Source organism: Ailuropoda melanoleuca, chromosome 5 (assembly GCF_002007445.2).
Source record: "Ailuropoda melanoleuca isolate Jingjing chromosome 5, ASM200744v2, whole genome shotgun sequence".
NCBI lineage: Eukaryota > Metazoa > Chordata > Mammalia > Carnivora > Ursidae > Ailuropoda > Ailuropoda melanoleuca.
The window spans coordinates 9877924-9950012 of NC_048222.1; the positions used below are offsets into that span (position 1 = coordinate 9877924).

Genomic DNA, 72089 nt, shown 5'->3' on the forward strand with positions numbered 1-72089 from the left:
TGTGTGTCTTTCTCTGACATGACACAAGAAAAAAAAATGTTCACAAATGATAATTGCCTAGTGCCAGCAGTCACATAATTCCCTTTCAAAAGGGAACAGGGAGAAGAGCTGTTGCCAAGGCGAGCTTGGAGGCTGTGAGGCCCCAGAGCTCTTTGCTATATCTGAGGTCCCACCCACAGCCTGTCATTTTTCTCCAAGGCACGGTTTGGCACCTGGGAAACCTCCCTTCCCAGCCTCATGTGGAGGAACTGCCCAGCTAGGATTTAGCTTCTCCAACACACCTTCTCCGTTCATGGCGGCCCCTCGGGCTTGGGATGTTCACCTCTCTGCAGGAGGTGCCCAGAACTGTCACCAAGGGTTCTTATCCTCCAGAAACTCATAGCTACAGGAGGGACCCAGGAACGGTCCAAGAGGAATGGGAATGAATGTCAAATCAGGACACAGACTGGTTATTCTCAACTTTGTTATCACATCCTAGTAGGTCATCATGGTCAGTAGGGAGACGGGAGAGGAGCTGGGGCCACCATGCCTAGAATGACATGCGAGCCCATGACCTACCTTATAAGAGTAACAGGTAGCACTGGGCCAGGCCTGGGGTGAAGCATCTCATGTGCCTCAGAGCCACCCTATGGGTGGATAAGTGACGAGAATAAAAAGTACCCCCCTCTTAGGAGAGACAATCCATCTGAGGTACTTAGTACCTTGTGCAAACATGGCTGCCATTTGCATCATCCTCCCCAATGGACAGATGAAGAAACCCAAGCTGAGTGGTGGTAATAAGTAGTTATTGGCGGGACCTGAATTCAAACTCGGGTCTGACTCCAAAGACCGTTCTCTTAACTTTTCTGTCTTACTGCTGTGTGGTGAGTGGGCAGCTGTGTAGAGCCTGTGATCTCTATCAGCGATGTCAGAGCAGACTTGCGGTAAGTAACCCAGGAAGACCTGTGGGGTGAAGTGTTAAGAGAAGGTTCTATGGAGGAGGAGAGGTGTGGGAAAATGGTTAGGGTTGAATAGGCAGAGGAAGGCGGTTAGTTTAGACGGGGAGACAGTGGGTACAGCAGGCCTGCTGGAGTTGATAGGCAACTGGAAAGTAGGACATTAAGGAAACCGAGCTCCCCAGACGCTGTCAGGCATGTGCCCTAAAAGCCTCCTCCTCACACACTCAGCTCCCCCCGAAGCCTTCTTTTCACCTTTTGATAAGGGAATTGTATGTTTAGTCAGCCACAAAACCCCAGAACATCACAGGACCCTGACTTGGTGCAGCCCATGGGAGCAATGTTCTCTACAGGAGAGACAAGTCAAGGGACAGGGAACTCACTGCTTTTTCAAGGGAGTTGGGCTCACTGTTGGACAGCTGTCATTCTAGAAATTTCCCCCTATGTCATCTCTGCTTCTTGAGGCCCTCAGGGAATTAAAGATGGCTATCCTGCCCTGAGTTCCTTCCTTTCCAGGCTAAATGGCCCCAGTTCCCTCATTTTAAAACCTGTCCCAATGCTTTTGCTTTGATGCAACTACCTCTTTTATAACTTCCTGGAAATTGCACGGTTTGGGGGAACTGGGAATGAGTTCCCCTGAGCGGCTCTCTTCCTACCTAGAGCGTCAATTGAAAGAGGCAGGAAGGCTTTGAGAAAAAATGAAACATATGTCACCAACTCATGTGTGCAAGGAGATAAAGTGACCCTAAAGTCGAAGGAAACATTGCCTATCGCAAGAGGTGTTCCAGGAGTTTCCATGCAGCTTTGAGCTCTGATAACTTGAGAAGTATATGCTAAAATCTTACCCCAAAACACTACTGGAAACTTAAATTATTTAAATTTCTATTATACTTACTACATTTTATAAATTTTTTGACCAGTTTTATTGAGGAATAACAGACATATATCACTGAATAAGTTCAAGGCATACACCATGATGGTTTGATTAACATGTGTTGTGAAATAAACTTTTAATAATATATTTTTATTGTAATCTTTGTTTCAGGCAACACTGACTGTTTTCAGAAAGAATGGAAGTCTGTTAGAGCTGTGTGACTCCCTGCTCACCCGCACACAATGGGAATTTTCCACTGTCAGTCTGAAGCCTAATATACAACGTTGGTTTAAGCTGTAGGAGGCTATACTAGGAGCTAGGAGGCCAAGTTTCAGACAGCTAAAGTTACTCAAGTTCTGGCTTTCACAGCACCAGCTTCATACTATTTCTGTAGTCAAAGTTATCCCGTGATCCAAGATGGCTACTGGAGTGCCTGCCATCACGGCTATGTTCCATTAAAGCAGAAGGAAGGAGCAAAAGGGCAAAATGAACACCCTTCTCCTTTCTTGTAAGGAACCTTCCCAGAATTCCTACACAACACTTCCACTTACAGCTCATCAGCCAAAACCAAGTCACATTAAAAAGTAATCTTTACTGAAGAAACTCAGGAAGAACAAACAGTGGAAGACAGCTAGACTTTCTCTTTTCTTCTTCAGCTGGTGTTGTATGAGAGCACCTGCTTCTCCACATCTTCACCATCACTGAGTATTACCATTTTTCCCCATTTTTGCCACCTGATGCTCTAAACGGAGTCATGTTGTTTTTATTTATATTGGTCTAATTACTGAAAAGGGTGAATATGCATGTGGGTTTATTAATCACTTGTGGTCTCCTCTGGTTAAGTTGCTATTTATGTCCATAGTCTATTTTAAATTCTTATTCATCTTTTTCTTATTGATTATTGAGGCCTTTCTTTATTAGAGCTATAAACCACATATGGTGGAAATATTTTCCCCAGTTTTTCCTGTTTTTAAGAAATGTTTTCTATCCCTCACAACCATTGGGATGGCTTTTATTTAAAATAGAAAACAAAATAACAAGTGCTGGTAAAAATGTGAAGGAATTGGAACCCCTGTGTACTGTTGGTGGGAACATAGAATGATATAGCTTATGAAAACCACTATGGCAGTTCCTCAAAAAATTACAAATAGTATTAATTTAACTCACATGATTCAGCAATTCAACTTCTGGGTATATATACCCAGGAGAAGTGAAAGCAGGGTCTTGAAGAGATATCTGTGTATTCGTATTTATAGAGCACTATTCATAACAGCTCACACGTAGGACTAACCCAAGTGTCCATGGACAGATCAATGGATAAACCCAAGATGGTCTCTACTATCACATGGATGAAACTTGGGGACATTATGTTCTGTGAAATAAGCCAGTCAAGGGACAGCCAAGGGACAAACTCTGTGATTCTACTTAAATGAGATACCTAGAATAGTCAAATTCATGGAGACAGTAAGTAAACTGGGAGTTGTCAGGGGCTGGGAGGAGGAGGAAGGGGGAATTGTTTAATGAGGAGAGAGTCTTAGTTTTGTAAGATGAAAAGAGGTCTGGAGATAGGTCGCACAGCAACGTGAAGGTACTCAGCGCTACTGACCGTACACTTAAACATGGTTACAATGGGACACCTGGGTGGCTCAGTCAATTAAGCGTCTGCCTTCAGCTCAGGTCATGACCCTGGGATCTTGGGATGGAACCCCATGTTGGGATCCTGCTTAGTGGGGAGTCTCCTTCTCCCTCTGCCACTCACCCTGCTTGTGCTCTCTCACTCCCTCCCTCTCTCTAAAATACATACATACATAAATCTTAAAAAGATGGTTACGATGGCAGATTTTATGTCCATTTCCCCACAGTGTAAAATTATTTTATGTCATTAGCTTTATCATCCTATTTTTATAGCTTTTGACCTTAGCATCATGATTAGAAGGTCTTCTTACCCCAACATGATCAAAATATGTCTCTGTCTGTTCTCCTTCCATATTGGAGCATGGGATACCGGGGTGCAGATTTGTTTTATTCCTCATTTCCTAAGACATTATCAGTGGGTAAGGCTTCCTAGGCTCCTCTCTTATTTAATTATCCTCTTCAATCCCCATTTCCTATCCCAATCCCCCATATCATCATTCCAGTGGGTTAAAGATGTATCTTCTAATTTGCATGTGTTTTTGCTAAATAGCTATTGTATAATGTCCACACATTTGAATGGGCATAAAGGATATGGTGTGATACTCCTCGTTCTGTTTCTTATTCCACCCACACTACATCTTTAAAGTTCACCCTTGATGTCAGTGTGCATTTGGTCCATTGCTTCTAATGGTTTCTGCTCACCCTTCTTGGCGTGCACATCTCACCAATCCACTCTCCCGGCAGTGGGCACCCCAGCTGCCTCCCGCTTCCCGGCATGAACAACGCTGGATATCTCTGTGGAATCGATCTTACTGCGTCAAAAGGAAGGACTTCAGCTCAACAAAGACTAACATAAATAAAGTTAGTAGATGTCCATGGAGAAAATGGAACTTGTGGTTCTAAATTAACAAGAGAGTAACATCTAAAACACACAAGGAACCTTCTCAAATGAAGAAGAAAAATACAGAAACGCCAGTAGAAATTGGGCAAAGAATACACACTGGCACTTAAGGAAAATGGAAACCCAGGAAAGCTAACAAGTATTTGATGAGGTGTTCAAATTCATTAGTTATCAGAGAAATGCATTTTACTTTACTTTTATTTTTTTAAAGATTTTATTTATTTATTTGAGAGAGAGAGAATGAGCAGGGGGGAGGAGCAGAGGGAGAAGAAGAAGCAGGCTCCTTGCTGAGTGGAGAACCCCACGCGGGGCTCGATTCCAGGACCCCGAGATCATGACCCGAGCCAAAGGCAGACGCTTAACCGACTGAGCCGCTCAAGAACCCCGAGAAGTGTGTTTTAAATCAGCCTCATTCCTACTAGCGTGGTGAAACCAGAAACCAGATAAAAACAGGGACTGGTGTGGATCTGCAGACATGCAACCCTTCGTGCGTGGTCAGTGGGAGAGTAAACTGTAATCAGATTAAGTACACACACGATCCTGACCCCGAAATTCCACTCTCCTACCCTTACTTTTATCGTTTGGGTTTTGGTTTATTTTTAGCATATTCTTAATCCGTCTGGGATTTATTTCGTTGTAGAGTGTAAGTATTGAGCAATATTTATTTTCCCCAAATGTTTGGACTGTTGACTTAACACTTTTGAATAACGCCCCCCTTTTAAGTCACTGGCATGCTATCGCTTACTAACGTCTTACAGATTCCTGGGTCTGTTTCCAGGTGTTCAGTTTCCGAACAGTGGATCTCGGAGCTGCCAAGCACTGACCCATTTGGAGAATATTTAATCCCTCCTGTACTTTGTGCTTTGATGTCAAGAGCCATGAACTCACTGCAAATCCAAAGAAAAACCAGTCACAGAAACCAACGGCCGTTTTTTCCTGGTACTTAGAAATTCCTGATGGATGGAGTTTTGGTTTGGGGGTGGTTATTCTTAAATGATCCTTTTCTCACATTCCTGCCCTCCTTCCTGGTCGTCTGATGTGTTAGCACCTTCTTCCTTCCATTTCTTTGACTCCAGAAGTTAGATTTCTGTCCTTGCTTACCCCCTCCCCTACTCTCTCTCTGTCTCTGTCTCTCTCTCTCTTTCATTGAGTGCCCAATTAATCCTGCTTCAAAAAGAAAGTTCAAAGTCTTGAATGGAGTGGGGAAATCAGAAATCCCCTCTGGAGATTAGCAATTTAGCAATTTGGAGATTTCACTCAGCCCAAATTAAAAAAAAAAAAAATCCTTCAGAATTGAAGTGCCCCTTTGTTTCCTAACCACAAGCCTGGTGGCCCTGGCGGAGTTTTGCTCCTTCTTACATCCTGGGCAGGTTTGGTCTCATTACCAGAAATAAGAGGTGTGTCCACAGAGGATTAAAAGCCCGAGGAGCAGCCCAGACACCCCAAAACCAGCTTCACATCAGGGAAATCAAGTCATATTTCAAGACTGTAGGAAAATGTATTCTGCCTGAAGAGTGTCAGTCACTTAAGTTTTAAAAGACGCTGACGGCACTTAAAGGCTGTCAATCATTTCCTATGAAAGGAGACAAGAAACTTTTAACATATGAATTGCCAATATTTTCCACAGTAAATTAAATAGAATTTTTTTAATGTAAAAAAATTATTATTTCCCAGATTAGGCCAGGTCTTTGTCATGAGAATATTTGGAATAGCATTACCTGTCAGAATTTTTTTTTTTAAAGATTAAATAGATCTATTAAAGCACCAAGGAAAAGATCTGGTCTGACTTCCCTTGACTAATGTTGTGTAGTTAGCTTGGAGGCTGACAACGCGCTTGAGTAGGAAACTATCTTGCTGGAGAAAGTTGACAACCAAAGTGTCTTGTCCAATGGGGCGGCCATTAGACTCACGGGGCTACTTAAATCTAATTAAAGTTCAACAAAACGTTAGTTTGGGTCACACTAGCCACATTTCAAGAGCTCAACAACTCCATGTGGCTAAGTGACTACTATATTGAACAGCACATGCATAGAATGTCTCCCTCATCACAGAAAGTTCTGGTGGACCCCACTGGTTAGACTGTTGCTACTCAATTTATGGTGGTGGGCCCCAGGACAGGTATCACCTGGGAGCTAGGCAGGCTTCATGGGCATGTGGCCTGCGCAGTGGCGCAGGGCCCCACACTTAGAAGGACTTGGCGCCTGGTTTAATGTTTTATCATCGCCATCTTGAAATTGTTGAACAAGGGGTCTTGTATTTCCATTTGCACTGAACCCCACAAATTATATAGTCAATCCTATGTGGGAGTGTGCAACAAATACAGAACCTCAGGTTCCCCCCATCTCACACCTGCAGAATCAAAAGTTGAATTTTAACAAGACCCCCCAGCTGAATCTCATGGACATGAAACTTTGAGAACTATGATCTGGAAGAGTAGTCCTCAAACATTTAAAATCTATGGAACGCTGTATTTAAATTGGTTAAGGTAAACTTTCCACAGACCCAAACATATAAACTAAATTAAAATAAGTACACCCATCAGGCAATGTCTAGTGTCATTGTTCAGCTATAAATAATATCTCGTTATTTTTTGACCCCTAGGGTTTTATAGAAGAGCTTGAACACCCCTGGCTGGAGACACTAGACGATGCTGATTCAACCTGTCTCCTATACCTAAGAAGTGACAAACCCAAGGTACGCGAACTTGCTTGGAATAAGCAGACAAATGAGAGCCATGGTAACCGTGGTGTTACACAATCTCTGTGTGTGATATTAGCCAACCCACATTAGCGCGTGTGAGAGAGCTCCCACTCTGTGCTAGGCACTTTGGCACATTACCTCGTTTGAACCTCATCGTGCCACAGGGGAGGTGCTGGTATTAACCTTATCTTACAGGTTAAGGATTAAGAGAGGCTTAGATGGGATTAGTAACTTACCCAAGCAGAAGCAGGATTTCAACCCAGGTTCAGAACCGGGGTAGGGTGTAATGAGTGGCGCACCCTCTGAGCCGGCAGCAAGCAACTCAAGTAATTTAGCAAAATAAAGAACATTCGAACTCCAGGTTGTTTAAACACCTAAATGAATGCAAAATATCCCGGATCAATGAACTATCATGATTTTAAATAAAGACAGACTGTGGTTGTTGGTCTGTTACAAGGCTGCATTCGTGTGGAACAGGACCAGTGGCTTTCCATCAGCCCACGGTTCCCGGCATTGCAGGTTCACGGAGCCCAGAACGAGCGGATGAAGGTTGACGATAGCGAACAGATTGAGCCATGCAGACTTTATATGCAGTCCTAATTTCTGATTGTAGAGATTCTAGTAACTTTTCTTACTTTGTCTAAACTCGGGGAGGATGTTTTGATGAGTGTATAAAGGGGCCACATTTTTCCTTTGGTCTCAGGCTCCAATGCGGTTTGGCGCCTGCCTGCTTTGTTGGATTCCAGAGCCTGGGTTGAAAGACTCCTTCTGCCAACACCAGTGGTTCTCCTATCCTGGCTGCACATTAAAATCACCTGGGGGAGCCATCAAAATGTCCCCATGCCTGGGACCCATCTCTCGAGTCCCCTTCAGTTTGTCTCGGTGGCTCAGAATGAGGGTTGGCATTGGGTTTTTTGCAAAACTCTCCAGTTCATTCTAATGTGTGGCCAAGGTTAACCACGACTTTGCTACCCCTCACTGCCTCCCTTGAAGGATGAAAGGAGCCTAGCGCACAGATGAAACTCTCTCTGAGTTTTCTGTAAGGTGAGGCCAGCAGGAAAACACATCCTCTTCCACAATGGAATAAGATCATAGAATTTTAGATATAAGGGCACCTAAGGAATCATACATTATTGAGCCAAAAGGACCTCTAATTAGATTGCCAGTTTAACTGATGAGAAAACAGAATCTCAGATACTATATGATCTCACTTATATGTGGAATCTAAATACCACAGCAGTAAACCACTGAAGTCACAGATGCAGAGAACAGACTGGTGGTTGCCTGAGGTGGGGGGCTAGGGGTGGGGGAAATGGGTAAAGGTGATCAAAAGGTACAAGCTTCCAGTTATAAAATAAATAAGTCCCGGGGATGTAATGGACAGCAGGGCAACTATTGTTAATAATGCTGTATTGTATATTTGCAAGTGGCTAAGAGAATAAACATTTAAAGTTCTCATCACCAGAAAAAAAAATTGTGGTTGTATGGTGATGGCCATTAATGGAATTTACTATAGTGATCTTTTTGCAATACACTAAGTATCAAATCATTATGTTGTACTCCTGAAACTAGTGTAATATTATACGTCAATTATATCTCCAGTGAAAAAAAAACACAGGCTCAGGAAGGTGACCCTGACTTGCCAATCAGGGGCAGAGAGACAGAAGCAAAGGGCTCCTGGAACTCATAGCAAGCTCCTTTCAAGGCCCAATCAGAGAAAAAAACACTTCACTCTCCCACATTAAAAAAAAAAAAATTGAAGCAATCGCCAAAGTCATTAGCTTTCCCCCAAATTATGAGAATTATAGTACATTTGTCTGTTTCATTCTATGTCTTAAAACATCTTCAGGATAAACGTGATGAATGGAACCCCAACTCATCAAGTGACAACCTGAAGGCCACATGTTTTGTGTGATCTGTACAATGTTTCAAAAAGTTGACCCAACATTTCCGCACTGTCAGATTTCACGTAAAAGGGTGGGTAATGTACTTCTCTTGCGGGCGTGGACTATTTGGCAAGTGGGTCTACATTCCTGACAGTAACAACTGGCTGGAGCTGAGTCACTGCTGCCCGTGCTAAGAAGGTCCAAACCCTCCCCTTTCTGTCACAGCGTCCCCTACTTCCAGCTGCATTCATGACTCGAGGCTGGCTAAATATCACTGCAAAAGTTAAAACTGAAGTTGACATCTCTGAAATGCCAGAAGCCTCCATCCGGTCTGTCTCGTGGCTTTCTGTGAACGATCTGGCCAGGGGAGCCTTTGAGTTTGCAGTCCCTGATCATGTCCTCAGAGGTTCACCATTCCTCAGTGGAGACCTGAGGAGGGTCCATCTCAAAGAGCTCAGGAGGTCTGGACCTTCTATTCTTGGGCTTTTCACCGCGTGGCTTAGTTTTCAGTCATCCCAACACGCACACACACACAGAGTCATATTTTCTCACTAGAAAACTCTGCTCCATGTCATCAAGGTTTTTTCTTCCTGCTTGGTTCGTGCTGTTCTTCCATTCAGGAACGCCCTTCCTCTTTTCATCTAAATTCCAATCGTCCTGCAGGGTTCAGCTTTCTGGATTATTACTACGATCCGTGTGATTGGAAACTCCACGGCATCAAGTCAATAGAGAAACAGTGTGCTGTTTTGATTTCCCCAGGCCAGAGGATAAGCGCCTTCAGTTTGCCTGCTTGGTACTCTTCTGAATCTTCCCTAATGTCCAGCTTGGTGCTGGACAAACAGGATTTTCTCAATAGACCCTGTGCTTTGACTCAGGGTTCCCTCTGCGACCCAGCAGGACGATGCAACTTCCACTGGGAGCCACTAGAGGTCGCCCGTCTACACACATCTTGCCCTGCCGGGTTCCGTGCAGCACACGCATTACTAGAGCCTCTGGAAGTAGGGCAGGCTCATTTATTTCCTCTCCAACACACCCTCGGGCCATCAGAGCTTCTGATGTCAGGGTCCCTGCCGTGCAAGCTGCAGAATGAAAACACTGCAAATAAGAAAGGTCACCGCATCCTCTCTACACATTTACTTCTCACCTGAAATCTCCCCTTCACTAGCAACGTCCCAGCTCAGGGTCTGAATATTTTTCCCCGCCTCAATATTCTGGCAGGAGAAAGAAGCATGCTGTGACTATGGCGCATATGTGCGTGCGTGTGTGTGTGTGTGTGTGTTTACAGATTATTGCATCAGATCCGTGGCCCGGCAATGTTTCAAGGAAGGTTTCCATCCACCCTCTTCTCCTCCAATCCCTGCAAAGTTTCTGACCAGGGCGCAGATGCTCCGACTCTGTTCTGCTTTAGCTACTGTTGGTCTCTAGAAAACAAGATTAACCTTTTAAAATGCAGCCCTTATCAAATGGCCAGCCTGAATGTAGAGGTGGCAGTCAGGTTTTATTTGAAAATTTAATGAGCCCAGAGCAACAATAGGAAGGGAGCACAGTAGGTCTGAAAATGGGACAGATGCCACAAGGGGTGGGAAGGGCAGAAGCATAGATACCTAAAGTAACCTGGACAGTGCGCGCCCAAGTGCCCAGCAGGGTGTCATGATGGCATCGCAGACCATGATGCTGACATCAGCTGAGTCAGAGCCATTGTAAAGTCTTGGCAAGTGAATATGTTCATCGCGGAGATTTAAACGGAGGTCCAGACCTGGGGAAGAAAGCTAGCATATAACTCAGGTGGGAATAGTGAAGCCCTTGGATTCAAAGCCCTAAGCACAAGCTTTATAAGCAGGGCTAGCATGTTTCAAGGCATTGGCAGATTCTAAGTAGCATTCAGACCCCCTGGCAAACTCTCTATTTTTTTCAAGATGTATTTATTTATTTTTAGAGAGAGAGCAAGTGGAGGAGCAGAGGGAGAGAATCTCTAGCAGACTCCCTGCTGAGTAGAGAGCCTCACGTGGGGCTCGATCTCACGACCCTGAGATCATGACCTGAGTGGAAATCAAGAATCAGAGGCTTAACTGACTGAGCCACCCAGGTGCCTCTAGACCGACAGGCAAACTTTAAAGGAAAGATCAATTTGCATGTCTATTCCATCCATCACCAATACCCCCATGGAAAGGATGCATTTATTAGTAGAGGCATGTAGCATCTTTGAAGCCAGACCACCTGAGCGGGAATCTCAGTTCTGACATTTACTAGCCATGATTTAAACTCTGTGCCTCAGTTTGTCCATCTGTAAAATGGGATTAATAATAGTACCAACCTCACTATGAAGATTACTATGGATTACTAGTATTACTATGAGGATGAACTGAGTTAATATATGTAAAGTGCTTAGAATAATGCCTAGCACATAATAAGCACATATGTAAATATAAGCTATTTATTTTTTATTATCTATTTTGCACGACATGCACAACAAGGTTTCTTTTTTCCAGGCTTGGCTGCGGCTGCAATGAAGAATGACAAAGAGCTTTTCCAGAAATAGTGCCCGCTCCTACGTAAACAGTGACAATGTCACTCAGTTCAACAAGTCTCTTCTTCCCTACACAGCCAAGTTTAGAATTATCTTGAAGGTATTCAAGCTATTTGTCTTCTGTTCTTTCCATTCCCCTTTAAACAATAGATCTAAAACACATGGAGAACAAAACCGAGAATTGGTTCTTTGAAAAGATAAACAAAATAGACAAACAAGAGAGAAACTAAAATAACTAAAATCAGAAATGGAAGAGAGTCATGACTACTGATTGCATAGAAATAAAAAAGGATCATAAAAGAGTATTGTGACCAATTGTATGCCAAGAAATTGAATAACCCAGATAAAATGGACACATTCCTAGAAACACACAATCTCCCAAGACTCAATTATGAAGAAATAGAAAATCTGAACAGACCTATAACTAGTAAGGGGATTTAATCAGTAATCAAAGACCTCATGATAAAGAAAAGCCTGGGACCAGATGGCTTTATTGGCAAATTCTACTAAGCATTTAAAGAATTACACCAATCCTGCTCAAACTGGTCCAAAAATTGAAGAGGAGGGAACACTCCCAAAGTCATTTTAGGAGGCTAGCATTACCCTAACACTGAAGTCAGACAAAGACACTACAAGAAAAGTACAGACCAATATCTCTGGTGAATATTGATGAAAAATGCTTAACAAAATACTATTAAACAGAATTCAGCGGCGGACTTAATATTGTTAAAATGTCAGTACTACCCCAAATGGTCTGCAGGTTCAATATAATCCCTACCAAAATCCCAAAGATGGGTTTTTTTCAGAAATAGAAAAATCTGTTGTGATATTCATATGGCATCTCAAAGGACCCTGAATAGCCAAACCAATCTTGAAAAATAACAAAGTTGGAGAGCTCACACTTTCTGATTCTATTACTTGCTACAAAGCCATGATCATCAAGTCAGGATTGTGCTGGCATCAAGACATACCGACCAATGAAATAAAATAGAGAGCTCAAGCCCAGAATAAACCTTCCTATATTTGGCCAAATTTTTTTGACAAAATGTCAAGACCATTCAATGGGGAAAGGACAGTCTTTTCAACAAATGGTGCTGGAAAAACTGGATATCCACACGCTAAAGAATGAAGTTGGACCCTTATCTTGCAACCATTCAAAATACATCAAAGATGTAAGTGTAAAGCTCTTAGAAGAAAACTTAGGGGGAAACCTTCATGACATTGGATTTAGCAATGATTTCTTGGATATGACACCAAAAGGTCAGGCAACAAAAGACAAAACAGATAATTTGGACTACATTAAAATAAAAAACTCTGTGCATCAAAGGATACAATCCACAGAATGGAAAGGCAACCCATGGAACTGGAGAAAATATTCGCAAATTGTGTATTTGATAAGGGTCTAGTATCCAGAATATGTAAAGAATTCCTACAACTCAACAATAACAACAAACCTGATTTAGAAATAAGCAAAAGACTTGAATAGACGTTTCTCCTAAGAAGTTGTACAAGTGACCAACAAGCCCATGAGAAGATGTTTCACATTACTAATCATTAGGGACCTGTAAATCAAGACCACAATGAGCTGTCACCTCAACCCCATTAGGATGACTACTATAAATAAAACCAAACAAAACAGAAAATAACCAATGCTGGTGAGGATGTGAAGAAATTGGAATCCTTGCACACTGTTGATGTGAGTGTAAAACGATGCAGTGCTATAGAAAACAGTATGGTGGCTCCCCCCAAAATTAAAACTAGAATTACCATGAAACCCAACAATGACATTTCTGGATGTGTATATGCAAAAGAATTGAAAGCAGGGTCTCCAGAAATATTTGCACCTCCAGTTCACAGCAGCATTATTCCTCAAGCCAGGAATAGCCACAGGGTGGAAGTAACCCAAGTGTCCATACGCACAAGAGTGGATAGACAAAATGTGGTAAATACATGCAATGAAATATTATTCAGCCTTAAAAAAGAAGGAAATTCTGACATCGGCTACAACATGGGTGAACCCTGAGAACATTGTGTTAAGTGCCATGGACAAGTCACAAAAGGACAGATACTGTATGAGTCTACTTAGATGAGGTTCCTAGAATAGTCAAATTCATAAAGAAGGTAGAATGATGGTTGTTACCAGGGGTTGCACGAGGGAGGACCAGGGAATTAGTGTTCAATGGGTAGAGATTTTCCATTTTTCAAAATGAAAAGTACTCTATAGATTGATGGTAGTGATGAGTATATAACAATGTGACTGTACTTAATGCCACTAAAATGAATCCCTGAAAATGGTTAAGATGTGTATGTATTTATATGATTATATGTATTTTCCATAATAAAATAATATTGATAAGAACTATTCATTCATTCAACAATTGTTTACTGAGGACCTACAATGTGCCAAGTGCTGCTTCAGGTGCTGGGAGGCAACAGTGAGACAGATGGATGGCCTTGCCTTAATGAGGGTTACATATTGTCAGGGCACACTAAACAAGAAATCAACCAGAAAACAGAGAAGTAGACAAGGTCATTTAGATACTGACGAGCACTAAGGGAAATTAACAGGGTGATATGATAGCAGATGACCTAGAAGATGGGGTTCACTGAAGATGGGCTGATTAAGGAAAACATGTCTGAGAGGTGACATGTGAGCTAAGATCTGAAAGATGAGAAGAAGTAGACATGCAAGGAGCCAGAGTATGGATGAGATAAGCAGTTGCAAAGGCCCTGAGGCTGTGAAGAGCTTGGGAGTTCAAGGAACAGAAGAAAGACCTGGATGAGGGGAGAATGGGATAGGATGTGTTTGGGTTGGGGGGCAGACAGTGGCTACATCTTGGAAGGCTCTGCTCGCTGGATTCAAGGGATTTATTCTGATGAGAAGCTATAGACCAGATCTCAGCAGAGTAGAGACGTGATCTGATTCGTGTTTAAATGTGGGAGAAAGAATGAAAACCGTGGGACCAACGAGGGAATGAGAGGTGATAGAGGATGGCTGATGGTATCACAGTGGAGGTGGAGGGAAAGGGACAAATTGATCATTATTTCTAGGTTTTTGACATGAGTAGATGGTGGTCCATTTGCTAAGACGCAGAAGACAGGAAGAGAGGTAGACCGGGCTAGGAGAAGAGGAGTTTGTTTTTACACATGTGGCATTTAATATGAATCTTAGATATCCAAGTGGAGACACCAACTAGGCAATGGTACATACAAGTTTGGAGCTCAGGCGAGAGGCCAGGCATGGAATGAAAACTCGGGAGCCATCAGTGAATAGACATCTACAGCTAAAAGCCTGATTGGTATTATTGGTATAAGGAGAGTGTATCCTGGGTATTTTATACGGCCATTTGCCTGGAATGGAGAGTACGATCGAGCCCATCAGTAAGAACGACTCAAACCAGTTTCCCACCAGAAACAGTTTCTCTCTCCTGGATCAGACATTCATGTCCAGGTTCTACAACACACTGAAGAAGATAAAAAACTGGAAGGAGCTGGGGGGAGGGGTGCGTCTCTTTCTTTCATCTTTTCTTCCTCAAGTCTTTATGCATCGAAAAAGTTTTCTAATGAATGCCAAACACAAATTAATTGATTTGCTTTTCTAGTTCCCACTCCGAACGCGGCCCTGGATAGAAATGATGGGAAGCAGATGAGAGAAATAAATGTGACTCCCCCCTGTAGGAAACTTAACTACTCAGAAAGAAAGAAAATTCACCAAAGAGTCAGATCAGGGGGTTCAGCACAGGAAAGAGAAACCACCGATTTCATTCAGAAAAAGATTGAGGAAGTGAACCCGGTGTGCAAAAAATGGCGGAAAATTTCAAGAGTTGACTCTCAACTGGCTCTCGGAACCGACTCCTGTAACACTGATCACCAAGGACCTAGTAACCTTGAAGTCAGGAGCAGATCTGGTAAGCTCAAGAACACACTTGAATAACTGCCATTCAGGAATCAGGAAGCTGGAACCAGGAAGCTGCCAGCACCGTGCTCTTCTGGAAACTGCCTCTTGACATTCATAAAGCTAGAGAGTGGGACTTGGAGCCCTCCCTCCCGCCACCGCTCTTCCCCTGCATGCATGCATGACTCTTCTCAACACCCTGGAGAACGGACAAGGAATATTGCTACAGAAATATTGTTCATCATCACCACCTTTTTTTTTTTTTGCCATTTGAAAACAGCCAGAAGCAAAGGAAGATGGTCTCCACCTCACTGTAACCTTTCAAATCTAGCACAAGTTCACCTACTTGTCAGAACCGATTTCCTGTCCTGAGTCCTAGCGACAACAGCGTCTGAGAGAGGTAACTTTGAGCTTTCTTGCTGCTGAGGTTCAGGGAGGCACCCTAGGATGGGTTCTCAACTGGGGGGTGATTTCGCTCCCTCTTCCAGGCCCCAGAGACATCCGGCAGCATCTGGAGACATTGTTGGTGGTCACGACTGGGAGTGGGTGGGTGCTAGAGACATCTAGTGGGGGGAGGCCAGGGGTGTTGCTAACCACCCTATAAAACACAAGACAGCCCCCACGACAGATAATTGCCTGGCCCGAAATGTCAATAGTGCTGAGATTGAGAAAGTCTACCATAGAAAGAAGTACAACAGAGATTGACAAAACCAAGCTGTTGTGTCCAATAATAGTGAAGGGCCCAGATTAGTTCTAGAAATCATTAGTCTCAAAGTGCTTTGATTTTGTTTTTCAAAGAAAGTCAATTAGGCAGAAGCTGGGGTGGTGAGAGAGTTTTTCAGGAATGACATGGGACCAGAATTGCATTCTGAAGCTCCTGAGGGCTGGTATATCCTGAGACAAGAGTAAGGAAGGGAAATAGCATAAGGCTTGCCGTTAAGAATAAGAAGCCAGGTTTATAAGTTGAAGTGGGGGCGGGGGAGAGGGAAAGAGAGACTCTCAAGCAGACTCTGGGCTGAGCATGGAGCCCAATCCGGGGCTCAATGCCAAAACCCTGAGATCATGACCTGAGCTGAAATCAAGAGTCGGACGTTTAACCAACAGAGCCACCCGCACAGCCCAACTATGCCCATTTTTTGATTTGTTTGTTTATGGTTGTATTGTAGGAGTTCTTCATCTATGCGGAATACTAGACACTTAGAAGGTATAGGATTTGCAAGTGTTTCCTCCTGTTCTGTGGGTTGCCTTTTCACTCTCTCCGTGGTATCCTTTCATGCCCAAAAGTTTTTCATTTTAACAAAGTCCAATTTATCTATTTTTTTTCTTTTGTGGCCTGTGCTTTTGGTGTCATATTTAAGAAACCATTGCCAAATCCAAGGTCATGAAAATTTACCCCTCTGTTTTCTTCCAAGAGCTTTATAGTCTCAGCTCTTATATTTAGGTCTTTGATCCATTTTGAGTCACATTGTCTTTTGAACCACCTTGCCTTTTGTGGAACTCAAATTCAGATGTCGCCCTGCCACCCCCATAACCAGCCCTCCTCCAATAAATGTTCACTGCTCACTGCCTACCCATGATGGTCTATTTAGGTCTTCTTTCTCTGGCTAGCCCTCCATTCCCCAGAGATACCTTCCTAAAAGTCCCCCCAACCCAAATCGTCTTTCACCAAGGCCATTTCAGATATCCAGCTGTTTGCTAGTGGCCATGGGAAAACACCGAATAAACTGGTGGGGACTTGGAGTTCAGAACAGCTGACCAGTGGAAGGTTTGCCCTCTCTAAGATCTATTACATTTTACCAGTTGACTTTTTAGAAAATGGACTTTATTCTTCAGAGCACTTTGAGGGTCCCAGCAAAACAGAGAGGAAGGCACAGAGATATTCCATACACTCCCTACCCCCCTTTATCAACATCCCCCCACCAGAGTGGGGCAGATGATACAACTGACATGGGTTTGGACAAATATATAAAGACATGTACCCACCACGCAGTATCACACAGAGTAGTTTCACTGCCCTAAAAATCCTCTTTGTTCTACCTAGGTATCCCCGCCCCCCCCCACCCCGATCCCTGGAAACTACTGATCTTTTTACTGCCCTTTCCAGGAGGTCATGTAGTTGGAATCACATAGTACGTAGCCTACTAGGGATTTTTAAAGTCCATTTTTGCCTTACTTCAAACACCAGACCCACGAACTCTTCAAGGGATTGTGATTTGTCTTCTCGTGTGTCCAGGAGGGATTCAGTCAATATTCATGGAATGTGGGAATGAATGACTAGTCATGGCATTTCTATACCTTAGCAATCCCCAATATGCGACATCTTTGGAGAGAAGGGCCTGGATGACACTTTTCCAACAAAGGCTTGGATCATCTACTTATCTAAGGCAAAGAGACACTTACAGAGGAAGGGTCTCAGATAGTAACCGCAGGTTCACATCAGATAACAATTGTGGCTCATAAGATTTCTATATGATTTGCTGCGATGTGGTTTATTCATCCTTAGATTATCATGGATGATTAGGAGCAAGGGAACAAAGATCCACACTCGCCTTCACAGGAAAGTGTTCCTTCATAGGAATAATTCATTCAAAGCACTTCAAAATTTCCTATACCAGGATTACACGATACACATACCATTCTTTTCCCTCAAAGAATTGTCTGATTTCCATAACATCTTTTCACGAAATTGTTTTGCCAATTGTGAACTCAGTATTAGGGTGAATTTATGTTTTACTTTGGAGTTGCTTATTATCAGAAACTGGAAAGACCTAAACCTGTCTTTGGTTAGGCAAAGACATTTTGCTTTGGTGACGCAAACATAATACACTAAAAAAGGTCTTTAACATTAAGTTATGGAAGACCAAATATTTAATGTTCGACAGTCACATAGCAGAGCAATTTGTTTGCCAGGAATTTCTACACCGGATGCCTAAATATATATATATACCTATTAATTCAAATGTTGGTCAGTTCAGCCAACAAGCTAATTATTATTATTTGTGTCTGTGTGTGTGTGCATGTGCACGCATGTGCACAAAGGGACGTATGCATAAAATTGCCAACCATTTTTCCCCAAAGAATTGAACATTAAAGAAAAGCAATAATTATGTTGCCAAAAAAAAAAAAGATTTAAAACTTTTTTGCTTAAACTTGAACAAATTTTTTTCTGACTTCCCCTTAGTTGACTTCTGTGTGTGTGTGTGTTTTATTGATTTATTTTACAGGCTGTAAATGGTAGGAGGCCAGGGCCTGTGTCACCCTAGTTCTTGCTCTGAAAGGAAAGAAGATTGTTAGTAGCTTTGGAGGGAGGGTGGGGCAAGGGAACTGCTCGGCAAATAATTAGGGAATGAAGCCCCCCTGGTTGCTGTAGGCCATAAAAGGTTAAGAAAACATTGAAAAGTGACAAATGATTATTTTCATTTTCTACATCCTAAGTCCCACATAAATCAGTCTGACAGATAATCTCTGGAAGCGTTGCCCGATGGGGGAGAGAAATTTTGAGCAAGAAGGGCAAGGGAATGGAGGTTGCAGAGACCGGCCCCTGGGTAGTTAGGGGAGGTTGGCCCTTAACCTATGCCTGGGGCCTTCTCTTTTTTGCATACATACTTGCTTTGTGGTTCCCTTCTTCTTCCTCTTCCTCTCAGCCCCCTTTTCTTACGCGTCATCTCATTTCCTTGGATAACATGTACTTGAAGCATGTTTTTATTTTTGAGTTTGTTAATCAAAGTTGTAATTTTTTTGTCAAAAATTGGTTTTTTTAAGATTTTGTATTTATTTATTTGAGAGAGAAAAAGAGAGAACATGAGCAGGGGAGAGGAGCAGGGGGAGAGGGAGAAGCAGACTCCCCGCTGAGCAGGGTGCCTGACGCAGTCTCGATCCCCGAAACCTGAGATCATGACCTGAGCTGAAGGCAGGCGCTTAACCGACTGAGCCACCCAGGCACACCTTTTTTCCTCAAGAATTTAAAGTGAATCAAATATCTTTTGTACCATCCACCCCGGTGTCTCTCCCCAGTCTCTTCCCCCCACCCCAGCTCCCATAGGTTGGTGGTTGGTTGTTTCGTATTTATTGTAGCTTTATACACTAGATTAGTTATTCTTAACAGAAAAAAAAACAAATTCCCTAACTCTGCCCAAGAAATACCGGTGGACCAATGAAAATATTTGAGAAATGTTACGTTGAAATACCTCTCTTTACTATTTATTTGCTTATTCCCTGCCTTGTGGCAGAAATTATTAAGGATTGCTCATAAAAATGTGAATAATTCAGAATGATAGAGCAAATGAAAAGCAGATCAGAAATTGAGTCAAAGGAATAATAAAGACGGGAAGTTCAAAAGCATCAGGAACACGTCATGTTTTAAACTTGCCGAGATTGGCTCCTTTTCTCATTTTGACTAAGGAGGTCTATTCAAAGAGACAGCTTTATGTTCTAGCAAAGTCTCTTTGGCTGAGGTAGCAGGGGGAGATCATCTTTGGAGAAAAGATTTCTCACTGGCTGCCTAGTTCGTTGTTCTATCATCAACGTGAATGAAGGACAGTCATCTCAGCTGAGAGAAGGCTTCTCCAACATGAAAGGAGGAGTTAGGGGCATGAAGGAATGATGTCAAGGGCTAGAATCAGAAAACAGTAAAGAACTTGAACTCTTCTGATGTCTACAGCTTACCTGACGTATTACAGTCTGGATCCCATTTTCTCTAAATAGGGATTTCTCAGCCTCAATACTATTGACGTGTTGGGCCGGGTAATTCTTTGTTGCAGGGGAATGTCCTGTGCATTGTAGGATCCTTAGCAGCATCCCTGCCCCCTACCTGCTGGATGCCAGGAGCCCCCTCCAGTTGTGACAAGTAAAAATGTCTCTGGGCATGGCCAAATGTCCCCTCGGTGGCAAAATTGCCCCTCGTTGAAAACTCCTGATCTAAATGGATTCAAATCTACCAGGCAGCCTGATCAATTGGAGAGATACGTGTTCTTCCTTTAGGGAGCTCAAAATCTTTATTTGCAAAATTAAATGCATGAATTTGAGCATTAAATGAATGAAGGAAAAAAAGACTAAATTGTTAAACCCACTAAGCCTGTTTCTTCTTCTGAAAATCCTTTAAAAAATCTTTATTGAGTACTTGCTTGATGCCAAGTGGCATGCATGGTAACTGCTTCTTTAGTCACTGTGAGGAGCATGTGAGAAGATGTGTGATTTATTATTTATTATTGTTATTTATTATTGCCTTTGTTATTATTGGCATTTATTTAAAGCTTCATAGTTTTCAGAGGTTTTTTTTTATTTTTTTAATTTTTTAAAAAGATTTTATTTATTTATTTGACAGAGATAGAGACAGCCAGTGAGAGAGGGAACACAAACAGGGGGAGTGGGAGAGGAAAGAAGCAGGCTCATAGCAGAGGAGCCTGATGTGGGGCTCGATCCCATAACGCCGGGATCACGCCCTGAGCCGAAGGCAGACGCTCAACCGCTGTGCCACCCAGGTGCCCCCAGAGGTTTTTTTTTTTTAAGATTTTTTTATTCATTTGAGGGAGAGAAAGACAGAGATAGTGAGAAAGAGCACGAATGGAGAGGAGAGGGAGAAGCAGATTCCCTGCTGATCAGGGAGGTTGATGCAGAACTTGAACCCAGCACCCTGGGATCATGACCTGAGTTGAAGGCAGATGCCTTAACCAACTGAGCCACCCAGGCACCCCAGAGTTATTTTTAACTTGTTCTCTTTTACTTGTCTAAATAACCTAATGGGATGTTGTTGTTTTGACTCCTGTTTTATAGATGGGGAAATTAACACTCACAGAAGAGATGTAGACCATTGATAAATAGTGAGTCCAAGATTCAACTATTAAATACAACTTGTTCTACCTCCTCCATATTATCTACTAAAATGAGAAGAACTGGCCGGACAAATGTCACAGAGTGGGACATCCATGGGAGTATGGTTGGGATCATCTACGGACATCTGGCTTTTCCTTCCCAGACATAACTACTCCTAGATCCCCCATGGTACCCTGCTAGAAAATGAGAATCAAAAACCCAACTGGACACATCTGTCTTTTTTCTAAAATGAGCTAGTTCTCTAGAAGCCTGTGCACCCCATTCCAATTTCTGTTCAAAGAGGCTTCATTAGCAGAAATGTTATGTCTTAAAAGTCATCTGTGCTTTAGTAGGGGCAATTCAGGCCAAGAATTTCCTATCCTCCTTCGAAACCACTTAACCTTTTCCAACAACACCTTTGACTCTCTACAACTATGTAATGGACCATTTCTAAGGTTCCCCACTCAAGGCATTGTCATCTGTGCTTATGCCAGTTTCTGCACAAAAGAGAGATATTCGCTGGGACTTACTGCCAACAAGTCCTTGTTCCACATAATATGACTTCAGCAAAATGCAGTTGATAATGTGAGACCCTTCTCTGTGAGAGCTGCATCCTCAAGACTGCAAGTCACCAGGGATGGCAGGCAAATAAAGAAAAGATGCTTTTAGAAGGTTGAGGAATAGAAATCACAAAGTAAAGAATGTGTCCTTGTTCCATGAAGATGTGATAGAAGTTAGATTTGTTTTGAATGTCAAATTTGGATTTGGGAGAATATTGACTTTTACCATCAGAGAATCAACAGACTCATTTCCCCTATACACTTAGCAGCTCTTCCCTGGCCCTCCTCTTTGATTATCACCACTCCACCTCCCCCCACCTGCACATGCAGACCAAGAAAACATTTACAGCTTGTGAATATTTCAGCAGTGTGGTTTTAAAAGGTACATTAAATTTATTCTAGATGTTGTGCTTCTGATGTGGGTGATGTTACATGATGGAATAAAGATCTCCAAAGAGCTATTCCTCTTAATAAATTGGCAGATAAAATGTTAAGAGTGAGCCTCCACTCTTGATCGTCAAAAAGGGAATCGTATTATCATGATAGAACTTCTAGGAGAGTACCAGGACCTCGTCTGCTTAGAAAAAAAAAAACCATATTTTTTTCTGTTTTAAGAATTATAGGAAAGGAAGAACTAGAAAGGAAAATTAAAATAAAACTTGCATTTTGAGAAGCAAAAACATTAAAATATCGCTTGAAGCCTTTAATTTGAAAACCCGGGAGAAGTTCCCTGTTAATTTAAAATTCACTAGATAATAAAAAGCTCTACATTAATTGCAAATACTGTATCACACCATATTCTATACACACATATGAATTATACGTCTAGCAATCATTTACTCGATGCTTCGGAACACAATCCTAAAACCGTATGCATCCTATTCAAGAGATCTCAAAAGTAAACATCATTGTTTCCTGGGCTCAAAGTGGCAGAAGGGGAAATTCCAGGTCTGGGACTTCTTTGTCCTCTATCACCGTGTAAAATCTTAAGCATTGCGGATGTGGAAAGATGTCGTCACTGAAGGTTTCTAGGAAAAAAATGCTTTCCATTCATGATGCTGCCCACGTGCTATTATAACTTGGACTTCCTAGAAGAAACTACATCCTGCTTAATTGTCAACCGTGAGCACTTAATTTTTTAATATTTATTTATTTATAAAACTTTTTATTTAAATTCAATTTAGGTAACTTATTATTATGTTATTATTATATTATTAACGTATTATTAGTTTCAGGGGTAGAATTTAGTGATTCATCAGTTGCATGTAACACCCAGTGCTCATTACATCACATGCCCTCCGTAATGCCCATGAGTGTTTTAGATGAATTGGACAAAGTTCTTCTTCAAAAAGGCAAAACTATATGTGAACCATGTTGATCACTACAGAGAGCCCTGTCACATGTTTTGGGGTCTGGTTGATTTAACTTTAAAAGCACTAGAACTAAACTTGAGGTAAGTCACTGTTTGAGTTTCAAATCTGTCACCTGTAAAATGTGAGTGGCACTAATAGCTAATGTTTATTGAATATTTGCTATATTCCAGGCATATGCTGGGTGCTTTACATTGTTTATTTCACTTAATCCTTCTAACAACCCTTTAACACAGGTTTCATTATTGTCCCCATTTCCCAGATGCAAAACTGAGGCTTAGTGGTTAAGCAAATTGAAGATGATCATACAACTAATGAGTGTCCTAGTAGGAATTCAAGACCAGATACGACTCAGTATGAACACTTAACCATATTCTATAAAGTTAAATAACCCTTAAAATATCCAGGAGAGTGTCTGGCAAAGATAGTAATAACATTGCTGTGAATTTGAAGGTAAAATTTGCCCTTAGGTATCTTTGTTTATGACAGAGGTTCTCAACTTTGGAGTATATTTAAATCACAAGGGCTATCTTAAAAAATAATAAAACTTTTGCTCATATCCCCGTCCCATAAAAATTGAATCAGAATCTTGTTATGGAGACTTAGGTGTCTGTTTTACTTTATCTTTTTAAAGCTCCTGGAGTTCTGATTCCCAGTAAGATAGAGAAGCACATACCACCCCATTTCTCCCACTAAATGCAGCTATAAAACTTGAACAGATTGCATGGAACAACTATTTGAAAGCTCTGAAAAGTAAAAAGTAGTGAGTAAAAGGAGCAGGTGGATTGGAGAAGAACACCAAAATTCTCAGTCCCACTAAACCATTAATGAGTTTACCCCTTTTTTTTTTTTTTTTTGGTGGTGGGGACTTGGACTCAAGGCATCCTAAAACTCAGAAGTGACCATTGGCACAGATAGAAAGATCTCCAGGAGAAGAAAAGGTCTCCCAATATACATGGAGAGTGGGAGAAATCACTGGTTTTATAATTTTTTCCTTTATATCCATGCTCTTGCTCCCCCAGGTATTAGTGGCCAATAGGTATTTAAAACTCTGAGGGAGGGACCCTTCCTCTCAGTTGGGAGAAACTGTGGTCCCAGGAGGTCAAGGAGAACTCTGCTACTTATTTTTCTTGTATGTCTACCCATTTCTTAGCCCTAAAAAAGGACACATTATGAAAAGTACTTGGCAGGGTGGACAAATAAAGCCCCAGTTCTCTGCCAGATCACCGAAAAGGGGAGCTTCAAGGAACTGGAATGCATTGTGGAGATAGCAGAGAGTGAGAAGCTTGAGAAAGGGGCCCTATGAAAGTGTTTATGGACTTCTGGTCCCATGAGCTGGACAGGTATAGATTTGATGCTAACCAGCATCTCATAGGCTTTGAGAGCTGAACTATGGGATAAATTAATGCCCAGGTCCCAGAATGACCACTGGATGGTACAAATGTAGGACTGATCCAAATAGTAATGCAAGGCTTTGAAAATGGGATAGACATCAAAACTACAGAAGGCTGTTTGGAACTTGTGGCCTGAATTCAACTAGGTTGTTTGGCTAATAAAACAAATATTTCCAAAAGTCTCCATAGATTCAAATAAGATCCAGAGTCTCATAAAATAATTTAAAATGCCCAGGATAAAACCCAAAATCAATCAGCATAAAACCCAAAGAAGAACCAGTTAAATTTCAACTTGAATGGAAAAAAGCAATCAACAAATGTCAACTCCAAAGTGATAGAGATGTTGGAGTTTTTTGACAAAGACTTTAAAGCAGCTATTACAAATATGCTCCAAGAAGAGTAAACCCTCTTGAAATGACTGGAAAGATAGAATGTAGATTTCTTATCAAAGAAATGAAAGCTACAGGGCGCCTGGGTGGTTCAGTTGGTTAAGCTTCTGCCTTTAGCTCAGATCATGATCCCAGGGTCCTGGGATTGAGCCCCAAGTTGGGCTCCCTGCTCAGCATGGAATCTGCTTCTTCTTTTCCCCCTGCCCCCCCATTTATGCTCTCTCTTTCTCAAATAAATAAAATCTTTAAAAAAAAAAAAGAAATGAAAGCCATAAAGAACTAAATAAAAAATTTAGACCTAAAAAATAGAATAACCAAAATAAAAACTGAGTAAATGAGGTCAAGAGCAGAATGGAAATGACAAAGGATAGAGTCAGCAAACTGAAGATACATCAATACAAATGATCAAATCTTAATAAGTGAGTGAATAAAATATTTAAGAAAAACATAAACAGAGCCTTACAGACCTATGTGACAATATCAAAATATCTAATACTCATGTTATTGGAGGCCCAGGTGGAGAGGAGAAAATGTGCAGAAAAAAAATTTGAAAAGAAAATTGCTGAAAATCTGAATTTTATAAAAGACATAAACCTACATATTCAAGAAGCTCAGGTGACTCCAAATGGGGTGTGGAGGGGGGGTGGGAACCCTGCAAGAAATCCATGCCAAGACACATCATAATCAAACTGCTAAAAACTCAAGGCAAAGAAAAAGTATTAAAGCAGTCAAAGCAAAAATGGCACATTTCTCATAGGGAACAGTGTTTCAACGACTGCAGATTTCTCCTAACAAATCATGAAAGCAGAAGAAAATGGCATGACATTTCTTTAGAAAGGACTAAGAATCCAAAATTCTGTATTCAGCAAAAATAATTTTGAAGAATGAAAGGAAATTAAAGATATTCTCAGAAGAAGGAAAACTAAGAATTCTTAAACAGTGAACCTACCAAAACCAAAACCAAAGCACTTTCTAAAAGGAAGTTCAGAAGGAAGGGAAATGATATCAGATGGAAAGTTGTAATATCAAGAATGAAGGAAGAGCCACTGACAAGGTTAGATATATAGGTAAATATAGTAGACTGCTCTTTAGTTCTTTAAAATATGTAAGATGATTAAAAGCAAAAATTATAACAGTGCCTGGTTGGGTTTTTGAAATATATAGATATAATACATAAGACACCTAAAACATTGATGGAGGATCTATATAGTGGTAAGTTTTCTGCATTCTACTTGAAGTGGTAAAATATTGACCCTAAGTAGACTATAAAAAGTTAAGTACAGTTATTATAATCTCTAGAGAAACTACTAAACAAACAAACCAAAACCAAAACTATCCAAAAAATTATAGCCAAATACACAACAGAAAAATTAAAAGAGAATACTAGAAAAATATTCAAATAACCCCTAAGAAGGCAGGGATGGGGAGTAAAAACAGAGATATAAAATAGAAAACAAATAGTAAAATGTAGACCTAAGTCCAAACAGAGTGATAGTTACCTTAAATGTAAATAGTCTAAGCACACCAGTTGTATATTGCCCATCTATATGCTGTCTAGAAGAAACTCACTTCGAATGTAAAGATAAATGTAGGTTAAAAGGAAAAGGATAAGAAAAGATAAATCACATAAGCCCTAATCAAAAGAAGTTTCAGTAGCTATGTTAATTATCAGGGAACACAGACCTTATATAAAGGAAAATTGTTGGGGATAAAAAGGGACATTACATAAAGATAAAAAGATAAATTCACCAAGAATCTGTATGCACCTTACAACAGATTTCAAAATACATAAAGCAAACACTGGCAGAATTGAAAGGAGAAATAGACACATCCATAGTCACAGTTGGAGACTTCAATGTATCTATCAGTAATTGGCAGAATATAGAGGCAAAAAAGAAAAAAATCAGCAAGGGGAAATTGGAGAAAAGGTAAGAGAGTAACATTAAAATGAGCGATGGAAGAGGAAAGGAGTTTGAAATATTCCTGGCAAATATCACCTACCTCACAGTTTGTTTTATACACCTCAGTTATTCAAATGAAAATCTATCTAGTACTTTCACTAGAGAACATTTTCTACAAAACCAAAGACATCCCTCTAAAAGCTTTTCAGTATGTTTCCCTAAAATATGATTGACCTTAGACAAGTCATTTCTCCCTTCTCAACCTCTCTTTCCTCATGGGCAAAATGAGGGGTGGGGGCTGCCCCCACTCACCCCACCCTCCCTCCCACATGATTAGATTTTATCCAAGATTCCTTCTAGCTGTGTGATTTTTCCTCTGCTTTTATTTTCCGGTGAATTTTTTTCTAGGCTGGTGTTTTCAAATCATTCTGTACTCATGGAACCAAAATATCTTTTCATCTTCCTCTTGTTTAATTTGCAAAGAAAGTATTAAAGATAAGACAGGGTGGGGACCTGAGTCACTGTCATTCAACCAAAAGGCTGTGGTCTGGAAATCTCCCCTCAAACACAAACATTTTGAAACAAAGGTAGAAACCAATATGGAAAAAAAACAAAAGCAGAACAAGTTCCAACCAAGCATATTGCTTTATTTTCTGCTGAAATCTCTTTTTCCCCTGTCATGGAGACACAGCTTAGGCAATATTTAACCAAATATTACTTTTGTGTAATGAGAAACATGGTTATATTGCATTTGGAAAGTTATAAGTTACAAACAAAACCGGACAACTGTTCCAAGCTTGATAATATGAGAAGAAACGGAATACATTAAAAAGGTAAACCACATTCTTCTCAGCTTCCTGATGGGTTTTGTCCAAACAGCTTGAACGATTGCAAAATAGTATTCAGGTAATTTCCAGGCATTCTGTTATTACCATGAGTATTTGAGCGAAGTTTATTGAACATTCATAGTACTGCTCTAGTTTCAGAGCTTTCGGAAGACATGTAGAGGATATGGTCTCTACTATTTTCTAGTTATTGTGAGGACTTCTCACTGGGCTCTTAAATTCCAGGAGGGCAGAAGGTGCGGCTGTTTTGCTTATCACCGTGTAACCAGTTCCTGGGACAGAGCTGCCGAGAAGGTGTGCTCAACGCTAGTTATAAGCTAGTGGAGGAAATTGACCACAGAGCTCATGGCAGCCAGCTCCTTACTGAGAGGATGCCTCTTTGTGCAAAAAATGGATTATATGTATATACCCTTAGCCATAGAACATACACATACCATGACTGATTTTTTATATATACGTACATAAAAAACAAAATCTGTTTTTGATCTAGGCCCCCCAAAAACAACAGGATTGATGAAAATCTTCAGTTTCCCTGCTGATTTTCTTAGTGGCCAAAGCTTCTAAAACCAATCACGTGGAGGTCTAGTTAAAAGGCGGATTCTGATTCAGTAGGTCTGGGACAGGACCTGAGATCTGCCTTTCTTGCGAACTTCCATTGACTATGGTCCGCGGACTACACCTTTGTAACAAGACAAAACTCGCTGTGCCAAATAGAAATGGTGTTCAGGGCCACGTGGGAGAAGTTATCAGGTTACAATGTGCAACCTTGATAGGGTAATGGACAGAGAACTTTAAACTGGAAAATGACCATACAGGTTATTTTGGAAGCATGAACCCTTAGGCATAAAGAGTTTAAAGTAGTCTTCCTAAGGCCCTATAGCCAGTTGTTGTTTTATTCCCACTGGGACCGGGCCTTGGGATTCCTGCTTTTAAACCTGTTCTTTCCACAAGTTGATGTGCGCCATTGGTTAAAAAAGAAGTTTAAGACCAGCCACTGTGGTGTCCTGGATGCAAGAAGGGCATCTCAGGGGAGACAAGAGGTGTGTTCTAGGCTGGTAGCCAAATATAAATGAGTCTTGGGCCTTGTTTAGCATAGCTGAGCTGCCTTCTTCCCCCAGATCACTGGCCTGGTGGCCTATGTCTGGTAGAGATGAGAGACAGTGCTCAAAGCACCCCAGAAAATATTTTCTGCAGCCCGAATTAGGACATTTGCCTCACCAGAGAGGCCAATTCCATGCTGCTGAGCCCCGAGACTAAATTTCTAAGGTCATCTCAACAGTCTGGTTTCCCAAGCCCTGCCTTGGAAAACGTCTGACTGCCCATTCTGATTTCACAACACTGGGGAACATGACTTCCTAAATAAACCTGAGAAACTATTTTTACCTGGTTTTGTCTTCATCAGACTGGAGAGGGTGCCCACTGAAAACGTAAATAAAACCCACATTTTCCAAGTTGCCCAGAAACCACCAGCGTTCTTCAAAAAGCATTCCTTGGGAGATTGTTTTCAAGGGGAAATGCTCATGCTAACCAAATCTCGGGACACCTACAAAATCTTAACTCTGTTTGCAGCGTGTCCATCGTAAGCAGATGGATTACGTGTTGGCTCATTGGGGGAGGGGATGCGCAGGCAGGAAACACCAAGAACAATTTGGGCTTTTGAGCTCAAGGAAGGTACTGGGCTGGCATCACTGCTAAATGCTGGAAGGTTTTAGGAGTCTCTGAATCCCTGGGATCCTTGTAGCAGGGAGGGGCACAGCTTACTCCTGAGTGAATGAAAATCTTGTAATAAATTAGAATGAACATATTTAACTGTCCCCTTCTAGGGTCCTTTTCAGGGACTTTCTCTCTGGAAACTCTTCCTTTCTGCCCCCCCACTCCACTACCTTCAAGTCTTTAGTTGAAAGACTAAGCAAAGTCAGCAAGAGAAGTGTGAATCTTCTCAGTACAACGAAAAGCAATAGGGAGTGAATACACATGTGTCTGAATTTGGGCTATGTCTGTAACCAGCTGTGTGACCTTTAGCAAGTTGCTTAACTTCTCTTCTGTTTCAATTACTGGTTATAAAATAAAGAGATTGGACCAGAGAGGGTAAAAATATAATTTTTTTAGCCTGAAATATCTTGGTGCCTATAGCTTAGCTTCTTTCTAGAGCTCATAAGCCCATCCACTGGGTTCTGACTTACGAGACAAAAAACTCATTAATGAGAATAGTGTCCTATTTGGTTTGACATTGGAATTCACTTTAAAAAATCAAGATTACCTGAGTGATTGAAACATATATTAAATCCCCACCAAAGTCAGGAGGAGACCATCGCTCAGCACATTATTAATTTTGAACTAATCTAACTGGCAGTTTGTGGTTGATGGTCCATTTCATGTTGTGGGTTCCCCCCCCCCTTTTTTTTAATCCTTTAAAGTGGTCTTCTCCCTCCTCTGTCCTCAGCTTCATCTGAGACTACTTTAACTGACACACTCGGGTGAATCCTCAGTCAGTACCCTACCCCAGGGGGGGCGGGGGGAGGGGGTTCCTAACATAGAAACACAAAACCCCATCATTTAACAACAAAACACCGATTCTCACAGGAAGCAGGTCTTGCTTTGTTTTAATAAAAACAGTTTTAGAGCACATACCCATGCACAAACCACACGTGGAAAAAATGTGTCATTTGTACCTTTGGCTGGAGGAAAGTGTTGATATCGTACCATGGTTAATAGAAATTGAATCAACGTTGAATCTCTAAATGACTTCCCTCCCCACTCCCCCCCTTCCCCTGCAAGTGGGAGAGGCAGAGTTTAGTACCCGGGAGAGAAAGGCAGAGGAAACTTGATCTCAAGTGACTTGGCATTTTGGTTCACCAAGAACCAGGGTGCTGGGAGTTAGATTTCAGCCAGTGGAAGGGAAGAATCCGAAGTGCCTGAAAACAATGACAAGAGAGATAACGGACAATTAGAGCCGAATTAACTCCAACCTGCCTAGAGGCTCTGTCGCTCTTCATTAATAATGGTGGAATCTGGCAAAAAATGAAATAGATGAGTGAGAGCTCTTCGCGCAGCGTTGCTTCAGCGAGCGCGCTGCCAAGCTTACATGTGGCATGCTGTAACTTTACTACTCAGAATCATAAAAGAGCTGGGCATGATTCCCAGAACATTGCTAACTTTTCTTCTCTCTTCTGCGGTCCACATATTATAATTGTATGATTTCTTTTTTCCAGGGCCATTTTCAACTCTAGAAATGGAGAGAGTATGCGATGCACATGTTACCTAAGTTTAGATCTGTTCTCTCCCCCACGAGTTCTGCCCCAACGTTTAGCTCCCATGGGAACAGTGATGGTTTAGAGGGCGTGAGAAAGACGACCTGCCTCAGTCAGGGATGAAACAATATTAGCACAGCAACCAACTGGATTCAAACTCCTGGAGACATCATGAGGTTTGGATTCGCCCAGACCCCCTCGCTCCTGGAAGGTGATCTCGGCAGGACGTAAGATGTCAGTCAACTCATCTCAACTCATTCCTTTTTATTCACCCCCAAAATTCTGGAGATCATCTCCCATCCTTGCCTTTCTTCCTCCATCTCAGAGAAGGAAGCATCCTTCCTCCCCACCAAGCCACAGCCACCGTGTATGTCCTGAACCCATCTCCTCTCTCTGAACTCTGCAGTCCGACCCATGCATGCACTGGTGTGGGTTCATCAACACAATTATAGAATCCCCTTCCACAGCTCACTTCTCTCTGCACCCTGGCCCCCTTGACCTGGGATCCCTTCTCCCAGCTCTTCAGTTCAGAAAGATGGGAATATTGTCTCAGTTTTAATAGCCTGCATCCCCCACCCTCCCTCCCAGCTCTGTGCTTGAGTCTGTTTGGAGGTCAAAGCTGTGGAAAAGGAAAATGAAAAGAAACCTGGGAAATGCATTTCCTCACAGGCCACGTCTCCAAGTTCCAATCCCCCCACCCCCGCCATCTGCCCACACGTCCCCAACTTTCAGAGTCCTTTTAGCATCGTTTCATCTTTGACAGAGGCAGGCCATTCTGATAATTTTACCTCTCCTCTGGGTCTCTGCTCTTGGCCTTCAAGCAAGCCCTCTCTTTCTAAAACATCCTTCCCTCCCCCCTGTCCCATCCTGCTCTCATTTTTGTTCTCTCCAAGCTCCTTGAAGATGTACTTTTCCACATGAATAGACCCCATCTCTGGGATAGCAGGGCACCACGGTTTACCTCTCCCACAGACCGCATCTAAAAACTCTGGACAAAATACAAGAAGCCACTACCTAAAGAAAAAAAATGAAGCCAAAGCAAACAGATTAGAGATGGAAATTGAAGCTTGGAGAAGTGACCTGCAAGGGAATGAATTTGTCAGATCTCTCTCTCTCTTTTTTTCCCTTTTTTCATAGCTTTGCCCTGAGGGCAGCCCCAAGCACAGAGCTGGGACGGGGTCAGTGCTGGAGGCGGCTAAAACTGAGATAGTATTTCCAATTTTCTGGATTGAGAGCTGAAAGAAGGGGGCCTTGTGGGCCAGAGTATGGACAGGAGAGAGTTACTGAAGGGGTCCCACAGTTCTGTTGATGACCCCACACAAGGGCGTGCACGGGCAGACCTAGAATGACACAGCAAGGCTTTGAGAACTGAACGGATACCCAAAGCACAGCCCACCTCTGATTAATCTCTGAGGGATGCACACATGGAACACACTCCAAGTAGCATAACAAAGGCTTTAAAAGATGAACTGAGATGAGAAGCACCACCCACAGAAGGCAAAACACTTTCAGCCGGAACTTAACTAAGTTGATTGATGAATCAAACAAACAAACAAACAAACAAAAAGCCCTAACACTTTCCGGAGAATTATAATACGAATCTACATAACAATATTCATGAGGGCTAGGATAAAATCCAAAATTGCTCAAAAATACATTGAGCTATGAAAATGTGACCGATTCTCAAGGGAAAAGACAAGCAATATATGTCAACACTGAGATGACCCAGATGTTGACATCTCACGCAGAGATTTTAAAGCAGCTATTATAAGTATGATCCATAAAATAAAGGCAAAACTACTTAGAGTGGACAGAAAGAAACAAGTCCTCAGCAGAAAAATAGAAACTATAAAAAAGGAATTAATCAGAAACTATACAATTGAAAAATAAAAGATCTCAAAATTGAAAGATTCATCAGATAAATTCAACAGCAGAATGGAGATTATCATCTTGGAAAGAAAGAGTCTGTGAGCTTGAAGATAAATCAATAAGAATTATCCAATCTAAAGAGCAGGGAGGGAAAAAATAAAATGAAAATAGAGCCTCACGGAGCTGTAGAACCATATCAAAAGGTCAAATATATATGTCATGGGAATTCCAGAAAGAGATGAAAAAGAAATTAGAGCTGAAAACTTCCAAAATTGGAGAAAGACATAAAGTTATAGATTAGAGAAGCTCAGTAAACCTCAAGCATGATTAACTCAAAGTAAACCACACCTGACATATCATAATCAAACTACTGAAAACCAAAGATGAAAAAGAAAATCTTGAAAGCTGCTAGGGAAAAATGACACATGACATGTGGGAGAACAATGGTTCAAAGGACTGTGAACATCTCAGAAACCAGAGAGGCCAGAAGACAGTGGATCAATGTCTTCAAAGTGCTGAAAGACCAAGAATGAGACAGGGCTTATATCTGAGAGAGGTTGGGATGCAGGCTGATTACTCACTATGGGGTCAGGTCCAGGAAATGGGACAGAAATCTAGAGATTAGTGTGGTGGCGGAACTCAAACAAGAAAAGGCCTGCTTGACAATCAAGGCTTGCCTGGCAACCTGCATGTCAGATCTGAGACACACACACACACACACACACACACAGGCGCACACACGCTTGCACGTGTGCACAGAGTCCAAGAGCTCATCAACAAACTAAAAGCACGAGCCTCAGGAAAGGGCTTGTGGTGATGCCAGGTCTGGCTAGACATTAGCTGTCTTCCGTACATGTCCAAAATGTCTCAACTTTGTCCTCATGATTCCCTCTGCCTCAATCCCCTACTTTCTCATCTCAAGATGACTAATTTCTCCTCATGGCCTAGTTCACATGCAACCTCATTCATTCCATAGCAAAAATTCCTGAATATTTCCTATGTACCAGGAGCTGAACCTCTCCATAAAGTCTTTCCAGATCTTTCTACTGATAGCAATATCCCCCTCTCCTGAATTTTCATGTCATTCATCATACTCATTTTACACTTTGTGTTAGAGCCGGTCTTATTAGAGCTGGCATGTACGCTGTGTACCTGAGGATAGAGGCTGGGTGTTACTCAGCTTTGTATTACCAGCAGGGTCTATCGTGGTAACTGAAAGGTACTCATTGTTCAGTACTTTTCATGAATGAAGTGAGTGGATACCTTTTTTCTCTCTAAGCTAATTAAAAAACTACCAGTTATTAGGAGTAGCATGAATCACTTCTATTTTTAAAAAATCGCTTGATAAAATAATTATTTACTCTAATTAGCAAACGACAAAGAAAAGTGGAAGACCAAAAGAACACTGCTATTTCTTAGAATTATCTCTCATAATTCTTTGGGTAAACCCACCCTCGCAAGACTCACAGAATGTACCCAGGACTGGAAAAGAACTTAAGTGTGAAAGACCAAACAGACCCTTATTTTACAGAGTAGAAAACTGAGAGGTGAAGAGTCAGCTTTAACTCTCACAATAAGTGAACCAGACTAGGATCCAGATCTTTCCAGCGCTCCCTCTGAAGCCTCAAGACACAGATTTACTGAGATAACAGAAGACCAGAGATCGGTTGGGTGAGCGGGGATTGTTGGTGACAGCATTGAAGGGGCCGGTCATCTCCTTCCCCGGAGAGTAAGGATCTATTGTGAATGTTAACCCAATGTTCGCCTAGCCCTTCCCCAGTGACTAAGGCTGAATACAACCACCGCTCTGTCTCTCCAGCCAGTTACTCTACTCACCATTTATAACCCGATCACTTAAAGTATGAGGGCGCTCAGAGGGAGCCCGTTCTGAAACAGGGTGGGAAGCATGGTTGGAAAGAAAAGCTCCGCAACTGATCTCAGTTCCATCAAAAACTGAGTAGAGCACACCGCAGAACTCCTTACTGCCTCTGGTGCCTCAGTGTCCCCACTTGTGAAAGTTTGTTGAAAATACCAAAAATTCTGGAAACGGAAATGGAACGCGTATCAGCTGGCCACCAAATAAAACAGATTTCAGATGCAAATAGAAACAAAATGCTGCAGAAGTATGAAGAGTTTTAGGTATAAAAGAAAAAAGAACCAGAGGGATAATCCCTTTAAGATGCTGATAGTGTGTGTGTGTGTGTGTGTGTGTGTGTGTGTGTGTGTGTGATTCCCAAAGTAAGAGGGCCAGGGTAATACTGTCGATGCTTAACTCCGAAATAGATAAAAGTTAAAAAAAAAAAAAAGTCTGCTCTATTGAGGAAAAAAGTCCTGAAATAACCTATCACTGGTGTTCAGAAGTCACAAGGTCATCATTCATCTTTATAAAAAGGGACTGTGAACAAAGAAAAACAAGGTAAAGGATTTACTTTTACATAACATCAGGACAGGTGAAAGAAATAGCTATAATTCCGTAGGCCTCCGAGCATGACAGAGAAATTTAAAGCTTTAAGAAAGATCCTGTGAAATGCTGTACTTCTGGTTTCGACAAATGCTTGGAGACATCATGAAAGTCCTTTTGAAACGGACAGAAAATTTTGTCCACCGTTTCTTTCAAATAAGTAAAAAAATATATATTTTTTCAAAATCTGCCGGTCTACTCTGTGTCTTGACCTGGAATCAGTCAGTCGATCAATCCACAACTTCAGAGGCTTACATCTCATTTTACTGCCTTAGACCTTAATATTTCTTAACTTCAACATGGAGTAGGGCATTACTCTAGCGACAGTTAACATTGCCGATTCCATCACTATTGCCCTCATAGAGTTCGTTTAAATCTGTTTATGCCCACACACAGGCACACATTCTTACAAAATGAAGAAGGGAAAGAAAAATCAATGTGTTCGACCAGCGAAATCTTCACACAGAGATACCCCTAATTGCAGAGATCAATGCATAGGAGACCAGGGTCACAGACTGACCTGTAGCAAGAATAAAATATCTTCAAACTCTCCTGTTTATTTAAAAAGTTACACAAATTTGAAATGATACACATGATATATGCAAGTTTCTTTTAATATGAAAATAATATTCCCCCCTCCCAAATTTTCCAGTAGAACGGCATCCTTCAGTATAGTAAACATAAAAAGAAAGCCAATAACACTTTTGGTTCGGTCTTCTATTTTCAGGCTAAGTGTTTTGTTTTGTTTTCTCTTTTGAATTATTAAAATCTCCATGCCCACTAATGCTCTGCACTTTGCAAAAGTATAATACTCAGAAATATTATATATATTTTTATTAACTTGTGGATTTTTCTGGGGCAGGAATATCACTGAAATGTTCCCTAAGGAGAAACCAAAAGAGAGAGGAATTTTCCTGGGCTTTCGATTGTAGCTTATAGTGAATGGAAAAATCAGTTCTCACTTAGATCTTCATGGCTGTTTGTGAGCAGAAAATAGTTTTAATTATTGTGCCTATGCAACCAAGATTTTCTGGGACAATCCCAATTTCATTCTTTTCAATAAATGTGAATTTCTATTACGCTTGTAGGAAATTGTCCAACACACATACTCACAGAGGTGATTAAAGTCCATTGTGGGAAACTGTTCACAGCAGCATTATGGGTAACAACTGGAAGCAAGTTAAATGCCCTTCAGTAGGAGAACGGTTTAAGAAATTTTGGTACATCCATTTAACGCCAAGCACTTTCAGGCAGATCTCTGTGAACTGGCATGGAAAAATATACAAGATATAGTGTTCATTAAAAAATAGCGGGTCACAGAACAGGTGTTGAGTATACACCCAAGTGCGTCACACTTAGGACAATTCTACCATATATGTTTATAAACAGTTAGAAATTTTCTGCAGGGCATAGCAGAAGCAAAACAAAAGATTGTCTCTGGGATTGGGATGGAGGGTTCAGGAAAAATGGAAAACTCTTACGCCGCCTTCTGGAAATTAAACTCTTCCCGATTCCTCCAGTCCTCATTGCTTCCCACCATGTGTGAGACTCTGTTTTGTCATGAACTCCTGCGGTCCTGGTCACAAGATGTGAGCTTGCATGAGACCGGCATGAAATGGTTGGGAAAGAGCAGGAAGTAAATGTCACGAAAATTAGTGGGGTTGAACTTAATGGGGGTACTCAATGGGAACTAACAATGGGGTTGACTGCTGAGGGTGGCAGCCAATAGTCTGATGTCGTGTCTAGAGGGATTAAGTATTCCAGTCACCAGGAATATCAAGAAAGTTCTGGTCAGAGGTGGGTATAGGTGCCACCAGATAGAAATAACACAGGAAGTCAAGCACACGGGAGCATCGTTATTCAAGTTGTCCAGTGTTTCTCTTGAACTTGGTTTGTGGTGGATGTGGCTGGCGAGTTGCAGTATAACCCAATATCTATTCTCTTTGTCTTCCTCATAATAGAACCCAAATTTTGCGAGGGGCTACAAAGTACCCAGGTCAAAACATTCACTTCCTGGGACATTTGGGTGGCTCAGTCAGTGAAGCATCTGCCTTGGGCTCTGATCATGATCCCAGTGTCCTGGGATCAAGCCCCATGTCGGGATCCCTGCTCAGCAGGGAACCTGCTTCTCCCAGTGCCCCTCCACCCACTCATTCCCTCTCTCTCTCTCTCTCTGTGAAATAAACAAATAAAATCTTAAAAAAAAATTCACTTCCTCAAACTCTCTTAATACGGAGGTGGCTCTGTTACTCAGTACTGGCCAATAGGTTGAAAGCAGAGTCTTTCGAGTGATACTTGCTGAAAATTATTCTTTTCTTGAAAGAATAAAAAGGACAGACTCATCTGACTTGTGCCTTTAGCCCTTCATCTCTCAACCTGCCTGGGAATAGATTTGACATCCGGGAGTGGAAAAAGCCATCTTGTAAACACAAAGATAAAAACTGAGCATTGAGGTCGGTAGAGCAACTCATTAATGACCTGGGGCAGATTCAGAGGTCCGAGGCTGCTGCCCCGTCCGGAGTTCCAGTTATAAAGCTAAGCTGTGTAATCATTTCTATGGTCAAAGGTAATCCTAACCAATTCTGGATCCTCCAACAAAAGCTCTGGAGTAGAGGAACCAGAGGACTGTGAAGATTCTGGATGGAGCATGGACAAGTAGGCTGTAATGAGGCAGAGTGGGAGAGTCTGAAAAAATGGACCAAGAACTTCTAGAAGCAAGAGAAGCTGCACCTGGGCATCATGGGTCTGTTTGTAGAGCAGAACCCTCCAGGAAACAAAGGGCAAGGTGGTTTCTAGCTTGATACACAACGATGTGGGGGAAGGTGTCACTCTTCCAGGGATCAGCTGCTTTCTGGTCCTTGGCCCGTAGGCTAGATCCATTTTCCCAGATCCTCAGCGAGGCCACGGGGTTGGAATCTGTGCCCCATTTCCTTCCCCTCTCTCCCGGGACTCTGACATTGACATCCAGCTGCACACGGCTGTCAGGAGCTGTTGGACTTAGCAGAGCCAGTAAGTAGCCTGGGGTTGGGGGCAGAGAGCAAGAGGGAAAGAGCTGCCATTTGCCAGTCACCTGATTCCTAGGAGGGCGCTCCATCTCCTGCGCACTTCTGTCACTTCTATTAATTAAAAAAGAAAAGAAAAGAAAAGAAAAGAAAAGAAAAGAAAAGAAAAGAAAAGAAAAGAAAAGAAAAAAAAAGAAAGAAAGAAAGAAAACAGAAACAAAACTCCATAGTCAAGGAAAGGTGAGTAAAAAAAGATAAATAAATAAATAAATGCTAACTGGAAGAGTTTCTTTTTTTTTAATTTTTTTTTAAAACTTACTCAGAAGAATGCATTATCTGTTAGTAAGTAGTGTAAGCAATTATCTTTAGCGTGGAACTGGTATATTTTAGGCAATCCTACTGAAATGGTGTAAACAACATTTCCTGTGTCAAAAGCAGAGATCCAAGTCTGTTTTAGAATGGTCCTAATCTCCATCTATTATAATTTCCACCAATAACTTGTCTTTTTATATATGCTGGCATCTGTGTGAAAGACAGCATCCCACATTGACCAAGTCTCCATCTGGTGACAGGCGGGGGAACAGGAACGTAGACTGTCACTTTATGCAGATGGATTTCTATTAATACAAACAAGTGACCCTAAAAGAGAAATTGGCTAGCTCCAGCATAACTTTAAGAAGATTGTTCTGAATTTCCTGAAAGCAGGTTATTTCTAAATACATGGTGTTGCCTTTTAAACACAGATCAGGCATTTTGTCCTTCTAAGAGCTGGTTTTACAAAGTGGGCTTGTTGTTCTGAGCCCATTTGCTCAGGGAGGGAGTGGAAGGGAAAGACTGCAATGAGAGAGAGAGAGGGTCTCTTGCGGGAACAGACCCAAGTGGTCCTGATCACTGGTTCAGGACCCATCAGGTTATGAATCCTGGAGAGGGCAGGGCATGGGGGTGAGGGGAACCAAAAGGAAGGGGAGTGGTTTAATGCATGATGGTTATTTGCCATCCCTCTTTTCTCCTTCCTTACCATGAGAATATGTAGCTTTTAGATATGCTCAGTGCATCCATCAGATAAATTTATATTCTGAACCTACACGTATAAACCTTTACCTAGGGAGTCTGCATTGGGAATCACTAGAAAGGCTTTCACTGGCTTTTTCTTCCTCAGGGACCCACCCCTGGCCAGCCATGGCGAACAGGGCACCAACTGGGCCATGGAGAGCCTCACCAGGATAATAGCTCCTAGTTGTAAGCTCAGTGGCCTATCAATAGAGATTGAGTGATGTTAAATCCGTGCAGCACAATACTATGATGTGGTGAAAAATAATATTTTGGAAGAGTTTTTTTTCAAACTGGTTACTGCAGTACTACTTTTCCCTGATGTCTGGCTCTATTATATACTTAATACATTTCTTTAAATTGACTCAGTTTTTAAAGCACGTATTCCCACCCATCCTCATCCTGAATGATGGATATCTCTGACATGTGTTTTATGTGCTAATTATATTTTTCAGTACACATTAACCTAAACAGGGAAGTATTAAAATAAAAATGTTCAACTAAGTATTAGCTAAAATCAGCCTGAGCATCCCCAGTGGTACTCTTCCCACCTTTTGGAGAAACCCTGCTGTAGAAGGCTACATGGTGTTCCTGGAGCAAAGGCTATGTTGTTACTTGAAAAAAAAGCAAACTGTTTGATCGAAATTTTGTGGAAATAATGTGAGTGTGTTCATGTGTGTGTGCATGTGTGTATGAAAAAGGCGCATATGTACCCCCGCATGTTAATTAATAGTGGTTAGCTCTATTCGTATGTAATATGGTCTCAGATTGACTTACATGGGTTTTTTTGCAAGTGCCACCATTATTTACAAATGATGATTAACTCATTTTTTAAATAATTTTATTGAGATATAATTTGCATACTAGAAAATTCACCCTTTTAAGGTATAAAATTCAGTTTTTTTTGCATATCCACAGAGTTGTACACCATCAACAATACCCTAATATTAGGACGTTTCATCACCCCAAAAAGAAACTCTGTACACATTAGAGTCACTCTCCCATTATCCCCTCTACCCCGCCCCTGGCAATCACTAATCTACTTTCCATCTATATGGATTTGCCTTTTCTGGAAATGACATAGAAATAGAATCACACAACTGTGTGATTAGCCTGTGACTAGCCTCTTTCATTTCAAGGTTCATCTATGTTGTAGCATGTCATAGTACTTCTATTCTTCTTATTGTAGGATAGCATTCCACTGCCTAAATATACCACATTGCTATTTACCCATTCATTAGTTGGTAGACATTTTTTTATTATTTCTGCTTTTTGGGTATTATAAAAAAATTCTTCTATGAACATTTGTGTGCAAGTTATCTGTGGATATATATTTTCAATTTTCTTGGGTCTATACCCAGGAGTAGAATTGCTGAATTACATAATAAGTCTATGTTGAGCAGTTTAAGGAATTACCAAACTGTTTTCCAAAGTGGCTACGCCATTTAAAACCCCACCAGCAATGAATGAGGGTTCCAATATCTCCACAACCTCCCCAACATCTGTTACTTGTCTGTCATTTTTATTTAGCCATCGCAGGGGATGTGAAATGGTACCGCATTATGGTTTTGATTTACATTTCCCAGATGACTAAGGATGTTGAGCTTTTTTTCATGTGTTTATTAGCCATTTGTACAGGCTTTGCTTTAATGCACTTCACAGATACTGCGTTTTTTACAAGTTGAAGGTTTCTGGCCATCCTGCAGCAAGCAAGTCTACCGGCGCCATTTTTTTCTTAGAGCATTTGTTCATTTCATGTCTTTGTGTCACGTTTTGGTAATTCTTGCTTTATTGCAATGGTCTGGAACTGAACCCGCCATATATCCTAAGTATGCTTATATGTCCTCTTAGGATAAATGTCAGATCTTTTGCCTATTTTTTTTAAAGACTTTATTTGTTTATTTGACAGAGAGAGACAGCCAGTGAGAGAGAGAGCACAAGCAGGGGGAGTGGGAGAGGAAGAAGTAGGATTCCAGTGGAGGAGCCCGTGGTGGGGCTCGATCCCATAATGCCAGGATCACACCCTGAGCTGAAGGCAGACGCTTAACGACTGAGCTACCCAGGCGCCCCCTTTTGCCTATTTTTTTAATTAGGTTGTCTTTTTATTATTGAGTTATAGGAGTTCTTTATATATTCTATATACAAGTCCCTTATCAGATACATGATTTCAAATATTTTCTCCCATTTTATTTTCTTGATAGTGTCCTTTGAAGCACAAAAGTTTTAATTTTTGATTAAGTTCCATTATATTTTATTTTGTTGCTTGTGGTTTCAGTGTTATATCTAAAAGCTCATTGCCTAATCTAAGGTCACAAAATTTAGGCCTATGTTTGCTTCAAGGAGTTTTATAGTTTAGCTCCTATATTTAGGTCTATGTTTCATTTTGGTTAATATTTGAGGAAGGAGTCAAATTTCATTCTTTTTCATGGCTATCCATTGTCCAAGCACCATTTATTAAAAAGACTGTTTTTCCCCTGTTGAAGGATCTTGGCACCTGTGTCAAAAATCAGTTGATCACAAATTCATAAATGTAAGGGTTTAATTCTCTACTCTCAATGCTATTTCATTGATCTGTATGTCCAGACTCACACCAGAACCTCACCATCTTGAATTCTGAAATTGGGAAGTATGAGTCCTTTAACTTTGTTTTTCTTTCTCAAGACCGTTTTAGCTATTTTGGGTTTCTTAAATTTCCATCTTAATTCTGGGGTTTGTTCATCTCTCTCTGCCCCACAAAAGGCAGCTGGGATTCTAATACAGATCACGCTGATTTGTAGATCAGTTTGGGGAGTATTACCACCTTAATAATACTAAGTCTTCTGATCCATGAACATGGGTTGTTTTTTCATTTAATTAGATTTCCTTTAATTTCTTTCAACAATGCTTTTTAGTCTTCAGTACATACGTCTTATACTCCTTTTGTTGAATTTATTCCTAGGTATTTTCTTCTTTTTGATGCTATTATTGTAAGTGGATTCAAATTGAGTTTTACCTTCTTCTTTATCCTTTCCTAAATTTTAAAGTTATTTGTAATGATGACCTAATACTCTTATAAGGAGAATGAATATGAAAAAGATTTCAGCCTCATGAAGATTTGAGAATCCTAGATATGGATTTCTGAGAATTTATTTTTTTGATGTCTGAATTTGTGTTGTAGTTTGATTCGAATAACTCATGTAGTCCTAATGGAGCTGGAGAAGTTAGCTTCATTCTTAACTCCATGCTTAGCATATTGTAAAGATGCAAAGTACAAGTGTATTACTTGCAACATACCAGATTTTAGGCATATTGTGTAATGAAAATGAAAGATGTTTTGTTGGAAGTAAGATCAATAAACCCTCACTTTATAACCTTTACTATGTAAAGCAAGTCAAAGCATTTCATGGTCCTATGGAATAGAGGGGAAAGGGGAAGGAGGATCTCAGTGAGAAGGAAAAAAGTACCTGTTGCTTGGTCCAAATTTTGAATGCAGCTGACCCGACAGACAAATTAGCTGAATCATCTGCCCATGCCCAGATCTCACTCCAGGCTGTAACTTACCTTTCCCTTGCAGGTTTATTACATTGCAGCTCTAAGTCAGTTCCCATCAGCTAACTGAATCACTAGGCCTCTTGGAGATCTCCATGGGAAATCTCAACGAAAGACTTGGGTTTATGGCTTAAACCTGTCCTTCACAGCGTTACGTGTTGATTGGTTGGTTTTGGTTGGTTTTAAATCAAATAGAACTTGCTCACATTAGTGATGGGCCATTTCTTACGAGCTCTTAGCTATTTTAGTGAATATAGGACTTGCTTGGTTATTGTAGCAGCTACAAGGAGTCAGGTCATTTATAACAGATCTAAAAGATCCCCAGATCACAGAGATGGTCCCCTGAGGAAGGTTGGTACCTCCACATCTAAAATCATAGCTCTTGGCAAGAAAAGTTACAGGCCAAAAATATTCTACAAGGAGAACAAGAGCCCAGCTGCAGCAGTCGCTCAGATGAGCTCTTGGGAAAATATTGTATAACCTAGGACTATCAGTCCTTACCTTATCGGAAAGTGTACACTGGAACTCAAAATTCTCTCTATATACTTTTCTAGTATCATCCACACTTCTCAGTAAGCCCGTGTCATGGGCTGAGAAAGAAGTATATGAGCATTCACACCCAGAAAGCACCCTTCAATAATAGCATTCCACAGATTCTATTTTAGAAACAAATCTATGGTCCTCAGCTTCTGAGAGACAAGAGAGCAGTTGATAATGGTATTCGAATCCTCTTAGCAACTTCCAGCATTTCAAACAAAAACCCAGGTAAATTGAATCTCTTCTGCCAAAACCTAGACTTCAGAAGTCTTGTATACCAATTCCTCTACCCTCTTTTCTCAGCGTAAAAAGGAGCAAGCAAGTAACCAAAGACACAGCCAGACCCTGTGGTATCTTTAAGATGAGACAGACAAGGTGTCCCGACACCCCTCTCTACAGAAGACCCATTCCTCTCTTTCACAACCAGAACCAGCCCAGAATTCTGCAGCCTTTCGAGGACTCAGATGCTGTGCACGTCCAAATAATGCTAAGCTCACCTCTCAGAAGAGGAAATTGAGTCAAGGAGTCCAGTAAGAAAGGTCAGGGCCTTCCTGGGGGTGAGCAAGAGGCTATCACACTGAAAGCAAGCTGAATCAAAGGGTCAAGGTTTTCACCAAGATTCTCCTCACGAGGTAGAAACCTGTGTGATAACATTTTCATCAGTACAAACTCTCGGGCAAATTGTTCTGTTCATTTCTCCCTGGGGAGCTTAACCCAAAGCCTCAGCCAATCTTTTTCTCAGCAGTCACAGAACACTCTCTCGCCTGCATCTGTATAACTTCTTTTCAAGACCTTCCCTCTGCAGGTGGACTGATAGGCCCAAGGTCTTCCCTTTAGCGCTATGCTTGGCCCTGAGAAGCTAGGCCTAGCCGATGAGAGGTCAGCAACTATGGAGCTGTTTACGGTTAAGTCCTCAAAGAGAGGTACTGCCTTTTTTTTTTTTCCTGACAGTGACAGTGTCTAAGAAAGTGCCTTCAGTTGACCAATCATCTTTTTCTTAAATGAGGCAAAATGAAAAAAGCAAATATATAATAGACTTTATAATGTTTCTTTTAGACTTTAATGTCACCCATTTACAGAGTGCGTCATGTTTCAGAATATTCTTCCTTATCTGAATCTTCACTTTCGCCTTATATTCTTCTCAAGCTTCAAGGCTGAGGAATTCTGGGGGAAGCAAAGGCTCTGGCTACACTGATTTTCACTGTCGTTAGAAGGTCATCTAGCAGAATAACAGGTGAACATAATTCATTTTATTCAGAGAGCAAAAATGGACCTCTCCTTCTGGTCCAGCTTCCTGATGGGATCAGCCTAGTCTAACCTTATATATCAATCCTCCCTCCTAATGGGCGCACAGATTCCTTTAACGTGTGGAATCACTCTGACAGTTTTTAGCATACGTTAGCTGACTGAACGCTTGTTGGAAAATTGAATGACAGGTTTGGCAATGGTTCTTTAAAATTTCATCTACAGAAAACAAGAAGAGTGAAGATTCATCTCTCTTGGTCGTTTCACGAGACATGGCTGCATGAAGCCACGAGGGCTAAATGAATCTCATCGTGACTCACTGATGGCAAATTGGGTGAATGTGGGATGAACTTTGCTTGCATCTCTAATCAAGAGTGATTATCACTGACTAGTAAGTAATCTTTACTTCTTTGCTTTTCTCTGTTTTCTTTTTTCCCCCTCTATTTTCAAAACAGGTATTTTATTTTTTTATTATTATTTTTTATTATGTTATGTGAGTCACCATACAGTACATCATTAGTTTTTGATGTAGTGTTCCATGATTCATTGTTTGTGTATGACACCCAGTGCTCCATGCAATACGTGCCCTCCTTAATACCCTTCACCGGGCTAGTCCATTCCCCCACCCCCTCCCCTCTAAAACCCTCAGTTTGTTTCCTGGAGTCCATAGTCTCTCATGGTTCATCTCCCCCTCTGTTTACCCATCTCTTCATTTTTCTCTTCCTTCTCCTAACGATCTTCCTGTTATTCCTTATGTTCCAGAAATAAGTAAAACCATATGATAATTGTCTTTCTCTGCTTGACTTATTTCACTTAGCATAATCTCCTCCAGTCCCATCCATGTTGATGCAAATGTTGGGTAATCATTCTTTCTGATGGCTGAGTAATATTCCATTGTATATATGGACCACATCTTCTTTATCCATTTGTCTGTGAAGGGGCATCTCAGCTCCTTCCACAGCTGGGCTATTGTGGACAATGCCGCTATGAACACTGGGGTGCATATGGCCCTTCTTTTCACTACATCTGTATCTTTAGAGTAAATACCCAGTAGTGCAATTTCTGGGTCAAAATTGGGAAAGATGAATGAATGAAACCATAGAACAAAAATGGAGAATCAGGTGATATAATGCTAAGTAAAAATGAATAACTTCAAATTAGAGTTATAATATTGCTGTAAATATATAAAAATTGAATATACATATGGACAGCTTCAAAAGACAACAAATGAAAACATTGATTTTGTTATGTGATCAAATTGAAGGCATTTTCCATCTTGTCATATCTAACACTTATTGCAACAAAACAACACTAAAATCGAATGAATCTGATTATACACAAAACTATGCATGTGGGGTTATGAAATAAAGCTAATAATATTACAGGAGATGAGCAAAAGATTTAAAGCATGGTCTCAAGGCATCTACCTCAATCCACCTAGCCAAAAATTACAGATAAACTATAGATAAACCCTTCTTAACTGCCCTCTTTGGATAATCCTATATTTCAGTCAAGACTTTTATTTTTTTTAATTTTATTTAATTTAATTTAATTTTATTTTATTTTATTTATTTATTTATGAGAGAGAGAGAGAGCAGGACAGGGAGAGACAGAATCTGAGGCAGACTTCCCACTGAGCGCAGAGCCAGAGGCAGGGCTCGATCTCACAACCCTGAGATCATGACCAGAGCCAAAACCAAGAGTCAGACCCAGGTGCCCCTAATAAGACTTTTAATAAGGAAAAGGAAAAAACTGGCAAAGGTAGAAAGAAAAACATCTTTTTCTAAAACTGGATTACATAAACCTCAAAGTGAGTATTAAGTTGAACTGTCAGGGCCAACAATAAGGGGATATGAAGAGTAGCCCCCTCTGACGTGACCCCTGCAAAAAGGTACCAGGAACATCAGACTTCCTTGACTTCATGAATTCTTTCTCTTCACTTTAAATTTTCCACGATCTCTTAAAATTTTATGGATTCTAGTGTTGACTCTAGAGAAAATATTCATTCTAAGCCTCTGCTCCATCATCTAAAGCTAAGAAAGCTCCCACGAGTAGAGTCAGACTTGCTGTATTCCCATGTTTATTGAGCGGTCTCCAATGTTGGTGTCCTTGTAGTTTTGATAAGCCTTCTTGCCATGGTCTCGTCTCTCTCTTTAGTATTATTTTTTGCTTTTATTGGAATTTTATTGNCTCTAGAGAAAATATTCATTTTAAGCCTCTGCTCCATCATCTAAAGCTAAGAAAGCTCCCATGAGTAGAGTCAGACTTGCTGTATTCCCATGTTAATTGAGCAGTCTCCAATGTTGGTGTCCTTGTAGTTTTGATAAGCCTTCTTGCCATGGTCTCGTCTCTCTCTTTAGTATTATTTTTTGCTTTTATTGGAATTTTATTGAAATAATTGTAGGTTTACATGCAATTGTGAGAAATGATACAGAAAGGGTCCTTGTACACGTTGCCCAGTTTCCTCCAATGGTAACGTTTTGTAAAATTGCAGTGTAACAGCACAACCAAGACATTGACTTTGATACAATCCACTGATCTAATTCAGATTGTGTGTGTATGCATGTGTGTGTGTGCGTGTGTGTGCATGCGCACGTGTGCACACGTGTGTAGAGTTCTATACCATCTTATGGATGGCCTCCAATTTTTGCCAAATTATTTCCCCTAATGTTCTCTTCAGACATAGCGCATTCAGGATATTTTCAAAGTGCGATCCACACAACATTTAATCTGAAGTGTTCTGCATCTGCCCCACATTAGAGACTCACTGGTTTACAATTCATCTGTTCAATGGCCTACATCNGATCCACACAACATTTAACCTGAAGTGTTCTGCATCTGCCCCACATTAGAGACTCACTGGTTTACAATTCATCTGTTCAATGGCCTACATCTACTTTCTTCTCAACATTACAGAAAATGAGTTTTCTTGGACTTAGATGAACGTGAGTCATCTTTGGGTTAATCTGTTCCATCTGGGTATAGATTCCAAATTCTTCATGGTTTATTCATTCATTCAAAAAATATTTACTGGTTGATTACTGAGTCCTTAAAGTAGTGTCTGAGGAGCTTGCTGTACAGTGGGAAACAACAACCAGGATCTCTGCTCTCAGAAGACTTATAATCTAGGAGTCCCAGATCATGCCAACGGCGAACTGCTAGAATCAAGCAGGTAGGGATTAGCTGAAAGGGTGGATGTGCTTTTTAAAAGTTCAGTGCGGGGGCGCCTGGGTGGCACAGCGGTTGGGCGTCTGCCTTCGGCTCAGGGCGTGATCCCAGCGTTATGGGATCNAAGGTAGGGATTAGCTGAAAGGGTGGATGTGCTTTTTAAAAGTTCAGTGCGATTTCCTCATTTGCCTTGACAAATAAATGACCTTCATCTGGCTTCCCTGGGAATCCATCTCCCTAAAGAAATGAGAGCGTATATTACATAGGATTCAAAGAGAAATGCCGCAGGAACACTCAGCTCCTGGCATCCAAAGGGATTATGCAACATCAGCCAAGCAACCCAAGCCATCATCTTGAGAGAAGATTTTTCAAATTCTTGTCCTTTGGTGTGGCACTGGCCAAGCTTGAAGAACCTAGAGCATACAGTTCTCCTAGGTGGAGAGAGGATCCTTCCCAACCAAGCCAGAAGCTTGATGTAGAATTACACAACTAGGGAAGCCTTGGGGAAATAAACCAGAGAAAAACAAATAAAAAGAGCTGAATTTATACCACACATCCAGGTTATAGTGTGAGTGAAATTTGCTATCAGGCTACCTAAACATTAAAGAAACAAAAACGATAATCACCGAAGATACTAGAACTGTCTCCAAAGTTCAAACAGAACAAAACCCTTAGCCTCAGCTTGACTTATTCAGAATCTTGGAATATATCTCATTGCTAACTCTTTAGGGTCCACCCTTCTAAAACTCATTCTCCTACCCAGACTCTGCGTAAGGTATTTTATGGTTGAAACTACCAGATCGTTCCACCTGCCTTTTGCCAGTCCAAAACTTACTCATCCTCTCCTTGGGCAAGCATTTTCAACCAAATTCTTGTTCAAGTGCTTGCCTTGACTCAAGGCTCTTTTTTTTTTTTTTTTTTGAGTAAATGCTGGCTTTGCACAGACACCCTGTTATCAGCTGTTGTACACAAATACAGTAGCCCCCCATCTGGGCTAGCATACCAGTCAGGATAACGAAATTTGCGCAACAGAATGTCGGCTTTGCCACCTGCACACCTGTTACCTAAAGCATATGGCTCTCTCTTTAATCAACAGCACAAAACAGAGGCTCTACAGGCACTCCTGGGAGATTTCAGTCCTGCTTCTGATCCAGCCCTTGGCAAGAGCTTGCCTGAAACATCTGATATTTGAAGGAGAGACTATAAGACACGCTAACTACACATTCCTCTAGGTACCTAAGTTAAAACATTTCCCTTTTAAGTGTAAATATTTCAAAAACAATGTATCTGGATGCTGTCTGTGATCTACCCCCCATAGAAGTTCTTTCACTAAAATGGATTATAATGGAGGTAAACACAGATTTACTTCTAGTCTATTTTGGCATCATTTACAATTCTTTATCTGACGAGCATGTTTGAAAGCAAAGATGAGGTTGCAGAAAGCTGGAGGAGCCTCTGCCCCCCCAAGAGAGTGAGGAGTCACGGCATGGTGCCCAGGTGCCTAGCTCCAAACTTCTTTTTTGTCAAAAATAAACATCTAAATTATTCGAACCACTGTTAGTTTGAGATTTTTCTGGTATAGGCAGTGAGAGTCCTGACCAATCACAATCCAAAAAATCATTGTGGTGTTCATTACTTCATTAAGCAAATTTTTTTATCACCCCAAATATGCTAGGTACCATTCTAAGTATCAATGATGGATAAAGTACGGTCCCTACAGTGAAGGAACAAGGAATCAAAAAATATATAACACAAGCCACATATGTCATTGTATTTGTTATTTATGTATTTATTTATTTAAAATCTACACCTTTATTTATGTACTTTTCAGTAAGTTTAAGTCCTTGAGGCAGCAGCACATGGATTCTGTGGCCAACAGCTTTGGCAGGAAGGTTCCTTCGGAATTTGACACGAACCTTGCCACTGTTTCCATGAACATGAGTTACTTTTCCCCGTATTACTCTGGTTTTGTTCAGTTGGCCACCAGGAGTCACTGTGTTGTTCTCTGCTGTGTACACATAAGCGCATCTCTTGTCTCGAAAGAATTCAGTGTCATCTCGAGCATAAACATCTTCAATTTTAAGAAGAGCTGTGTGCTCCCTCTGGTTCCGGAGATCCTTGCTTATAGCCAGCAAACATGGCCTTGGACCACAGCCTTCCACACATATTTGTTGTTTTAGTTCTGTCCCCAGCTGGACTCCACAGGCTCCAAGATGGTGGAAAGAGCACCACATGTGTGATTTTAAATTTTCTAGTAGACACATCTAGCAACAAGCAAAAGTAACAGGTGAGACAGATTTAATTATTTATTTTCTATAACCCAATATATCACAAATATTACCACTAAATCAATATAAAAATACAGTAGTGATATTAACTCATTACCAGGTAGAGGGTTTGCAAATGGGAGAACCATTTGAAAGGTTGTCTTCATTCGGTTGATGGTTTCCTTTGTTATGCGGATGCTTTCTGGTTTGCTGTGGCCCCTTTTGTCTATTTTTGCTTTTATTACCTGCAGTTTCTATCTAAAAAATCATTGCCAAGACTAATGTCAAAGATTTCTCTCTATGTTTTCTTCTAAGAGTTTTACAGTTTCCAGTCTTATGTTTAAGCCTTTAATCCATTTTGAATTGGTTTTTGTGTGTAGCATAAGATAAAGGTCCAAGGGGCGCCTGGGTGGCACAGCGGTTAAGCGTCTGCCTTCAGCTCAGGGCGTGATCCCAGCGTTATGGGATCGAGCCCCACATCAGGCTCCTCCACTATGAGCCTGCTTCTTCCTCTCCCACTCCCCCTGCTTGTGTTCCCTCTCTCGCTGGCTGTCTCTATCTCTGTCAAATAAATAAATAAAATCCTTTAAAAAAAAAGATAAAGGTCCATTTCATTATTTTGCATGTGGATATCCAGTTTCCCCATCATTTCTCAGAGACTATCCTTTCCCTTTTGTGTGTTCTTGACACCCTTGTTGAAGTTCCGTTGTACATGAATTTACTTCTAGATTTCTCTTCCATTGGTCCATATGTCAGTCTTAAAGCCAGTACCATGCTGGTTTAATTACTATAGCTTTGTAATATATTTTGAAATAAATGAGTTTGATGCCTCTAGGTTTGTTCTTCTTTCTTAAGAGTGCTTGGACTATTTGGGATCTTCTGTGGTTCCACATGAATTTCAGGATTGTTCTTTCTATTTTTATAAAAAATACCACAGGGATTTTGATGGGGATAGGATTGCATCTGTAGATTGCTGTGGATAGTATGGATATTTTAAAGATATTAAGTCTTCCAATTAATGAACACAGAATGTCTTTCCATTTACCTGTGTTTTTAAAAAGGTTTTTTTCACCCTTGTACACTGCAAGTGGGAATGTAAAATGGTGCAGCCACTATCGAAAATAGTATAAAGTTTTTTTCAAAAAACAAAAAATAGAACTAACAGATGTTTATTTCAGCATTCTTCACAATAGTCAAGATAGGAAAACAACCAAAATAGACATCAATAGATAGATGAAAAAAGAAAATGCTATATATACATACAATGGAATATTACTTAGCCTTTAAAAAGAAAGAAAGCCTACCATATGCGACAAAATGAATGAAACTGAAGGACATTATGCTAAGTGAAATAGGCCAGTGACAGGACAAATACTGCATGATTCCACTTATATGAAGCACCTAAAATACTCAAACTTACAGAAGCAGAGAGTAGAATGTTGGTTGCAAAAGGTTAGGGGGAGGGGGAAATGGGATTTTGTTCAACAGGTATAAAGTTTCAGTTATGCAAGATGAGTAACTTCTGGAAATCTGCTGCACAATATCGAACTATAGGGAACAATAGAGTATTGTACTCTTAAAAATTTGTCAAAGTGTAGAACTCATGTTAAATATTCTTATCAAAATTTTTAAAAATGGAAAATAATAATATTGAGAATGGAAAAAAAAATTTTTGTTTGGTACCAGGTCTTCAAAATCCAGTGTATATTTTATATTTATAGCACATCTCAATTTGGACTAGTAAATTTCCAGTGCTCAAGAGCACGTGTGACTAATATTAAACAGTATGTATCTAGGTGAGTATATATATGTGTGTGTGTGTGTGCATGCACACACACAATCCAATGTGTAGATATTAGTTTCAATTATTTCTATTATTAAGAATTATAATTTAGTGCTTCTTTCGAACTCAATATATAGTTAAATATAGTTTATATATGTGTATATATATATGTACATATATATACACACATGTAATATAAATATAGTTGCATGAATTTGGGGGAAATCATCATGTAATTTTTAACTTAATTTTTGTTTTTTCCTCAGCTCCACTATTCCCCACCTGTGAGTTATGCTCACTTGTGGAGATAATTACTTTCAATTTTTCTGTTTCTTTTTATATGTACCATATATTTTTAAACAATAGGCACATACTACTATTTTATGATTTTTACATTCAACAACTAATTCTTGTCTTTCTTTTATAGAGGTGAAAATTTAACTCTCTTATACTTTCTTTCTTATACATGTACATGTACATACTTTCTTTTTCATGTTCCAAGCAATCATTATTATTATGTTTAAATTATTCAAATTGAGATACAGAATGTTATATATTTACTGTCTCATACAATTTTTTGTTTTTCTAGAGTTTATAATTGCCTTAGTGTTTTCATGTGGTTTTCTATAATACCATGACTTTTTCCCCTTAGCATTCCTACATAGATGTAAAATAAATTATCTTAGCATGAGCAAACCATAAAGAATTGTAATTATTTTATTTTTTGCTCATCAATATCTCTCCTGGAACTCCCTAACCATCTGATATAATGTGAACTCTGGGCCCCTGAGCCTCAAACATAGCTTTCATCCTGAATCTTTTTTTCATCACAACACTAGAAAGTCCCTTTGATCCTGTTTTGATCTCCTGTTGCTTGGATCTACTACTGTCTTCCTCTTTATTGATTTACTTTCTTGTTTGGGTAGAACACATCCTCCTGTCACTTCATGAGAAAGGATATATGGAAAGTAGACTTTTGAGATCTTGTGTGCCACAAAACATTTCATTTTCTTCTGATACTTGATTAATATTAGCTTTGTTGTGTAGAATTCTAGGTTGGATTGATTTTTACCTCAGAATTTTCAAAGTGCCATTTTGTTATGTTATAGCTACTGATTTTGCAGTTCAAAAATCCAGCCCCAAATCATTGATATTTGATCTTCTCGTTCCCCTAGCAGTCTTCAAGCTTACTTCCTATTCCAGTTTCTAAAATTTCACTATTATATGAGTTGATGTGAGTTTTTTCTTCATTTGTTTCAGCCCTCAATGGGCCCTTTAAATCTGTAAATACATGTTTTTCAGTTCTTGGAATTTTTCTTGTGTAATTTATTTGATAATATCCTTCTTTCATTTCTCTATTTTTTTGATTCCTAGAATTTTATTAATCTATTTAGATCCCCTAATTTACTTTTCTCTTTTTTTTCCATATCAATGTCCCCTTATTATACTTCCTGAGCAATTTCCTCAAATTTACCTTCCCAGCCTTATATTTAATTTCTGTTATTCCATGTTACAGTTTTCAAAAGCCATGTTGATTCAATTCCACTAAAATTTACTGAGAATCTCTTATTGTAAGTTACTGTATTTGGGGCTGGTTGTGGGGGAAAAAAATATCTCGCAATTCAAAGAGCTTATAATCTATAAAGATGTATACAAGTACCTATAAAATAAAAGCTACATTTATCTGATTTTAAAAAATCTGAAGTAGAGGCGGAAAAAAGTCATCAGTATTGTTCTCATTTCTAAACCAGAACTGCAACTAATGAGCACATCAGCAAATTAATTAAAATATATTACTAGTGATCACCTTAAGAAACATGGCAAATTTTCCTTTCTGATGGACACGACTCGAGATAAAACTCTGACTGACGTTAGTTCAGTAATTCTAATACATGTCTCACAGCCCATGATAGATATAATGAACATAAGGTTAAATTCTGAAGAAAATATATCCCATCCTGTTACAGAATATTTTGAGATCAAATAATAAAGCTCTTTAAAAGTATGTAGGATACTCAACGACTGGCACACCCTACATGAAGAGATCACTCAATTGGTTTTTGTCCTGGTTAAAAAAAGAACTCTCTAACCAAGGTCACATATGGGATTATTCACAAGTCTTAAATCCAGTAATAGAATGGATAATGGGAAGGCAAGAAGGGATATTGCACAGTTTTGACTCAAAATGTCTGAGCAGCATTTATAATAGAGTAACAAAAAAATTGCTATTTGACACAAACAGCGGGGGACTCCAATCCACTTTCCCAGCATTATGCAAGCAAGACAGGATTCTAGAAAAGGAAGTTAGAAGTCAGGGCTGCATTGCTTTGAGAGAACCCACTCAAATAAACAACAGCTTTTCTTCACCCTACTCCCAGCTTTATTGAGATATAATTGACATACAACATTGTGTAACTTTAAGATGTACAGTGTGTTGATTCAATACACTTATATATTGCAAAATGATTGCCACCATAGAGTAGCTAACACCCCCATCCTGTCACATAATTACCATTTCTTTTTTGTGGTGAGAACATTTAAGATTTACTCTCTTAACAACTTTCAAGTATATAATACGGTGTTATTAACTATAATCACCGTGCTGTACATTAGATCCCCAGAACTTATTCATCTTATAACTGGAAGTTTATATTCACTGACCAACATCTCCCCATTTCCCCCAGCCCTCCGCAGCCCCTGGTCACCACCATTCTACTCTCTGGTTCTATGAGTTCAGCTTTTTAGATTCCATATATAAGTTATACAGTATTTGTCTTTCTTGGATTTATTTCATTTAACATAATGACATCACATCCTATCCATGTTGTCACAAATGGCAAGATTTCCTTCTTTCTCATGGCTAAATAATATTCAAATATATATAATATATATTTATAATATATATAACATAGATATGTTATAATATATATAACATATATTATATAGATATTACAATAATATATATCTACTTTATCCAATCAACCACTGATGGACACTTAGGCTGTTCTCTTATCTTGGCTATTGTGAATAGTGCTGCAATGAGCATGGGAATGCAGATATCTCTTCAATATCTTGTTTTCATTTCCTTTGGATGTATACCCAGAAGTAGGATTGCTGGATCATACGGTAGTTCTATTTTTAACTTTTTGAGCAACCTCCATAGTGTTTTCCACTGTGGCTGCACCAGTTTACGTTCCTATCTGTAGTGCATAAAGGTTCCCTTTTACACACATCCTTGCCAGCACTTGTCTTCTCTTGTCTTTTTGATGATACCACTTCTAACAGGTGTGAGGTAATCGTTCATTGTGATTTGGATTTGCGTTTCTCTGATGACTAGTGATATTAAGCACCTTTTCACGTGCATGTTGGACATTTGAATGTCTTCTTTGGAAAAAATGCCTATTCAGTTTTTTTGCCCATTTTTAAATCAGATTATCTGGGCTTTTTGCTATTAAGTTGTGTGAGTTCTTTTTATATTTTAGGTATTAACCCCTTATCAGAGACATGATTTGCAGCCATTTTCTCCCATTCCATAGACTGCCTTTTCATTTTATTGATTGTTTCTTTTGCTGCGCACAAGCTTTTTGGTTTGATGTAATTTTTACTCTGTGTCTGTGTGTGTGTGTTAGCGCACCTGTACCACCAAGCCAATCTCTGACACCAGCTGGGGGTCCTACAATTCAATTCAATTTAATTCAGACAACATCTACCTGGAGTATCTGGAGATAGCTCTAGGGTAGGGGCTCAGCCTTCCCAAAACTGCCACCACCCCCACCCCCCCCACCCCCNCACCCCCACCCCCGCAAACACACACACGTTTCAGGTGCCAATCCCAAATCCAGGTAGTTCCCTGAGCTTTGGGCCCCCAGCTATAGATCAAAGGTTCCAGCAACCCCCTTCTTGGGTTAAATTAATTTGCTAGAGCAGCTCCCAGAACTCAAAGAAATATATTACTTACTAGACTACTGGCTTATCATAAAAAGATATATCCCCGGAATAGGCATACGGAAGACATGCTTAGGGCGAGGCGTGGCTCAGAGTTTCCATGCTGCCTCCAGGCATGCCACTCTCTGAGCCCCTCCATACGTTCACCGATCTGGAAGTTCTCTGAATCCTCTCTTCTCAGGTTTTCATGGAGGATTTGTTAGAGCATAATTGATTCAATCATTGGCTAATCAAGACTGAACTCAGTCTATGGCCCCAGCACCCCATTCCAAATCTAGGTGTGGAACTGAAAATTCCAACCCTCTAACCACATGGTTAGGCCTCTTGGCAACCAGCCTGCATCCTTTGGCGAGCTAAGGGGTTTTCCAGAAGTCACTATTTACATAACAGTAGACACCTTTATGTCTCTAATCACTTAGGAAATTCCAAGGGTTTTGGAGTTCCATGACAAAAAAAAAGGGAAGACCAAATAAGTATTCCTTATTGTAAGTCACAATATCAGAGTCTTCAGTACATTTCAAGTTAATTTTCATGAATGATGTAAGATAAGAGTCTAATTTCATTCTTCTGCTTCTGGTTATCCTGTTTTTCCAACACCATTTATTGAAGAGACTATCCTTTCCCTATTGAGTATTCTTGGTTCCTCAATTACAGCTTTTCATGCCTTAGGGTTCAGAAGCAAAAGCCAGCTGAAATTGGTGGATGGGGACATTGTTTTGTCTGCAGATAGAAAAGATGCTTCCCCAAGGGATGTGCGGGCATTTGACAATGCTAAAGAAAGCCTAACTGTTCTGTGACTGTCATTCCTACTTGGACTCTTCAATTTCAAGGACCCATCACCACCAGGCCCAGGCTTTGGGAGTCACTGTAAGTAAGTGAAATGGCACATAACTTTATTAAATTGTTTGGTAGTGATCTTTAGCCCCGTGTCTGTGTTAGACACAAAACCAAGCTCTGTTGAGGAATAAACCTGCAGTAGGCCTGTGGACAGCAAAACGAAGGGTGTTCCTGCATGCTTGAAATAAACAGGTCATAACAACCCATTTCAGGGGCTTAAGTGATTCAGACCTCTATGAGGCTGATCCAATCTGCTGTGTAGTGTTAAAAAAATATATTCAATTTGAAGATCTAATTGGCTATACAAAACCACTCATGAATCAGGCAGAATCACATCTCACAAGTGAAGCTCCAAAGGGCTAAGGAAAGGGAAAGGTTTTTAAAGACAGGAAGTCATAAACAGAAAAAGGGATTATTTCAGGTGAGGTCCCCTTCATTTGGGGGCAGAGGTTCTTAGTAGGTGGATGACCTCATCTTCCTTTGGGGGATGGAGAAGGCCCATGTGCCTGAGCAGAAAATTCCTGACTGACCAGTTAAGAGCACATTTCTGGGGGAGGTTGAAAGTGCAGTAAGGTTAAGTATGAAGCCTCTGTTTGGTGACTTGGCCGAAGTGACGCCATTTTGCACCTATGGTTTTCTTTTTAATTGTGTCCATTGGCTGGTTACACACTGTAAGAAACCAAGTGGTTCACGTACTGAGTAGATTTCTTCATTGAAAATGTGATCTTTGTATCTCAAGAGCCAACACAGTGTTTGGTACAGCGTGGGTGCCCCATAAATATTTGTTCAATGAATGAGCTCTAAGAAGTCTTAGACTAAGCAATTTAGCTCTCTTCTCCCTACCTGCTGTGCTAAAAATCTCCTTGGCTGATTCTATATGACACTTAGGAGAACTTTCTTGTTTTTTTGTATTTCATTTCTATGAGGTTCGAAGAAAAAAGTTGAATGGTACTTCAGCAAATATTTATGGAACACCTACCATGTTCAAGGCACTGTTGGGGAAATAAAACTCTAAGGCAATGTTTTCCCTACAATAGCTTAAAGCCTCAAAGAAGAAGTTAGATACGTATACTCAAATACATTCTCAGAATTACAGATTTCTAACTAATAAACGCAGCCATATGCAATTGGTATGCCTCAGAGATTGTATATGGGATACAAAACAAGTCCCCTTCTTGTTGAATGCTTAATGTTGTTGAATATTGAGACTAAATAACTCTGAACAGTCCCTGGCCACGAGTAACTGTCTTATTTTCAGGGTTTTCCTTACTAGGTACAGGTACTCCTCACTTTTCGAAAGCTTGCGTTACACCACTTTGCTTTTAGGGGAGACTTATGCTGGTATCTGCTTTCAATAACTGAAAGAAATCTCGAGACCATTTCGCTTATAGGAAAAAAGGCAAAAAGTGAAAATAGCATTCAGCGTGGTTTGCAGCGAGCTGTGATAGAGGCAGCAGGCACCCTGAGCAGCAAGAGTTGACCCCCCTCCCCCAAGCTCCTTCTCCCACCATACTCAGCATCTCAGCATCCAGTCTCCATAGCTGTGAACCATGTCTGTGAACATCTATGCTTTCTGTAGATTTATTTTGTGCATCTATTAGCAAGATGTGTCCTACGGTATCAGAAAAGGATAAGAGAAATTATTTGAGGGGTCTAGAAATGCTCAAACGTGTTTACATACAAATGAACGGTAATTGCTTTTTCACATTATGCCATTTTGGCTTACAAAAGGTTTCATAGGAATGCTCTACTTTAAGATGGGGGGGGCTGTACTTCCAAAAACAGCTGTGAAGTTGCTGAGTGTGGTAGTCTCCACTTGCCCTTTCCCCAGACTCTTCTCTTTTGTTGACCCCCTTGGAGCCCCAGGAGGCTGACCTCTCTCCATACCACTGGCTACATCACTCAGACTCCATGGTCCACTGGCTTTTGGTTCCTTTGGGCCATTGGGAGGCACTGGCAGGAAATGAGGGGTACAGAGAGAAATATCAGAGTGTTTCTTCACCTCTCTGCCTGGGAGCTGTTCTGATAGCATCTGGATCTCTCTCAATTACAGATCCTTTCCCGAGACCCGCTATTACAGCTCACACCAGTAACACTATTCACCTTTGCCCCCATGACAGTTAATTTCATATGCCAACTTGACTGGGCCATGGGGCGCCCAAACATTTGGTTAATGTTATTTCTGAGTGTGTCTGGGAGAATGTTTATGGATGAGATTAACATTTGACTCAGTGGACCGTGTATAGGAGATGGTTCACCCCAGTGTGGGTGGGTCTCATCCAATCTGTTGAACGTCTGAGTAAAAGAAAAGGTTGAATAAAAGAGAATTCTTTCTCTCTATCCAACTGTCTTCGAGCTGGGACATGAGTCTTCTCCTGCTTTTGGACTCAGACGAGGACTGGAACAACACCGCCAGCTCTCCCGCTTCTTGGACCTTCCACCTCAGGCTGAAACTCAAACCCATTGGCTCTTCTGGTCTCCAGGCTGCCAACTACAGCTCTAGGGACTTCTTGGCCTCCATAACTACATGAACCAATTTCTTATAATAAACATATACGTGTCTACATACATACATACATATGTACGTACCTTATTGGTTCTTTTCCTCTGGAGAACCCTGACTAATACTCCTTTTCAGACCCAGAGATGTAACAGCTTCCCACTACTGTCAGCCTCTGAGTGCCTCAACATTGCTTGTGGGTTCCTTCAGCCCTGCTCACACCTCTGTAAATAGTCCCTTCTATAAAGTTTCTCAAAATCCCAGTTGAGTGTGCCATCTGTCTCCTGCCAGAAGGCTGCCTGAAGCAGTTTTCCAGAACTATCTTCTTGTTTACTATACCAGCTGGGATGACACTGGAGTTCACATCCCCTGAGCTTAGAGGTACCTTAACACCCACTTTCAAAACTGCCAGCCTCCAAACACTCCCACTCATGGATCTAGGTTTGCTCAACAATGGCCAATCTCCCTCGCTCAAGAGAAGGCTTGGCGTCACCTCGAAAATGAAGAATTTGTAGAGCTCATTTATTACAAGGGAGTTCTCCAGTATGGGAGTGCTGCAGAAGTAACTGATGTGTAAAGATTTTATTTTATTTAAATATAGAATGATAACAGGTTACTCATGCTTAGGACTGCCTACTTTGTCTTAATCTTTTGTGAAAATAAGACAGCAAGACGAAAGACGGTAAGATGTAGCTGAAAGAATCCCTTTTCACTGTGTTTTAGATACATTAGGGATCAAACAGATTTTGGCCCATTGGTTTTATACTCCAGCCATTCTTAATAACTTCATTTATTAAAGAAAACATGTTCTTTGTTCCAAACAACTGACTTTCATACTTTTGTTATGAGATTTCTCTTGTCTCACAATTGTTTGTTTATATATCCAGAGTAGTATACCTGTTCTCACAGCAAGACCTTTATCTTATTTATCATTTTATCTCCAAAGCTATAACCATGCTAGTAAACAAGTCACTCAAAGCCTTTATAAAAGGAATGAATGAATAAATGGCAATGCAAATTGAAATGTAACTCATTTGTAAATTGAGAACTACTGAAACTAACTGATACCCTCCAGTGGCATAGAGGATTCCTCTCTCCTTCCTGTAAATGGTCCTGCCCCTCACCTCTTTCCAGACTACTTCTTATCTGTTGTATGTTGCAATCCTTTGAAACTGATCAGCAGCCTGTGAAATTGCCCAAAAATGCCATGGCAAGCTGTTCTTTCCCTGCCTGGAGCTTGTATGTTGCCTTTTACCAATATAAATAAAAGTTTGCTGTTTTCAAATCCTCACCTACAAGCACATGAATCACAATACCTTCCCTCTACTCTTCAAACTTGCATGTCTACACAGGAGAATTAACAGTTTCTGTGACCACAGAGAAATCTGAGTTGTTGTTTTCTCTCACTCTGATGATTTATTATACAGTGATTTAGTGACCCAGTGGTAAACCTAAGAATTTTAAACTCTGGAGCAAATTTTCAAAATGGCCTTCATTACTTCTTGCAATGCAGGGAGTATAAATATATATATATATAAATATATATTATTTGAAGGGAGAGAATGGAGGCAACTTCTTTCCTGATTTTTACGTGTTTTCCCCAGGTACAAGTGTCAGAGTAATTAACCCTCAGTAACTGGAACCATTTATACATAATCATTTGTCACTCTTTTGGCTGATAGAGTTCAGCAGAAATGGATGTTTGCTCAGTGTTAGGTGGAGACACAGGGAATTCTAGCAATTCACTGAAGCTCTTCCTTGTTGCATTAGAAGAACTTTGAAGTATTAGTAGCCATACGTGAATTACGTCAGGGGCTTAACACAATAGGAGTTCACTGATACTCATTTAACAGTCCAGTGAAGGATTCCCAGTAGGCGGGAGGATTTCCTCCAGCAGTGATACAGGGACCCAGGCTCCTGCCATATCAAAGCTCTTCCATGCAGTAGAGCCGAAGTCCTTGGAAACCAAAAGCCAACTGGAGAAGAGCATGGACAGTGTCCCATGGGAGCTTGTTCACTTTCCATTATGGAGAGCTTGGCCATGTGGTCCACCTACATCCAAAGGAGCTGAAAAACTTGGGCCCCCCCTAGGCAGCTACTTCCCCCTCACATCATCCACTGGGAGAAAGGAACACAGATTTCTCTGTGGGCGGGAAGCTGACTGTGGCAGGAAGCAGGGGCCCAGGGGTTCTGATCCCCAGTAGAATTCACCTAGACTGAAGGAAGAGGCAGGAGCTGAATCTGAAACTAGGAACGTGAGAGCTGTCTTCAGCACCTTGTCTTTTTAGTCTACACCACAGGTCCTGGTGTTGGTGTTATCTCTCATTGCAGTGGGAAGTCCAGATGTCCTACCTCCCAAGATATGGAAGGCATATACTGGAAACAGCAGTCATTTCCTCCCTGCGCGCACACTTCCTTCTTAGAGAACAATCCACCCCTTCGTTCTAATGGGCTCACCAAACAGACCCCACCAAGTGCAATGGATCCCATGACTTGTTCCTTTCACTCTTGGTCACGGGTGAATAGAACAGAATCAGAAACCAACCCAAGCCAAGCCAATCAGGTACTGTCTCCCAGAAACTGGGATTTGGGATTCGAAGATACTTAGTTGGTCTGTGTTAAACTCCGAGGTCAGAAAAGCTGCTACTGGCCGTTTGTTTCAGCCTGTGTTATAGCTGCTCAGAAAGTTGATCTGGGGGGGGCGCCTGGGTGGCTCAGTCGGTTGAGCATCTAACTTTGGCTCAGGTCATAATTCCAGGGTCCTGGGACCAAGCCTGGGGTTGGGGGGAAGTCTCTGCTCAGCAGGGAGTCTGCTTGTCCCTCGTCTTCTCCCTCTGCCCCTCCTCCTGCTTATGCTCTCTCTCTCAAATAAATAAATAAAATCTTAAAAAAAAAAAAAAGAAAGAAAGTCGATCTGGGGTAGGGGCACAGAGAAACTGAGAGACTGAGAGAGAGTAACGTTGAGTCCTAACATCAGTTCCTGGTTCTCTCAGGTTAGCAGTTTCCAAAAGCGTCTTTCCGAAAGATACCCTTTTGAGTTAGAGCTAGCTTGGATGAGTTTAGTTCCTTGCAGTCAATTACTCCCTAAAATTCTTTTCTACTTAATTGCAGACCTTTAACTCCCTAATGACAATAACAGAGTATAACTGTAAAGCCCATCCATGGAATTTATTACCACACCCAAGAAATAGGACCCATTCTGTGCTCAAATCTTCAGAACATTCCAGGGATGGCACAGAAAGATAAAAAGCAAAGACAAGCACCGTGCCAGTTGCAAGCCAAATACCAAATCCTGTGAGCTTTCTTTGGAGGGTGTGGAAACCAGATAAAGTGAAATCATGGCTTCCCTGAAAAGTGTTCTCCAAGGCCAGAGACCAAAAAGCCTCGAATGTTCTTCATGACTATGTATGCATTGCTAGCGCGGCAAACAAAAAATGGCTCCCAAAGATGTAAGCATCATAATCCTCAAACCTGTGAATGTTATTTTATATGGCAAAAGGGACTGTGCAGATGTGATTAAATTAAGGATCTTGAGACTGGGAGATTACTCTGGATTATCTGGGTGGGCCTGATATAATTACCAAAGTCCTTTTAAGAGGGGGGCAAGAGGATCAAAGTATAAGAAAGCTATAGGACTTAAACTCATTTTAGACTTCTGACCTTGAGAAATAGAAGAGGTTAAATTTGTGTTGTTTTAAGCAACTAAATCTGTGGTAATTTTTTTTTTTTTTAGCACCAGTAGGAAACTAACATAGCTAGTAAATAGTTCCTTGAATATCATTTTAGAATGAGCTCAGCAAAGGTATGAAAGAATGCACCCTACTTTTCCTGGCATTTTATGGAGGAAGGACAGAAGCCCCCTCACCAAATGATTCTTTCAAAAACAGGTTGGTGGGGGTGGCTTCTGTGGGAAGATAAGAGTAAGTCTTTAGCTGCAATTCCAAAAACACTGAGTCAGGAAGAGAAGTAGGTCTCATAGAGGTCATTCTTTTTTTTTTTTTTTAAAGATTTTATTTATTTATTTGACAGGGACAGCCAGCAGAGAGGGAACACAAGCAGGGGAAGTGGGAGAGGAAGAAGCAGGCTCCTAGCGGAGGAGCCTGATGTGGGGCTCCATCCCAGAATGCTGGGATCACACCCTGAGCTGAAGGCAGACGCTTAACGACTGTGCCACCCAGGCGCCCCAAGGTCATTCCTTTTTTACAGACAAGTGGGTTTAGAAAGGCAGATATGACCTCTTAACCAGGTATATCAACCATCTAGAATAAACAAAGCTCTCCCCTTGAGCTCTTTAACCACTTTTGTAGAACACATAGACATTACTAGTCCTGTCTTTATCTCTTTCTTTCTTTCTTTAATGAAAAAATCCACTTCTTGACACCATTTGTTGGGTCGTTGCTCATGCTTGGAGAAGACAGGATTGCTCTCTTTCATATTGGTCGACCTATTGGAATTTTTTAGCCTCTGAGCATCCAAGCTTTGCAAATTGAGACTTAAAAAAAGAAAGAAAGAATACACTCAGATCAACTATAGTTTCTTTCTCAGACACTTCTCTTGCAGTAGACAATGGTAGTTATTGGTTTCTAACGTCCCAAGAACATTTCCGCACTCATTCTCTTCTTCTCAGAGCCTGTCTGTCCACTATGGGGGTAGGCATGTGAACAAAGCTTGGCTCACCAGGGTCCTTGCTGGGACTGATACACAGACATCAGAATTGCTGAAAGAGACAATACCAATCTGGGGCTATCTTCCCACCACATTGGTTGAGACTGTCCTTAGAATGGCTGTAAGCAGAGCTTAGTGTATATGGGAGAAGGAATGGGACAAAGACCTATGGCATTGAATCCTAAATGTTAATCCCTATGTTCCTGTCCTATAGATTTCTCTTCAACTTTGTGAGCTACCCAAACTTCTTTTCAGCTGCATAAGCCAATTCATTCCTTTTTTGCTTCAGTTAGTTTGAATTGTGTTTCTGATTCTTTTGACAACTAAATGAGCACTTCTGGTTATATTAGAAAATATGTCAGTACATAAAGGTTAAATTTTATTTTAGTGAATTCCAAAAACCTATTTTGTAGTCAGAGAACATATTTTGTATGATTCCAATACTTTTAAGATTTAATAAGAGTTGTATGATAACGCAGGCTATGGTGTGTCTGATGAATGTTCCTTGTGCACTTGAAAGGAATCCCCTAGTGTAGGATGGCATGTTCTATAAATGTCAATTAGGTCAAGCTGGTTAATAAGGTTGTTCAAGTTTTTTAAACTCTTACAGATTTTCTGCTTACTTGTTCTATCAGTTATTGAAAGAGAGGTATTGTGGATTTGCTTATTTCCTCTTTCAGTTCTATCAGTTTTCACTTTGTGTGTTTTTCTGTGTTATGAAGTGCATATATATTTAGGATTCTTATGTCTTCCTCCATGAAATGATCCATTTGCCATTATGAAATATTTCTCTTTACCCTTCATAATATTACTTGTTCCAAAGTCTACTCTGGATACTAATGTAACCCATAAGTGTAGCTTTCTTTAATCGGTATCTACATGATCCGTTTGTCCCATGCTTTCACTTTTAACCTGTATGCATTTTTATATTTAAAATTGGCTTTTTTATATGTAGCATATAGACAGATCTTCCTTTGTGATCTAGTCTGACAATTTCTGCCTGTTAATTGGAGTGTGTAGACCATTTAAATTTGATACAATTTTTTATTTTATTGGAATTAAATCTATCACCTTGTTAGTTATTTTATATTTATTCCATATATTCTCAGTACCTTTTTCCTTTTCCTGCTTTTTTTGGATTACCTGAGTATTTTTCAGGATTCCATTTCATCACCACTACTGCTACCCTCCTTTGTTTTACTTTTCAGTGCTTGCCCCAAGGTTTATAATATACATCTTTAACTTACCTTATCTTTAAGTAGTATTATATCACTTCATGTATAATGTAAGAGCCTCAAAATATACTTATATTTCTACTCTCCTGTCTTTTATAATACTGTTGTCAAGCATTTGACTTTGATATATGTTACAGACCTCAAAATATTTTTCTATTAATTTTGCTTTAAAAATCAATCATCTTGGGGCACCTGGGTGGCTCAGTCAGTTAAGTGTCTGCCTTTGATCCCAGGACCCTGGGATCAAGCCCTGAGTCAAACTCCCTGCTTAGCAGGGAGCCTATTTCTCCCAATCTTTCTACCCCTTCCCCCATTCATTCTCTTATGTGTGCTCTCTCTCTCTCTCTCTCTTCCTCTCAAATAAATAAATAAAATCTTTAAAAAATCAATCACCTCTTAAAGACTTAAAAATGATAAGACATTGTCCTTTATCATTACCCACAGATTTTTCATTTCTTGCACTCTGTGTTCCTTCATTTTTGTATAGAGATCCAAATTTCCATCTAATTAATGCCCTCTAGCTAAAGAGTGTTCTTTAAAATTCCTATGGTGCAGTTCTGTTGGCAAAACAGTCTCTCAGCTTTCATTTGTCTGAAAAGTCTTTACTTCACCTTTATTTTTGAAGGATATTTTTCTGAGTATAGAATTCTAGGTTGACAGGCTTCTCAGTACTTTAAAGATGTTGCTCCACTCTAACCTAGCTTGCATCGTTTCTGACAGGAAGTCTGTCGTCATTCTTATTTCGTTCTTCTGCACATAATATGTCTTCCCCCTCCCCCAGCTGGGCTGCTTTCAGGATTTTCTTTTTATTACTGGTTTTAAACAATTTGCTTATAACGTGCTCTTGTGTAGTTTTCTTCATGTTTGGGTTCAGTAGGCTTCTTGGATCTGTGAGTTTGCACTTTTCATCAAGTTTAAAAAATATTTAGGCAATACTTCTTCAACTATTTTCCTATTCCTTCCTTCTTTCCTCTCTTTTGGGATTCCACTTTTATGTTTGTCTAATGTCTTGATATTTCTCACGGGGCACTGATTTTCTTTTCACTTTTTCTAGGCTTTAAAATTTTTTTCTGTTTTATTTTAGGAGTTTCTATTGCTGTGTTTCCAAGTTCACTGCAATATCCAATCTGCTGTTAATCTTATTCACTACAATTTTCATTTCAAGTATAGTGTTTTTCATTTCTAAAATTTCCATTTTGTTCTTTTTTGGTCTTTCCTTTCTCACCTCATCATGTGCATGTTTTCCTTAATATCCTTGACCATATTTATAAGATTTATAATAGCTGCTTTGATGTACTTGTCTGCTAATTCCATCATCTCTCTTATTTCTGGGTTGGTTCTGTTAATTTTTTGTTAGGAGTCTCTGCAACTTTGAATGCCTGATAATATTTTTATTGGATACTGGGCATTGTGAAATTTGCCTTATTAGGTGCTGGATTGTGTTATATTCACTTAGTGTGGAACTCTGTTCTAGCATTCTGTTAGGTAGCTTCAAATCAGTTTGATCCATTTAAGGCCTGCTTTTAACCTTTGTTAACACAAAGGCAGAGAAACTGTTCTAGGGCTAATTTAGCTCTGCTTCTAGGAACAGCAGTCTCTGTGCTCTGTACCCAGTGCCCATTTATTATAAGTTTTCTCCCTTCTAACTGGGGAAAAGTGGTCTGTTCCCAGTCCTATGTGATCTGGGGAATTTTTCAGCATTCTCTCTGTTAGCTCTTTCTCAAGCTTTTTCTGCTAAAAAATTGAGAGGATCTCTATGTACATATCTGGATCTTCCTCTCTCTCTCTCTCTCTCTCACACACACACAGAGTACTTTAAGACCACAGAAATATCCTGCTCTTCAAATTTTCCTGTGAAATTTATCATTCAGTAATGCTTCTTGCCTGATTGAATTTTTACCTTGATGCTTGCAAAATAATTTTTGAAATGTTACTATTTGGTCTCTGGCATTCAGCTATAAGCAAGGGCTCTCTCTTCTCCCTGAATTATTTATTTATCTATTATTATCAGCATGAATGCATGATTTCTTGTTTTTTCTATGACTTACATTTGGTTACTATGCTTAATTATTTTTGTGCTTAGATTTCCCAAGACTAGGTCTTTGAAAGCCCCTTTGATTTGAGACACAGCTCCTGACATTCAACTGCTTATTTCCAACAAGATTAAGATGCAGGGAATAAGATTCCTAAGATCAAATCACCAGCCAGTCCTAGAAGCTACCATCATTTCCTCATTGTACATTTCCCTATAGCCAGGACAGGCATTAGACATCAATCTACTGAGTTCATTCTATATTTTTTCAAACGTTTCCTGATGACATATTCTTTTGTATATTGAGTGCTATGAATTTATATATATATATATATATATGTATATGAATTTAAAAAATCTGTACAGGGGTGCCTGGGTGGCTCAGTCAGTTAAACATCCCACTCTTGGTTTCTGTTCAGGTAATGATCTCAGAGTCATGAGACTGAGCCCTCTGTCAGGCTCTGCATTCAGTGGGGAGTCTGCTCAATATTCTCGCTCTCTCCCTTTCCTTTTGTCCCTACCCTGCTCATGCTCTCTTTCTCTAAAATAAATAAATAAATAAATAAATAAATATTTTTAAAAATCTGTAGATACAGCTCCATCTGTTTGCCAGATCACCATAAGGCAAGATCTGACATATTGTACATGAGTTCAAATGTGCTTATGCATGAAGCCATCTAAAAGTATGAACCTCATGGCTACATAGTCTGATGATGATGGTGATGATGGTGTAGGTATGTGTGTTTCCACTGTTGTTAGAAGCCATCAAACCATCTGAGGAACAGGCTGTTACCTGTTAAAACTACTGTGAAGGTAACATTTGATTATCAAAACCAGTCTAAGCTTGATGCTTACAAGGAGTTGTTACTGGGATGGGTGAAGTCCAGCAAAACACAGATGAGGGAGGAAGCTGGAATTAGAGCTTAAGCCAAGTCCAAAGTAGAAGTTTGATGTAAGGCACAAAGCAGAAGGCTCTGGCTCAGGTCAGGGAGAAGCAGAGGTGGAAGCCCAGTACCCTGGAGAGCTCCCAGAGTGGGACAAGTTTGCTGGGCAAACCGAGGCTTATCTTTAGAACGCCATTTTGATTCTTCACTCTGTCTGAAATTCTCAAGTTTGTAAAGAACTTTTATACCTGCATGTTCCCAGTTCCCATATGCTCAGCCTTTTAATGCTTTCATTCTTGTGGTGGTTGATTTTATGTCAACTTGACTGGGCCACAGAGTGCCCAGCTGCTTAGACAAGCATTATTCCAAGTGTTTCTGTGAGGATGTTTCTGGATGAAATTAACATTTGAATCAATATACTGAGTAAAGCAGATTGCCCTGTCCAATGTGGGTGACCCTCATTCAGTCAGTTGGGGACCTGAATAAGAACAAAAAGACTGAGTAAGAGGGACTGACTAACTGCCTTCAGCTGGGACATCAGTTTTTTCCCTGCCTTCAGACTCAAATTGGAACATTGGCTCTTCTTGGGTCTTGAGCCTGCCAGCCTTGGGACTAGAACCTATGTCATTGGCTCTCCTGGCTCTCCAGCTTGCTGATGGTAGATCTTGGGACTTTTTTTGTCTCTATGACTGTATGAGGCAATTCCTTATAAGAAATCCATAGATAGATAAGTAAATAGATGATGATAGATAAATGATATATAGACAGATAGATAGCCTATTGGTTCTATTTCTCCGGAGAACACAAACTAATGTAATCCCCTTAAGAGTTTTTGCAATTTTTACATTGAGTGGAGGGACTCTGATGGAATATTCCTATCTTCAGATCTACAAAAGCCAGAATAAAGACCCTGGAACACAGCATTAAGCAAACAAGCAAACAAAATGAATAGCATTTCCCCTTTACCTCTATGTGAGTGTGGCAGCGGAGCGTAGGCTCTCGAGATAGCTCCCTGTATGTATGTGCAGCATGTGAATGCCTCAGAGGGCTATGAGCCAAGAGCCCACAAACGCGTATTTTAACCCTTTCCTGCCATTCAGCTTCTGACACACAGCAGTGGGTTTGAGACAGCGCTGAGTTCCACGGCTCTGCCTTCCCAGCAAAGCTGCCACATGTCACCAAGCCCTGCAATTCTCTCTCGCACATTTTGCATAATCAGTTTCTATTCTGTCGTGTTCCCTCACACATGGCGCTCAGAGACTTTTCTGGAAAATAGAGAATATTTTTCAGCTCAGATGAGTAGCATGATTTTACGTTGCTCAGACTGTTTGGTAAATGAAGTCAATTACTCATGTATCTGTCAGATGAAGAGAAAGACACAGGGATGAGAAGAACCTGCTTTTAGCTCTGGAGACCACCCCTTTGCCTACATGGTTACTGCCCGAGTCTCTGCAACAACTTCTAAACGTTTCCCTCCTTTTAATATATCCTACGTTCTATAAGCTACTCTCTGATCAAACGGCTGAAAGTACTATTTACTATTTAGCCTAAAGACCCAGTTTCATCATGGACTGGCTACCCAATCTAGTAGCATCACCTCTTCTCTGAGCCTCACCCTTCTGAAACGTAGCAATGGGATCATAATGTTGTACCTTCATTGAAGGGTTGTTAGGAACCTTCACTGAGAGACTGTCCTGGAAGAGCTTTGAGAGTTATAAAGTCTTAGCAGGTATTCATTATTTCTCAAAATCTTTCTATGGCTTCTCATTACCTGAAGTTCCAACTCTTCCTTGGCATCTAAACAACTCTAAGACCCCAATCCATCCAAACACCTTTTTATTGTTTTTACTTTCTATTACTCTCAGATATGAATCTTCTTTCCAAGCTAGACATGTGTACCCAAGTTCTCACTCAGCGTGCCTGATGTGGAGTAATCAAGTCTGAAGAAATTCAGAACATTGAGGAAACGTGACAGAAACACCAGATGAGCTGGCAAAACTTAGACTTAAATAAACATTTTAGACATAGATCTTTTTTTCACCCAAGCGGAATGGGAGAGTGCAGTAACTCAGTGTCCTTAACTTGGCAAAAATGACCAGGGTTTGATCTCTGGCTATGATTTTCCAAGTGCGTGGCCTTAGGAAGCTTATTTTAACTTCTTCAGATTTCCTTTCTTTCCGTTAAAAAGTTTGAACCTTACCAGATTGTTGGGAGGAGTGGATGAGGTAATGTGTGTTTGGAAGAAAGAAAGGAAGGAAGGAAGAAAGGAAAAAAGGAAGAAAAAAAGAGAAAGAAACAAAGAAAGGAAGGAAGGAAGAAGAAAGAAAAAAAGGAAGAGAAAAAGAGAAGGAAGGAAGGAAGCAAGAAAGAAAGAAAAAGAAAGAAACCAAATTTCCAAATGGTAAAGGATTATGCAAACTTTGGTTTGCCGTTAATGGGCCATTCTGAGGACTGGTGAATTCTTAGTTCTGGACAGACACCTGCAGAGAAGTTCCTTTGATCAACAAATCCTCCTGTAATCTCTGTGGTAGATAATTCCATTACTCCCTCAAGAGGTCCATCCTCAAATTCCTTAAGCAGTGCCATTCTAAGGGCAGAGGAAAAGCAGCTAAATAATCTAAAAATATAAATTTTTCCTAAACTTAGAGAAACAGATATTATCTGCCCGAGCAGTTGCCTTGCCCCAGAGTGCTCAAGGGTGACTCAAACCTCTTTCCATTTACAGCCAGCTTTTGATCATTCGGGAACTGTTCACTCAGTGTGGGGCTTTGTTTTTCTTCCTCTTCCTGCCCACTGCCTCCTTCTCAATCATCCCCTACCCATTAGCACACCTCCCCGTGGGAGGACCAGGAAGAAACCATTGATTAACTCAAAGAAGTCAATAGGCATACTTTTTAACAGGTTAAGCTGGTGAAGGAGCGGGTCAATTAAGATGTGGTCTGTGAGCACTCTGTGAGCTTCATTCATCTATGACCATTCTTTCCTCTTAGGATAACCACAAATCACGAGAGGTGGGCTCTACCCGAGCCCCTCTGATAGAAACTCAGCTTCTTTGGCAAAGAGCCACAGAGCGTAGGTATGGTTGGGGGGGGCGGGGGGGGGTGGTTGTGTGTGTGGCTTTTTTTGTTTTCTTTTTTCTTCTTACATATAATGAAATGCTACTCAGCTCCTTAGGGCTCTTTGGACATTGAAGGACATCGGGCCAGGAAACAAGATTCATCCAGGGCGTCTGGAGTAAGGGCCTTCGTAACAAAAGTGAGCAGGACTAAAGGGGAAGTGAGGATCTTTTGGCCAAAACCTGATAGAGCTAGAATATTCCTCACCTGAATTGCATTCAGGAAGCATACCGCCAAGACATATTTGCTCCCCTGAAAACAAGCTGCCTAAACATCTGTGGGGAGACAAAGGAAAACATGGGGAAGGAACCCAGAGATGAATATTTCAGCAGAAACGTGGGAAGAAGTACACTGCAACTTGCAAACAGCCTTCTGTACTGCATGCCATAAATTAACACAATATAAATTTATACATATTTACACCACATAGTCTCTAACTATATAAATCCTCAATACTCAGACTTGTGGGGTAGGTGTAAGAGAACAGTCCATATGTTTATTCATGTTCTGTGGAGCTCTAGGGAACTCAGTGATTTTTACACACACACACACACACACACACACACAGACAAACTGTATAACTAAAGGTGATTCTAAATGTTGAAATCAAATTAATGCCTACCAGCAAAACTCTATTTTTCAAAATGTTGCCATTTTCAAAGATATGCACAGCCAAAGAGAATTTTAATTCTATTTAACTGAGTATTTACCCAGTTGCCTTCTGTGTCCTGAAACTTCAGCAGTTACTGATGTACACATAAAGAGTGTATGGAATCTACTTTTTACTGATGAAAGAAATGATACAAATGAGTCTTCCCTGAGCTCTTCCATTGCAGGAAAGGCAGCAGGATTAAAATACAAGATCTCATCATTTCTCTCTCTTTTTTTAAAGATTTTATTTATTTATTTGACAGAGAGAGAGCACAAGCAGGGGAGCAGCAGAGGGAGATGGAGAAGCAGGCTCCCCACTAAGCAGGCAGCCCAACGTGGGGCTCGATTCCAGGACCCCGGGATCATGACCTGAGCCAAAGGCAGACACTTAACTGACTTAGCCACCCAGGCACTCAAGATCTCGTCATTTCTGCTCAGAA

The 72089-nt window shown here is 40.5% G+C and overlaps 1 long non-coding RNA gene and 1 pseudogene across 1 annotated transcript; one reads left to right on the top strand and one right to left on the bottom strand.

The window, feature by feature from the left end:
* Positions 1-4857: 4857 nt before the first annotated feature.
* LOC117802207 lies at positions 4858-12710 on the top strand. The gene is made up of 3 exons (XR_004625266.1): positions 4858-5284; positions 6947-7039; positions 11421-12710. It is a non-coding gene; the product is annotated as an uncharacterized LOC117802207 (long non-coding RNA).
* A 35614-nt stretch (positions 12711-48324) lies between these two features.
* On the bottom strand, positions 48325-49900 carry LOC109490214 (annotated as a pseudogene).
* Positions 49901-72089: the final 22189 nt, after the last annotated feature.